This window comes from Xyrauchen texanus, chromosome 8, assembly GCF_025860055.1.
Source record: "Xyrauchen texanus isolate HMW12.3.18 chromosome 8, RBS_HiC_50CHRs, whole genome shotgun sequence".
NCBI lineage: Eukaryota > Metazoa > Chordata > Actinopteri > Cypriniformes > Catostomidae > Xyrauchen > Xyrauchen texanus.
Window position 1 is genome coordinate 6,847,530 of NC_068283.1, and position 60,948 is coordinate 6,908,477.

The following is a 60,948-nucleotide window of genomic DNA, read 5'->3' on the forward strand; positions in this document are numbered from 1 at the left end:
AGGCTCTGGAGTCTCTGGTTGCAGAGCCGTAGGAGGCTCTGGGGGCGGAGCCGAAGGAGGCTCGGGAGGCGGAGCCACTGGAGGCGGAGCCGGGGGAGGCTCAGGAGGCGGAACTGAAGGAGGCTCTGGAGGCGGAGCCAGGGGAGATGGCGCCATAGGCAGCTCTAGAGGCGGAGGCCTGGAAGGCTCTGGAGGTGGAGCCGAGGGAGGTGGTGCCGTAGGAGGTTTCAGAGGCGAAGCCCTGGAAGGCTCTGGAGTCTCTGGAAGCAGAGCCGTAGGCGGCTCGTGAGGTTCTGGGAGAGGAGCTGTAGCAGGCTCGAGGAGCGGAGCCCTGGGTGGCTCGAGAGGTTCGGGAGGCGGAGGCCAGGAAGGCTCGGGAGGCGGAGCCCTGGAAGGCTCGAGAGGCTTGAAAGGTGGAGCCCTGGAAGGCTCTAGAGGCTTGAAAGGCAGAGCCCTGGAAGGCTCGAGTGACTTGAGGAGCGGAGCCCTGGAAGGCTCTAGAGGAGCCCTTGGAGGCTCAAGAGGCTTGATAGGCGGAGCCCTGGAAGGCTCGAGAGGCTTGAGAGGCGGAGCCCTGGGTGGCTCGGGAGAAGGAGCCCTTGAAGACTCGAGAGACCTGAGAGGCACTGGCGTTGGCCCTGGGACGGTCATGGCTACTGGTGCTGGCTCTTGGACGGTCATGGCTGCTGGTGCTGGCTCTGGGACAGTCATGGCTACAGGCGCTGGCTCGGGGACGGTCGAGGCTGCAGGCGCTGGTTCGCTGACCGTGGCAGGCGTAGGCGCTTGCTCGCTGACCGTGGCCGGTGTAGGTGCTGGCTCGCTGACCGTGGCAGGCGTGGGCGCTGGCTCGCTGACCGTGGCAGGCGTGGGCGCTGGCTTGCTGACCGTGGCAGGCGTGGGTGCTGGCTCGCTCACAGTGACAGGGGTGGGCCGGGAGGCAGAAGCCTGTCTTCTCTTCCTCCTCCGGGCAGATGAAGTGGACCGTGCAGGCTCACTGACCAAGGCAGGCGTGAAGGGACGAACCACGGGCGAATGGAGGGTTACCACTGTGGGAGGAGTGGCAGGGTTCTCCTTGATGACGCCCACAGTGAACGGCGAAGCGCAGACCAGCAGAGTCTCCTCAATGAACTCGCAGAGCGTCCAGCCGCGCGTCGTCGGTGGTAACCGCTCCTGGAGAGCACCATTCAGGTTGGCCTGGAAAAACGCCACCAGGTCGGAGTCAGAGAAGTCAGTGGCACCCGCAATCAAGAGGAAATCGCGGGTGTAGTCCTCCACCGAACGGTCTTCCTGCTTGAGGCTTAGCAGCTTGCAGCTTGCACGTAAAGCCGCTGGATCCATGTTAGTGGTCGTTTGTTCTGTGATGATGGGAAGTAGGATAAGGTAGACAGGGGTGTGGATCCAAAAGCGGGTTTATTAACAAACTGAATAAAATAAACAAACACATGAACAAAAGAACAGTCTTCGATGGGAAAATACAACTAAAGCACGGACGAACATAAAGAAGCTACATGGGTTGGGGGAAACATCCACGAAGGGTAGAATGAACACGAATTAACATCCAGGGAATAAGAAGACCAAGAGTGAACATCAGGGAACGGGAACAGCGAACGTGAAACGACATAAACATTCAACAAATGACAAAGGAACGGGAAAACAAGCGGGTTAAAATAGACCGGACTCAGTAATAACAAAATCACGAACAGGTGCAGACAATTACGCTGTGACAGCGGTGATGAGGGATGAGGACGAAGGGAAGTGTAGTTCTAACAGAGACAGTGAAACACAGGCGGGCAACAAGGAAGACATGACAGGGAGCGTGTTCGGTGAAACGGAAAACACGGGACGGACAACAAAGAAGAGTGACATAGGACGTGACTGGCGAGAGTGAAACGGAAAACGCGGGGCGGACCACAATGAAAGGTAACATAAACGTGACAGTGAAAACAGAGAACACAGGGATCGTAACGGAAAACGCGGGGCGGACCACAATGAAAGGTGACATAAACATGACAGTGAAAACAGAGAACACAGGGATCGTAACAATCAGAGGCGTTTCCAGCATTGAAGGACATTCGGGGCTTAGCCCAGACCATTTTATTTTCACACTAGCAACCACTTCTCTGTAGTCCAAAGCTGGTGAGAGGGTATTCTTTGAGTTTTGCTCTTGCTGGGCCTGTTTCTACAGTTCCTAAATCTTCCACTCTAGTACTATCCTCAACATCCTCTCTCCTCCCTGAATCATCTGTGATGCAAAAGAACAGATACAGCACATAACTTATTGCAAATCAGCTTCAAACAACTAATTCATCGAGTGCTACATATTTCAAATTGTAGACCAATACCATTGAAGAAAATGTATTGGGAAGAGCAGATCAGTGGGATTGCCCTTAGATCTATCATGATTCTTGAATTGTCATGTACATTACCATAAAGTCATCACAAAAGAGTTATATTATAGTGAGTAAAGTGAAGTAAAATAATTTTTTTTATATAAATAATTTATATTTTTTGACATAAATAGTCAAAATGATGTATAAGATCCTAAGTTAAAGAAATACATGAATGACTTTAGTCTAAGTTCATTGACACACCATGGCATCGAACTGTATATAATTCTCCATGTTCATCTGTCAAAATCCTTTCATTAGGATCATTGGGATAAACAATGTTTCACTTTTAACTTTCTCTAAAGTAAAGTGACTGATTTATTGTTACCAGTTTCCATGCCTGATTCTGGCACATCTTTGCTACCCTCAAAGTGTATATTTACTACAAAGTAATATCACAAAACAAGTCACACATACATTTTATGCTAATGCTTGTTGGTTATCCTTAGAGAAAACAACACCTGATAAACAAAAATATTATACTCTGAACGGGACTCAAACCACAGTTTCCAGCGTGAGAGGTGGATGTGTTAACCACAAAGCTAGAAGCTATCAGTCAGTAGTGAATGTCTTGAAGGTTTAGCCTACTGTGGGTGAAAGCCAGCCAGATGATGATCTTTAGACTTTAGGGACAAAAACAAATGTGAATTCTTAACCACTGACTGCTTTCGGAAATTTTAGAAGCCTCATTTGCTTAATTTTTGCTGTCTTTCCTGCTAACTGCTGTTAACTCGCCACTAAGTAACGTAAGTTGATGTCAGCTCCTCCCCTACCTGCTGCATATTCAACAGAGAGGAAGAAACGGAGTCGCCCATAGGCTACCGACAGCAAAGAAACTTATTCTATAGGCTAGATTATGCCTATGTCTATTTTTACAGGCTGTATGCAGTATGTGCAAAGCCAAAGCACAATGAAATAAGGCAACTTGTGATTTAGGGGGTTTACATAGGCTATTGTCCAGTTTCATATTTGTCAGTCAACTTTTCAAAATTCATTCGGGGCTACACTCAAAACATTCGGGGCTGAAGCCCCGGCAAAATCGGCTGCCGCCGCCTCTGGTAACAATCAGCAGGCTTTAAATCCAAAGACATTTCAAATTTACATTGGCACTAGAGCACACCTGAACACAGATTTTGACAACTTATAAGCAAAATAAATTCATGTGGTCTTTGCTGTGGACAGGGTATACCGGTCAACCCATGGCCAGCAGCAGTACGCCTAATATTGTGGTACCAAACTGTGGCTTCATCGGGCCTTCTACGGTAAAGCACTGAGCACATTGCAAATCTAACACAGTGACAGCAGGACTGACACTGCTGCCAAACAGGCAGAGGGGCAAATACCAGACACTTTCATGAGTGGTCATAAAGACAATTTGGTAATCAAAATGATGACTTAGCAAGTGAAGCTATAAACAACAGAATAAAAGGCAACAATGTTCAATCACTAATTAAAATTCCCATTTGGCAGAGAAAAGAAACCACAAGCTTAAAGTACATCTGTTTTTACGAACCACGTCAATAGGTGGCAGCGCGCCTCAACAAACTTCAAGTTTCCACTACAACAGCTTGACACAGCATCCTAAAAATGCACATTTATGACGCTGAATACCAGCAAGACATTCCAAACGCATCCGTCTGAAACACGCACATGTACATAGAGCGACAATTATAAATAGTACAGAAAGAAGGTAAGAACGCGTATTGTGACAACTGAACACACTGACGAACTCAATGCAAAACAGATTGCTGTCAACTGTAGGTTTGTTCAATGATATCAGAATGAAACAAACAATACTGTATATTGAGTACTTAAACCACTTTTTGTATTGTCTAATCAATGCACAACTCAAGGTGCTTACCTCTTACTGGAGTATCCACATTGGAGAAACAGTACTGTTAAAAATGGCGGAGGACATTGCGGTTTCTATAGTGAAAGACTCTTGCGCACCGGCTACCACTAAATACAGAGAAATACCCCCGATTGGACGGCTATTGTTCTACTGAGAAAGTGGATCTTCAGAAAGCTGACAGCATCTCTGCTTGGGAGTGGTAACAGGTGATCACGCTCCGTCTCTCTATCTATCTATCTCTCTCTCTCTCTCTCTCTCTCTCTCTCTGTCTATCTCACATACTTTTATATATTTTATTATATATACATATATACTTTTGGCCAATTATTATTATTTTTTTTGATCTTAACATTTTTATAATATATTAAAAAAACACATGTGTTATTGATAACAATCATCATAAAGAACAGTTCATTATTCTAACTGTATGCTGATTACAATTGCCAGCAGCATACTTGCATTGTTATGATGTAAAATACATGGGTTAAAAGGGAGAGAAAATATTTGCGGTATGTTGTTGACATCAAGCTGAACTGTATTTTGGTGCAAATTCATCTGTCATTTAGTAAAAGCTAGCCAAATTAGCTAGATGACAATACGGAAGGGTTGCATGTCATACCCCCATTCTCCAAAACTAGGAACAAAACTATGTAATGTAAAAAAACAAAGAAATAACCCAAACTTCATAAAAAACGAGTTTATTTTCAACAAGGATAGACATGTTTTGTGAAGTGCAGACCAAAAACAAATTTTGTGCAGTGAATTGTTTGGCTGCCAAGACAATGAAACCATTGTCACCATATACTGTAAATGGTCTGCACTTGTATAAACTTAGCGATTTTCAAAGCGCTTTACACTGTGTCTCATTCACCCATTCTCACACACACACACATACACTCATACACCAATGACAGCAGAGCTGCCATGGAAGGCAGAAGCCTGCCATTGGGAGCAACTTGGGGTTCAGTGTCATGCCCAAGGACACTTCAGCATGTGGAGTCATCTGGGCCAGGAATCGAAACACCAACCCTGCGATTAGTGGCCAACCCGCTCTACCAACTGAGCCACAGCAGCCTCCTGTACATTTACTATAGAACCTACACACTCAAACTATAAAGGCGAGTTTGTTGAGTTTTTTCTTGAAAAATATTTCAGTGTAAAATATTATTAAATGTAAAAACAAATTGAAATCTCAGCACATTTCAAATGCAATTTTGGTATTTGTTGGGTCGCAACTTGAGGACAAATGTAAAATCCGGGTCCTGAACCAAAACAACTTAGAAATAATTGTGCAGGAGTTCCAAGCTGTTTATGAACTGTGTATCCAATACACATTTGGGCAGAGGGGTGTGGAAAGGCCTGCATGCTATGTATAGTATTCTTTATATGTGACCACGTGAACGGTCATGTTGGCTCATGTCCAAGGGTGATGCAATGCTCCAAGAAACCCAATCCTTTCCAGCCAATCACCTCATCTGTTGTCCCAGCTCTGTTGCACTGCCATAAAAGAGAGTGTGTAACATGATAACAAGGGTCAAAAGTAACTACCCCTGGCTGTCAAAATTCAATTATCTCCACCTTAAAAATATGTCAACGTCTAGACTTAGACTCTGTGACACTTGCTGACTACACCCAAACTATTGGCTATTGGCTGTGCCAATACAATCATATATCATTATGCTGTGTTTTATCAGTTTGGCTTTGAAACAAAAGTGAAGGAATGACTGAAACTGATTACGCACATACTCTCTCTCGCACATGTTTGTCCATTTTAATCGCATTGGATTAATTGTATTGGATTTGTGTTTTGTTCTAACCCTAATTAAGGTCCAGGTACATGATTAAGTGCATTCATTTGTTTAGTGTGTCGACAGCCCTAATTTGAATCTATTCACACTCCTAGTTTCTGGGGGATGGGGTCTTCAAATATTGTCTTGGGCATTGGGGGTCAAAAAGGTTGAGAACCAGCCAAAATACAGCACATCTTGGCTAATAAGGAGCAGTCGGCAACCCTACTCCATTTACACATTCTTCATCAACACAGCACTGGATTTGCAAGTATGTAAAGACTGCTGATACTGCATAGTGCATTGTGATGTCACTTACATTTGGTAAACATTGACCCGCCCCCAAGTTGACTACTTTAATTGAGGACTAGTCTAAAAGAACATCTGTGCAAATCCTAGTTAAAGATATTCCTACCATCAGAAGTCTGAGCAATTCAAGCTTGAAATACCACCCGTTTTCTCCAGGGGGCAGTAAGCAAAACTCCAGCTGTAAAGGTAATGCACAGTTGTACTCAGAACAAACCACACTCAGTTTGACACTATCGACAGCACAAGATGAGAACATGTTATTGCATTCAAACACAGCTGGACGGAGCGCAATTCCGAATGCATGGATCACAAGACGTTTCAAACTATGTATAATTTGACACAGCGACCTAAAAATGCAGTGTTTATGATACAACTTAACCAAAGAGCTCTAAAAGCATCCACCCGACACGTCTACATTGACGTAATTGACGTTAAATCAAATGCAAAATGCTGTGAACTGTAGGCCAGTGATTGTCGTTTAATAATATGGAAATAAACATGTTCCCTTCTAAAGCCACTTTTTGTCTTATCAATGTGTTGGTCGTCTGCCGCAATAATGGATTGAATCTGAATTATTATTTTTATAATATATATTGTATTTATAATTATTTAAACATAACTTTATATATTGATTTATTGCTATTTGAGGGGCTTTCTCAGCAAATATGTACATTTGCAATAAATTGCAATTAATTAATCACCATATCATGTAAATAATTTTATTAAAAATGTTAATCGATTGGCAGCACTAATTAAAATATTTTATGATTAGAAAAGTTTCAGGAACTATTCTTTTATATGGTTTAGGCCTCCATCTTGATTTTTAGCAGCTTTTAGCATTATTAAAAGTTTATTATTTTAATAACCTATATTTATTTGGTTTTAAATCACCTCGCGGCCCCTTAGAAGTTTGTTGAGCACCACCCTCAAACCAAGTTCCTGGCTGAGAACCACTGCCGTACGTACGGGACGCCTTTTGGCCCATATTGAAGCAGCGAAATGCTCGAGGAGGACAAAACATTTCTCTTAATTCATTCTGTTTTATTGTCCTGAAAAGTGCAAAAACAAAAACATTGTCAGGTCTCACTCACTTATAGTTACTGCCAGCATTTGGACAAATCTTTATTACTTTCAAAGCGGTCCAAACAAACTGTATCTGGCATGTGAACACTCCAAATGAGGCCGAGCTAATAGACTAGTTGATGCAAACCCAAACATATCCTTTAATCATTTGAATGCGTTATCAGGGGCCTACTTAATGTTTTATTCATTTTTCATTGTTAATCTGAAAATATTTTGGGAACATACATCCGCATTCTCTAAATTTTGGTTTTGAAAGTGTTGACATCAACACCTCCCTTTACCTGCATGATACAATTGTGTCCTGGCTGAGTCCTGTTCAGGTCACTGTATTGCTGATAATACAAGCTGTTTGGAAGAGAGCCAGAGCTTGCTATTTCTCTCAGCTGGATAACACCTTGTGAAATGCTGAAGCCTGAAAGCAAGGCCTTTGAAATCCAGATTGAACCAACTCTAGCACTCTTGGAGGTCTCAGCACTCATGAGAGGACAGCTGCAGTGGTCCGGGTCAGGCCTAAGGATCAGCGCATGAAGTCTGAACTGACTCCTTACACCACTGAGCAGCTATGTGACTGCAGGCACGTACACGAATCTGACCTTTTAAAGGCCCTTAACAAGGTTAAGAAATCCCTTATGGTATTAACTAAGTGATGCTTTCTTATAGAATTGAATGACAGATTCTATGGCTTGAAAAAAATCATCACTTTGTAATGACAGTGTACAAAGACTGGATGTGTGGAAGTTTGCAGTGGTTAATGTTGAGCAATACAGGTATTACAGATCAGTGCCTTTGCTTTGCTGATACACAGGGCTCCCTTAAAGGAATAGTTTACCCAAAAACTTGTTGCTCCACAGCCAGATTGTACGCACTGTTTTTTTTGCATATGGTAACCATAAGATGTCAAGCTCCAAAAAGGACAAAAAAAGCACCATCAATTTACTCCATATTACTTGTGTGATATATTCCAAGTCCTCTGGAGTCAAATGAGTTCTTCACTGAAATAACGTAGCTCTCAAATGTGATTTGTGCTTGTGCAAGACGCGTCACACAAGGTTGGAGGTTAATGATGCCAACAGCATTGCTTCTTGTGTGTTTTGTAACAGATTGCAACAAACTTAATTTGAATATGCAGAACAGCAAATGAGATGCAAGAACGATGGCTGAGAGCCAGATCTTAAAAAACATCTTAAAAAAAACAACTTTCGGCCTGTTTCTCACACAACGTGATCATTTGTGTTCAGAAGACTTGGGATGCTCAGAGTGCATTTTTTGTCCTTGTCATTAATAAAGTGTGATTTAATGATTTTTTTTTAATTTGGGTAAACTTTTCCTTTAAATAAATTGTGGGTGCAAACAACAAAGGTGCTGTTTCGTAAATATATCATTCATTAGCAGTATTTAGTAGTAATGGATTACATGCAATCAACATTACATAATCAGATTACAAAATCACATACTTGTAATTAGATTACATTACATTTTAAATGTATGTAATCGGTTATAGTTACTTTTATGGATTACATGATTACAAATTGATTACATTATGTCTTGTTTTAAAGAGGGGACAGACATAAAGCAAATTCCTGTTTGAAACCTTGTGTGCAAATTGATACTTAATACACTTAAAATTGGATTTTTATCAAAACATGCACAAAAGTAATCCAAAAGTAATCATATTACCTAAAAGTGTAATCTAAAAGATTACATTACTGATTACAATTTTGTTGGCAGTTTGTTATCACTACCATATTACATTTCAGAGGTAATCTACCCAATACTGCTCATAAAATAAATGAATATTTTCATCCGTCTGCCTCATGAATTCCTCATGACAGTAAGCAGACTACAGCAGCTTGTGTAAGCTTTTTTATATCCCATCAGGCCACACTCAAATAGAAATCATGGTCCAACTGAAATTGAAAAAGAGCTTTATTTTTTGTGAGCCTGCACCTTATAACCTACTGGTACTTGATGAAGGGAGGGGTAAATTTAGTGGCTCTTGTTTACAGCTAAAACTAGACTTCATCATTGCCCTAGCAGTGTACATAGACAATATTTAGATGCTTGTTTGACCAGTATGTCTCAAAAAAGTGTATATGTGTCTCTATTAAATCGAATTGACTTATGCAACATTTACATTTGAACACGTCTTGTGATAATAAAAATAAAAAAGCTTCAGCCTGTTCGGCAACAATAAAACTGTAATTTTAGATTGAAAATACCACCTTCATAATGCACCACACATTCTTAATTGGAGACAGGTCAGGACTGTAGGCAGGCCTCTGATCCCTCAGACGTTACTGTCTTAAAACCATGAAATGTGACATGCTGGGAATACTTTGGTAAACCTTTGTGAGTCAACACCATTCTCCGCTGCATCCACAGATGCATGTTATGGCTTTACCATGCAAAGGAGAAGCCATACATCATCACTGTCCAGAAGCACCGCTGATTTCTCTGGGCTCCGTCTCATGTGAGATGGCAAGTCTCTACATCCAATTGGTTCCAACGAACACTGCCTTTTCAACGACTATATAAAGAGTGTGTCATACTGACATTTATGAAGGACACAGTTACTGTACAAAATAAAGAAAGACACAAGTGGTCTATATTTCTATTGTTGACTATCTATCAATGTCTTATGAATGGGCCGTCTTCATTTATGATGTTTGCGCTTTTCGCACACAATTTTGTCAACCCACTTATGCTTAGACTTAATCTTAATGGCCATGCCCACTGACTTTACATGTACGGTGTATCACATAGCACTGAGCTTAAGACACACCCTTCTTAAAACATGTATGAGTGGCTTATTTATAGTTGTCTCTAAATTAAGGATAGGAGAAAGAATTTTAACACTGCAAAAATTACACACTTAACCTTCAATGGGAGGAACTTAAATTACTGTTTTGAAAAAGACAGTATTTTGTAATGGTGTGTAATCTTGTGTACACTTTTGAACACAGTGTTCTGTAAGCTGTGACTGTCCAAAACATACTGATCAACATTAACATGATTTATAGCAGTTTGAAATGTCATAGTAAGATCACATGTCTCTTCCAGGCATTAAAGTGAAGCACCCGTTGTAACACTTTCATTCCTTCAGCTGTTGCTCATGTGTTCAATCAAGCCATCGAGGATGAGCTCAGTACTTCAATAAATTATTGTCCAAGTTTTTCTAAAGAGATCCTAGTTGAAAACATTCTCTGGTGCTGTAATGGGCTGTCATGTTTGGAATTTAAAGCTAGCTTACTGTTTACTTAATACGGGGCTGAATTCATTAAAATTTTTGCTGAACATTATTTATTTCATGCTGTCTGTTGTGCAGATGTTGCCAAGTCAGTGGCAGATGCCCGTGTGGTAAACGAGCACAGACGGGCACTCCGCTTCTCACGCTCCGCATCAGTCGATGTCGTGCTCCCACGCTAAAAATACCCAATGCTACAATGTAGTTAATAATAATATTAACAAAATAAAATCTGGATGTGTTAAATAGCCTTGATGTTATTTAAAACGTTATTAATGATAAAATAATAATGAGTGTGTGAGAAACAAATCAAAATTGAATGTCCTTTTTTTACTCTAAATCTCCACTTTCACTTTTACGTCTGAAAGTCACATGTGGTGCCTGTTTTGTTTCACATCTGAATGTGAAAGTGGAGATTGATAGTAAAAAAGGACTTAAATATTGATTTGTTTCTCACCCACATCTATAATATCTCTTCAGGAGACATGGATAAACCACTGGAGTTTTATGGATTACTTTTATGATGCCTTTATCTACAAAGATCTGAAAGAAAAGTCTATTTTTACTCATAACTTCTGCAGAGTCTATTTACATTTTTACATTTTACGCATTTGGCAGACGCTTTTATCCAAAGCGAATTACAGTGCACTTATTACAGGGACAATCCCCCCAGAGCAACCTGGAGTTAAGTGCCTTGCTCAAGGGCCCAACAGTGGCATCTTGGTGGTGCTGGGGCTTGAACCCCCAACCTTCTGGTCAGTAACCCTGAGCTTCAACCACTGAGCCACCACTGCCCCAGATTCCCAGATATTTAGATTCCTTTGGATATACAGAGTAGAGCATAGGCTACCAAATATTCCTATGCTGGCCATATTTGAATTCTATTTTCCTAATTTCAATTCTGTCATAAAATGATGTATTTTACAAAATGCATGGCATATCTTTACGTAACTTCAACGTTACCATGACCTGAAGTATAGCCACAAGACATAAACATTACATGTAAACATGATTTTAATGTTATAAAATCACTTACTAACCTTATCTGTGTGAAATTATATCGAAAACCAGAATTACAGGGTTTTGTTGGCATGAAAACAAATATGTAATATTGGATATAACTTTACACAGATAAGTTTAGTAAACATATCACACTAACATCATGTTAACATGTATACATTTTACGTTTTGTGGCTACACTTTTGAAACAATGTGCCTCACTGTAACCCGGATTTTTGCTCTTTTTAAAAAACAGGAATGATAAGTCGGAAAAGAATTGTGGTATGCCACAAATGCTGAATTTAACTTCTATTGAACCTGGAATATTCTTTATTTTTGTATAAATAGAGAATGGGTAAAAAAAGAGATCTGCTTCATTCATTAACTGAAGTGTATTGCATTGCAGGGAAAATGTATTCTGTGCTGTGTACTATTGTATACCACACATTTTGACCAATGTACAAGGTCATCTAGTTATTCTATGCATACATGAAATGTGCATATTGTGCAAAGTATATTTTATACTTCAGGAATGGTAACAATTGGATGGTAATATGCTGTTCCACACAGCCATAGATTTTGTGAAAGTACAGTGGGAGGGCTCGCACTGCAGCCAGTCACTGCTGGGCTGATGTCACTTGATACAAGGGATGACCTCCCCAGAATAAACCTACAAAGGGTATATAGGGATCTGCTTCAACCTTCACTACCAGGAGAATACACAAAGTGCCTGGGGTGGACAGTGTGCAATAAAGTTGATGAAATAACTGACGGGACAAATAAATTGATAAAAGTATCAAGAGAAGTACGCAACAAAAAGATCCCACAAAAAGGAACAGTTGCCTCTAGAAAAGTGAAAATTATTCCAGACTTAAAGCGGATTGTGGCTGTTGGAAAGCTACTGAAGAAAGTGTAACCCCCAAAGGTTCAAGACACCAACTAAGGATTTTTCCCTTTCGTGGATATCGACTCAAGTCTTTTAATTTCTTTGTCCTCCTCTTCAGCCCAGAGCCGAGAGGGGAGGCAAAGCCGTGGCATCTGCGGGAATGAAGTACAGCTACCAGTACCCGGTGTCACAGTACACCCGCTCTAACACACACTCACACAACACTGCTCATTACACACCTTCACTCTACTCCAGCAGCTCGTACTCACCCAGCTACTACAGTTCCACCAAGTACAGCCCAACTACACTCAATACTCCATCATACTACACCCCTCCGGCTTACACACCTGCATACAATCCCACCTCCACTTACACATCAGTATACAGCAAGGCATCAAGGCAGAACAGCACTCCCAGGACAACTGTACAGTCTACTCCTACTGTAGCTCTCAAGCCCGCCCGGTCCGTGCGCTTCACAAACGATGTCATCTTCCAGGATTTAATCCGTCACAGTGAGCTGGAACAGATTGGTCGATTTCTGAGGGCGAGGAAAGTGCGTTTGGACACAATCTTCCATTCTGGTAAGTGATATCCACCTTGCATACATCCAGATTGCACAAATTAAAAAATAACAAATATTGTTCATTCAGTTTTGGTATATCATCATCATTAAACAAATATGCAATGTATTTTAAAGGTGAAGTGTGTAATTATTTTTATGGTAAAACTGTAATAGGGTGAGATCCTCAAAGAGTATAAACACTTTGGCTCGGTTGTACTTTCCATACATTTCTCTCTTTCTTTGAGCGGTCCGACATAATAACTTCTGGCTCAAAGAGTGGCATGAGTTTGGTGTGGAACCAGGAGGTGAAGGTTTGGCTAGTTAGCATGGGCAGTTAGCCCCTACTGGTAGATGTCACAAATATACCATTGAGCAGGTGAAAAACATGTTCTCCAATTGTAGAAGAAAAATAGAAAGGAAAAATATAATTATGGTAGGTGTTTCATTAGCAAATTACTTTTTGAGGGCTCCCCTTACAAAAAATCTAGAGCTGCATACTTGCCACTAATTCGGCACTCATTATTTTCAAATGCAAATGAGCTTTGTGGCAAACTCTTCATTGTCACCAAAGTTTTGCTGCATGTTCACCACTACCGGTTAAGAGCTGCAAATTTCTGGCAAACATTTGCACCGAATAGCAAGCTCATTTGCATGTGAAAGTAATGAGTGGTGAATTCGTTGCAAGATTCCCAGAACTCTTGATTTTTTGTAAGGGTCTTGACAAGTAAGTATGGTTGCCAACTTTTTGGCACTTGAATACGGGACCACTTGACCATTTTGAGCACTTCAGTAAAGAACAGGGTTCCCCCTGAAGCAATTTGGTGTCCCCCTTGAGCATTAGTGTAATTTCCCATATTTAACACACAATAAACAACTTTTATTGGCAAGTAATGTATACAAATTTACTGATTGATGCTTTTTATTTGATTAAATATGACTATTAACTTTGGACTTGCCGATATACTTGCGAAATCAGAGCAAGATCAGAGTAGAAGATTTCCGCATGAGTTTCCAAGTTGGAAGTCCGACTTCAAGGGACCCCTGCACTTTTCCAAATAGGATTTGGAGCTTCTGACTTTCCAAGTTGAACGAAACACAGATTGAGTGCCCATTAAGCAAAGATGGCAAGCAAGCAGGTTGCGTACTCCTGGGGCTGAAAACCGCCAGCCGATCCACTGCCATTGAGATTTTAGATATCTTTTGGTAGGACTACCTGCTTTTTTATGGATGGACGATGGGGGAGTGTTTTGGAAAACTGTGTGAAAATCAGTCATTATTTTGACAAATCCCCTGGGTGACAACAATAGTGGCACATAAATTACACTCTTCACCTTTAAAATATACAGTAAACTTGATGTGTCTGAAAACTCAGCTTGAAAAGAAATAACACTTATTGTATTGTCTGGAGTCTGGGGTATTTTCCAAATATTTTGACAAGAGTTTAAGCTCACTGCTGTTTGGCAAGAGATATTAGCACCACACCTTAACAAGAGCTGGCTTTTTCTTAGGAATGGCAGCGCTCCATGAAGCCGTGCTCTCAGGGAACTTGGAGTGTGTGAAGCTCTTGATAAAGTATGGAGCTGATGTTCATCAGAGGGATGACAATGGTTGGACACCACTGCACATTGCGTGCAGCGATGAATTTCCTGAGATTGCACGGTAAGAGTAAATTCAAAACTTACACTCGTTAAAACACAGCAATTCCAAACAAAGTGTCAGTCTAAAGAGTGACTTACTGAAAACAATTTAGTTTCAGCTTAAGGCAGTATTCTAACTGGAATAACCTTATAAAGTCCAATGTATACTTCGGTTTTACTGCAAATGCTTAAGGATGCGTTCAGTCAAATGCTCACCTATATCTTCTTTTAGTTCTTCTTTGTGACAGCAACAGCTCAACTGTGAGATTTGCCACCTAGTGGACCCACTAGTTAGTATAAATAATTGCAGGCTCATGTGCATGGTTCAGAATGAGCGTGGTTAGAAAAATCAGCCTGCACGCTTTGGGCTTAACTGACCAGATTTGGATGCGTCAAACAAACAGTTCTCCTCACATGAAGCAGCAGGCGACTGAACAATTGATATCAGTAGTTTGACATTAGCTTGTTGCTAAGCTAATGGCTTGATAATGATATATATTAAAGCATAAAAATATAGCACACACAAATATTGTGTAAAATATTCCATCAGTCTTTTGCACACACGATCAATCAGTAGTTTGACATTAGCATGTTGCTAAGCTAACAGCGTGAAAAAGCTGCACACACAAATTGGGTAAAATATTTGGTCCGTTTTAGATTAGTTAGTAGTAACTGAATAGTAACTTTCTTTAGCTCCACTTTGGGGTATTTTATTAAATAGTTTACATTTCTCACACTGATCTTGTGGCGTACATTATGGGATTGTGAAGGATACAAGGTAATTTTCTTTAAAACCATACCATGTGGAAACATTAACAGACCTGTTTGGTAATAAATTAGTTGTGCTAATGTATACAATATAATTTTTTCCACTAGGTACCTTCTCTCTCTGGGTGCCAGTGTGGAGGCAGAGAATGAAAATGGGGAGAAACCGGCAGACCTCATTGACCCCGCCTGCAAAGAACTGGTCAAACTGTTTGAGGGCTGACCGGCAGAAAAAAAAGCCAGCTTTAAAAAGAAAATTCAAATCTCTCTTTTGAGTTTATCATTTTGTGTGGTTGAATGTTCTCCTGAACAATACATGTATGTTCTTTATTTGTACTTCTTTTTTGATACAAGGACTTCAATATACAGTATAAGGCTACAGATGGACACCAAACCTTCCACCTAAGATTGCTTTTTAAAATCAGCGTGAATCACTGTGTGCAACACATTTTACGTTAGTAATCTGATGTATTTCTGAGTGAAACTGGATATTCAATGAAATAAATTGTAGGATGGGACATTAGGATTTTATCCATTAGGAATTGATTGAATTGTGAAAAGTGGATGTTACATACCAGAATGGAGCCAGGTTGTTGGAGGGGAGGGAGGGACTGAGAATTAAGAGGGATTTGTTATGAAGATGGCAAGCAAGTTATTTTGAGATAAGGTTACAATGACAAAATACTTTTTGACATGCTCCCAATTTATATTATTGTCATAATTCTGTGTAGAAAAGTGATCAAGTAATTATGTGACAAGTGATACAATCCCGATGATGCAAAATAATGCTTGATGGGTAACGCTCATACCCGAATGGAACAGTGCATGTTGGTGATGTGTTTACACAGACAGTTTGACACAACTTTGTGTTTCCCATCTGCTGGGCAGCAGGAGAGCACATTGTAAAGACAATCTGCCATCAGAGTTACATTTGAAGGAAGACTGAGTTGAGAAGGAAGATGAAAGTGAAGGCACTACTGAAAATGTTAATGTCTCTTGTTATAGTCTTATCTTGCTTTCTTTTTTTTATTTTTCATAAATAAAGCTGCTTTTTATATAAATAACAAGGTACTTTTGCAGCATCTCTCTGCTATGATTTTTATAAAAATGATTTATCTAAAGTTTAATATGAATGAATGGATGGAGGCTTTGATCCCAAAGGTGGACATTTAGTGCTGCAGCAACATTAAACGCAGAGTACACAAAAGCACAGCTATGAAGGGTTAACCAGGGACACTCCTCTGCATATACTGTATGTATTACAGCAACGAGGTTTAGCAAAATTGGCCACGTCGCACAGGATGTAGAATTGAAATTCCAATCGAGAGTAAGAGGAATTGACTTATTTGCAATTCAAGAAACTCAAAATAATTCAACATACGTTTTGCGACAGAACATAAATAATGACATCATTCAATTTTGCCAAATATGCAGATTCATTCCCTGATCTGTTGAATGCATTTTGGATTAGAAATATTTCTTTAAGTTCAATACTGTCAAAACAACTAACTCAACAATCTAAACAGATTTTAAATTAGGCGTATAGGGTGATTCTCACAAAACCTGTTAAGAAAATGTCCTGTTCGTATTTGACTTAAGCACATTTTACCTTGAATTCGTATTGCATGACGCATACTTTAACATTTACGACTCTCATGCTTTTTTATACAAGGAGGTACATGGAGAAAAGCCTGTGAAAAAAATCTAGTGCTGTTGTTTCAACAAGCAATTTTGAGTTGAAATAACAATTATTATTGTTCATTTAACTTACAACAAAGTTGAGGTCAGAGAAACTTAAAATATGTTGTTGTCTGGACAACTTCTGAGAATCTATTCATGTCAAGTCAAAGTAAAATATGTTGAAATAACTAAATTACAAAATATTCTGTGCAGTGTATGATTGAATTGCATTACCACTTTTTTGGTATTATAGTGAAAAAGATGCTGTTGTACAATGATTTTAACTAAAATCAGTGAAAATCAAAGTACTAAGTAGGGGACACTTTTTGGTTTTCTTAAGTTTGTGTAAATGCACTTGTGGTTCAAAGTATTTTTCTTTTTTCACATAAATTTTACACATGTCTGGTACAAATATGTGGACTTGCTTCATGAATACAGCTATACTTTTTTAGTTGGTGCGGCTATATGAGGACTCGCCATAGACATAATCCCAGCTAACACACGACGTCGCAGTTCCGTAATCTATTCATACTTTTTGGTAATTTTATGACTTACCAACTGACAACGTAGTCTCGACGTCGCATGTCAGTAATTTTATTACCATCAAATTACCAACTGACAACGTCGTCAGTACGGTCTCCTAAGGTAACAAAGTAACCAACTACGTCCCAGTTATGTGACGTTTTGGTAATTTCATGACTTACCATCTGACAACGTAGTCTCGACGTCGCATGTCAGTAATTTTATTACCATCAAGTTACCAACTGACAACGTCGTCAGTACAAAGTAACAAACTATTTTTATACTGTACGAACTATAGATTCTATCCCCTAAACCTAAACCTTACCCTCACAAAACACTTTCTGCATGTTTACATTTTCAAAACAATTTTTTAAGTGATTTGAATTAGGGGGACACTAGAAATGTCCTCATAAACCATATTTATAGCATAATACCCTTGTAATTACCAGTTTGTAACCTAAAAAAATGTCGTCGTAAACCACCTTAATAATCTCTGATCAGAATAAAAAGACTATGCAAGATGCTAGCTAACAGTCTGTAGATTATTATACTAAGTCTGCCTCGTTTTAAATAAACACTAAAAACAGAGATGAAAATTAACTTTCACGTGTGGCGATATCTTCCAAATAATACATTTTTTTTTATTGATTTATTTATTGTATTTGCAGCCATTTTTTTCTCTATACAGTGTTGATATGGCAACATGTAAACAGATGAAGTTTCATCTCACCAACGTGTGCGGAACCGTTTAAAAACACGTGTGTTACAACCTGCCCCGCGTTAGTTTGTGCCCCGCTCTCCCTTACTATGAAGTATAAATATGTTAGAAATGAAATAATTTATAATTGTTTTCAAATTTACAATGACCATCTTTTTTGCATTGCAGTAATGACAATTGGAGGGTGTCATGTCATGGCCCTCAACATGTACAACATTTAATTTATTATTTTAATATTTTTTATTATCATTATTATTTTGGAGTTAAATTGGACCAGGGCATTTTTCTGACAGATTTCCTTCACCACAAATTGCACACCATATTGTTTTTGAAGCTTTCAGAATCTTCCTGTCATATAGTTGTGTTTTATTTCTTTATTTATTTTTTTTGATTTGTTGTTGTAATTAACTGTATTAAATAGGTTGTAGTCTGACTATTTGTCTGAAAGCATCCAGTGACATAGTGATAAGACTAATTATACAATTTTAACAACAATATATGTTAGCATCACTGATCTCTCTCTCTCTCTCTCTCTCTCTCTCTCTCTCTCTCTCTCTCTCTCTCTCTCAATTCAATTCAATTCAAAGGGGCTTTATTGGCATGAATGTAAACAATACAATATTGCCAAAGCAGAACTACATCTTAATCTATACATTTAGTTTAACAAATTTAACAAATATAAAAATAAATATTAAAAATAAATACAAAACAGGTTCAGAACTGCTGAAGACCACAGTGTTTAAATAACTGAAGAGAACTGACATATACTTACACATAAATGAATATACACACATAAACTGAGGGTCACTGTGGTGAACATTGGGGTGACACACGGGGGTAAAACACATAACACAGATTCACCCACTGTCTCTCAGACTGTGACACGTTAAAACATATCTTGCAGCCAGTGCTGCTGTGTGTCCCTCTCCAAGTATTATGTTCATTTGTTCTTGTTCTATCATGGTTATAAATTTGTCTATGCTGTGTGTGTTAATTTATGCATATAAATGTCCCTTGTATTTTTAAATTTTGGGCAGTGAAGGAGAAAGTGCACCTCTGTCTCGACCTCACCTGTCGTACAGTGAGCACACACCCTTTCTTCTCTGGGTAACCATGTTTTTCTGTGTCTCCCTCTCTCGATGGCGAGACTGTGCTCACTCAGCCTGTACTTGCTCAGGATCTGTCTCTGCTTTGTATCTCTGACAGTCAGGAGATACTCTTCCAATTCATACTTTGATTTTAGAGTCCGATAGAATTGTAATTTGCTTTGTGTTTTAGTTTCTTGATCCCAATGTTCCAGATAGGTGATTTGAGATTGTTTGATGATCTGATTTATTCTGATGTTTGGTTGTAAAGCAGTGCTGGTCTGAGGCTGGTTACTGTTAGTACTGTTAGTAGTGGGTTAGTGAGTCTCAGAACCAGCTGACTGAGGGGACTGTTTTCAGGATTCAGTTCTTGGGTTTGTAGCGCTTTATAATGAAGCGATTCTGTGGGACTTGATTTTAAAGGGTAACTAAACACCTGCTCAGAGTCTGACTCCACCCACTAGAAATATTTGAAAATGCTGGAAAAGTGGGGAGACCCCGGCGGGGATAGAGGGAACGAACCGAGTTCGGGGCTGAGCGGGGAGGCACCTGAGACTCATAGTGACGGATTAATTGACAGCTGCTGTCAGACTCTATGTTATTATTATTCCTCACACGGTCGCAAGACGACATGTACATGAATCTGGCGTGGTGAGCTGGAACCTGCTTACGTCAGCTGTCACCGCTTACGTCACGAAGTACCGCAACAGCCAATAGGAAAATTCAACTGCAGTAGCCACCGTTCAACCTGAAGAGGGCAGCACTCAGACGTTTTTACACCATATATTGTAGAATTAAAACACTTTATACACAAATGTCAAATAAATTACTTGAATCAATGACCAGTACTAATAAAGCCCCATGCTTACAGATCATTAACTAAAAAAAGTTGGTTTAGGGTTTAGTTACCCTTTAAATGCATCCAAAAATTTAGAGTTCTTTTTTGTATGTTAATGACATACAAGGGTCTCTCTCTCTCTCTATCTTATATATATATAGATCAGTGGTTAGCATGCTAAACTGTTTGATAGCAACAAACTGCGCGTCATCAAATGAAAATATTCTGCTGGCGCATGCGCGCACGCGACACTTTTTTTTTTTCAGCTGACCCGGAAATAATTTGTTGGCATTAGCAACGTTTTGGTCGAGTTAAGCCGAAGAAAGAAACAAAAACACACAGACAGGTTTGATTCTCGTGGTGTATATGCTTTTCATGAAATGCCATTGATTCTCAGTCTTTCGCGGTCTGTTTGTTCAGTCGGCAACAGTTTCCCCACTATGACAACACATGCTAGCAGACAACAGATGAACAATAACAAACATGGAGAGGCTGAATTATTTTCCGTGATTTACATTTTACGTTTTGTCGTCTATCTGTCCTACCAGAAATCTATCTGTGTGTAATACCAATGTCTCCGCTCAGATGTAAATATTACTGATGTTTTTATTGATTGATGGCGCTGCTGCATACGGTGGAATTTGTATTCGGTTTTGGTTTTTGTTAATTATAGATTTCATTCAAATGTACTTTGATGACAATCACTGTCTTCTTTCTAAAGGAGACACGTTGAAGAACCGGCAAACTACCCTGTGAAGCCTCATACTAAGATTGTGAGGCAATAGACATTAACAGAATGACAAGGTAAGTTTTTTTTTTTTGTTTTATATGTAATCTTAATAACCCATAAAACCCTGACTTCTTTACACCAAAAACAAAAGTCTACGTTTGCACAAAACAATCTTGTTAAATTAATTGTATTTTAGTTTTTACTACCAGTAAAAATTTTGGATATGCTTTTGATATGAACTTAAAATCCTTTTGATTTAAATTATTATGTTTAAATTAATATTCCAGGTTCAATTCAAGTTAAGCTCAATCGACAGCTTTTGTGCCATAATGTTGATTACCAGAAAAAAATTATTTAATTACAACAAAGTTGTAAAATGTGCTTATAACTTTACACAGAAAAGTTTAGCAAGCGATTTTATCACGTTAACACATATTGTTTATGACTTGTGGCTATACTTTTGAAACAGTAAGTATTTTAACGTTTACAAATTGGCCCCATTTACTTCAATTGTAAGTGACTCACTGAAACCACAAATTGTGCTTTTTTTTTTTTTAGAAAAGGAGGGATGATTGAAAATATATTTTTGTGGCAATTAATATTATGCCACAAATGCGGTCAATAGAGCTTCACTTGTATTGATTCCGGAATATTCCTTTAAATGCTTGAAATTAGTTTTGCAGACAAATATAAGATAAATATTGATCCTACAGATTAATTACTTTACAAAGTTGGACTGGATAGTAAAGGAAAAAGCAACCAACATGTTGCGTTTCGAGTAATTTTGTAGTTGAGTACTTGTGTTTTGCTGTTCCCTTCTGCATATCGCAGCCCCCTTCTGCAAATTGCGACTCCATTTCACAGACCATTTGTCATATCATGGACCCGTTTCACACCCGGGAAAAGTCCCGGTTCTCCCGATGACCAGTACCTACATATATTGTAATGTAAATTTGAAGCATTTACTGTATATAAAATTAGGACATTTTATATTCATAAATTAGTGACAGGTTATTGGTGAAATGGTGCAAAATGTGACTGTTGAACTATGATTTAACGAACAAGGTCAATTTGACCTGCTGAGACCATTGAAGTATAAAAAAATCAGGATTTACCTTATGAATTTGGTTAGAAGAATCACCAAAGTGAAGAAGCTAAAAGATAGATTTTCTGACCACTATATAATTGTCATGTTTCTATTTGTGTTTTTTCATGACTATTTGATGTCTTTTATTTTATAATAGTTATCCAACAAAAATTATTATTCTAACTATTTTTCTATTCTATTTATATATTTCTATTATTCTAAAATGTAAAATAAATGTAGAAATAAAGAATGAATACCTGCATCTTGTCGCAATCTTGTTTCTACGTCTCTTCCAGCTCTTCTACTCCTAGAATGCATACATACAAGAGGACTTCCAGCCCTCGATCACCAACGAATTCAGGAGAGATTTTCACACCAGCACATGAAGAAAATGTGCGCTTTATCTATGATAGTAAGTCTGCTTTATAATTCAGCATTATTTTTACCTACAGGGTTCCTGCAGTCATTGAAAACCTGGAAATATCACAGAATTTGTGAAGTTGTGATTTCTAGGTCTGAAAAAGTTATATAATTTTCTATAGGCTATACATTTCTGTAGTCAGTATAGTAGCAAGTGATGCTATTAATCACACACACCCTACTCGTTGTTTTATTTTGAACTATAAAAACGTATTTAAAAACAATATTCTGTATTTAAAAAGATTTGTTGAGCATCTTCATATATTTATAATGCATAAATATTTTTTTGTCTTGTGGCCTTACAAGGAACACCACCATTAACCCCCATTGTTCCTAATTATGCTGCGTTAAAGTCCTCCTAAGTTTGTACTTACAATGTTGTAAGTCGTAAATATGATGCAACGTATTTCAAGTGATTTAATTTGGAAAGAATGCACCCATTTTGTATTTTATATTTTTTTACTTACAAAGACAGGAAGCTTTTTAGCACCAATGCAACCAAATTAAATGCAAAACTGTGCGTTAGGTCTGTAATTGATGCGTTATCTGTCTTTTATCATTATCGTGCTGCCACACATATAATGATGGGAAATGTAGTTTTGCTTCATAAACCAGTTTGCTTCACAGATGGAGTTGGGAAGTTTATTCCATCAACATGATATAGTGAATCCGAAAATTCGGGAAAGTGTTTTGGTGCCTCTTTGTGTTGGTACAACAAGGCGGGAACGTAGCTCTGCAGAAATGATTTTAGGTATGCTGGAGCAGACCCATTGACTGTTCTGTATGGCAGCATCAGAGTCTTGAATTTGATACATGCATCAATCGGCAGCCAGTGAAGATAGACAAGGAGTGATGTAGCATGCAGTCTCTTTGGTTCATTAAAGACCAGATATGCTGCTGCATTCTGTATAATTTGCAGGAGTCTAATTGCACATGCAGGGAGACCTGCAATGAAAGCGTTACAGTAGTCCAGTCTAGTTATGTTATACAACTATATAGTTATGACAAGTGACCGAACAAGACGTTGTGTGGCATGTTCAGAGAGGAAGGGTCTTATTTTCCTGATATTGTAGAGTATAAATCTACATGATTGTGCTGTCTTTTGAGATGTGGTCTTTGAACTTGAGTTGGTTATTAATGGTTACCCCTAGATTTCTGACCGTTTTGGAAGGCATTACTTTAGTTGAACCCAGCTGCATGGTGATGTTGTGTTCAACAGCAGGGTTGGCTGGAAAGACAAGTAGCTCAATCTTCAATGGGTTAATTTGCAAGTGGTGTTCCTTTATCCAGGCTGAGATGTCTGTCAAACAAGCCAAGATTTGAGCAGTCAACATGGTGTCGTTGAGCTAGAAAGACAAGTAGAGCTGTGTGTCATCTGCATAGCAGTGGTATGAGAAACCATGTTTCTGAATGATGGATCCAAGTGATATTTTGTATATAGAGAAGAGAAGTGGCCCAAGCACTGAGCCCTGAGGTACCCAAGTAAGTAGCTGATGTTACTTGGACGCCTCACCTCTCCAGGCAACCTTGAAGGACCTACCTGAGAGTTAGGAATTAAACCAGAAAAGTACAGTTACTGTGACGCCCAGAGTAGAGAGGGTGGGAATAGGATCTGATGGTTGACCATGTCAAAGGCTACAGAAAGGTCCAGTAGAATCAGGACGAATGATCTGGATCCAGCACTCGCCTGTCTCAGTGACTTTTGAAGCCTGACTGATTGTCATCCTGCATTTTGTTCTTGAAAACTGCCCTTCAAGTGTTTTTGCCATGAATGGGATGAGAGAGACAGGTCTGTAATATTCTAAGTTCAGGTTTTTTTAAGCAGCGGGGTTACTCGAGCCTGCTTAAATGTAGTGGGGAAAATGCCTGTAAGTAGATATGTGTTAATTGTGTGTGAGTGCAGGTAGGATGGATGGAGAGATGGTTTGGAGAAGGTGGGAAGAAATGGGGTCAAGGGAACAGGTGGTGAAGAGAGAACATAGAGACAGAAGAGCTGCATACAGGAGGTGGGTATTTAAGAGGGTGTGGTGGTGAGAATGTATTGCTGATGGCTGTAACCTTATTAATAAAAAATGTGGTGAAGACATCTGTTGTCAGTGAGGTGGAGGGGGTGACAGAGAAGTGTGTTGAAAGTTCTAAATAAGTTGTGATTTTCTGTGGTGCTGTTGATCTTGTACTGGTCATAGGAATTTTTTGCAGATTTAATGTTATCTGAAAAAGATGCAAGCAGAGACTGATACTTAACCAGATCTGCTGAATCTTTAGATTTCTGCCATCTCCTCTCAGCTTCCCTGAGATCAAGGCTGGGTGGTGTCATACATGCTGGCCTAAAGGAGAGAGGACAGATGCTGTCTAGACAGGTTTTTAAAGTAGAACTTAAGTGTGTCTGTGGCAGTGTTTACATCCAGGGTGGAAAATCATCCAGGATGGAAAATAAGTTTTGTGTGGGAAGAGAGGTAGAGACAGCAGTGGAAATGCATGTGGGTGAAAGAGAATTGAGGTTATGGCGAAAGCAAACCAAAGGTGGAGTCTGTTTAAATATAGATGGGAGAGTCATGTTGAATTTAACAAAGTAGTGATCAGAGACATGTAAAGGCGTAACAAACATATTTGTGTTGGTACAGTTACATGTAAAAATGAGGTCCAGCTGGTTGCCCAATCTGTAAGTTGCTGTGGTGCTTAGTCTTTCCAAGTCAAACAAGGCCAGAAGAGCATGAAGTTCAGTGGCCTGGGGCTTGTCTTGGTGTATGTTGAAATCTCCAAGAACCCCAAGTGGCCTACCATCTTCAGTAAAGGAGGACAATAGGACATCCAGCTCCTCAAGAAATGTTGCCTGCTGACCTGGAGAGCGATAGATGACAACAACATGGATTATTGTGGGTTACATTGTAGTTATGGCATGTTATTCAAAATAAGTTTTGTAACATAGAGAGTAGTGTTGTGAAAATGTCCAGTTTGGAATGAGCAAACCTGTTCCCCCACCCCTACATGTATGTCGAGGAGTGTGAGAGAAGGAGAAGTTGTTTGAGAGAGCAGAGGGTGTTGCTGTATCCTCTGGAAATATCCATGTTTCTGTCAACAGTACAACAAATGAATACATACTAAACTGTACAGTCACCCCGGGGCTCAAAAAAAAAAAGTATAGGTGCATAGTACATAGTATATGCACTTATACAATAATTTTGGCACACACCTCTTTGGACTACATTTTGGCTGTTTGTAACAAAACATAACATGAGTGTTTAAATCAGAGGTAGGTATTAGATTTAATACCCAGTTTATTAAAAGGCTGTTCACTTATCTATAGGAAAACATGTAAAACTTGATATGGGTGGACTTATTTGGTTCATATGCTCAACTGTAAAATATACATTTGGCTTGAAATTGTCTCTTTTTGAGTGCAATCTTTATAAAAAATATGTTTTATATGTCAACTCTGTACCTAAAGTGACTTCCACTTGACTTGTGTCAGGCTGTTAACGCACCACTCAATGGAAGCATCAAGCGCCGCTTTGACCTCCACATGACAAGTATTGCAGATAGCATCACGGAGTGGTGATTTTACGAGTTTGGCAGGCAAAAAAAGTGTAAGGTGTGCACAGTAAACTCTTAGAAAGGTCAGCGGCGATGGGTTCAAAGCTGAAATTGTTAGAATTTTGAGCATCGCGTCATAGCTCTTGATAGAAGCATGGTACTAGCGTTTCACTCCATAGAGTTCAGTGTATGGGGCAATGCTGATGCGAGTCATGTGGAAGCACCTTTAAGACTGTGCATTATGTTAGAATGTATAACTGGCTTTCAAAATACAAATGTTGTCATGTTTATGTTTTATATTTTCTCTCTAGCATGGCTTTGTGTTTTGAGAGACATTAAATCCCCACAAAATAGTGAACGTAATGACCGTGGACCACAGGAGTATGTGGAGAAAAACCCTAATCCTAACCTACGTTGTAAGTTGATTACCATGTATAATTTTCTCAAGGCAAGACAGTTACTGAACAGATTGAGTGTGTTTACATGCATGATCTTACACTTGTTGTGCTTAATGACCTGACAACCTGCAAACGGCTTAACCAGTTTTTCTTTTCTTTAGGTTTAAGAGTAAAATGATCATCACAAATTTTCCTATTAGCCCGATTTCACTCTAAATGTAAACACCTTCAATGACTTCCTGCGACTTAAGATAGGGAATACTTTGTTTTTCCACATGCTGTTATGTCTCGTGCAGGGTCGAGCGCTCAGCTTTTCAAAGTATATTATTGTGACTGTGAGCTCCTATCAGAGGTAGGCCGATATATCAGTTTTACCGATTAATCAGCACTGGTAGTTGCTTTTTGGAATTATTGGTTATTGGCCAATGTGCAGATAGTTGCTGATAGTTTTTTGCTTTTCTGTTTATTCCTCCTCCTTTCTCTGTGGCCGGCACGGGAGGATTCTACTGTTAGAACGCCTGTGCTCTACACTATAACAGCAGCCTCCAGAAGTGAAAAAAATAAATCATGTGGATCTATGGGCTGTATCCAAAGCTTTCATTTACTATATTCAACATATTTGTAATTTATGCGATGACATGGAAAGAAAAATGCGAGTACATGCAAATGTGCCCCATCAGCACATATCTTGTGAATAATAATAAATTCCTCATTAAACGTCATCTGGTGACATATATAAACTCATATACAGTGTGTATGTGTGTGTGTATATATATATATATATGTATATATATATGTATATATATATATATATATGTATATATGTATATATATATACATACACATACACACACATACACACACAGTATACAGTTGAAGTCAGAAGTTTAGATACACGTAGGCTAAAGTCATTAAAACAAATTTTTTAACCACTCCACAGATTTAATATTAGCAATCTATAGTTTTGGCAAGTCGATTAGGACATCTACTTTGTGCATGACATAAGTAATTTTTCCAACAATTGTTTACAGACCTGTTGTTTCTCTTTTAATTGACTATATCACAATTCCTGTGGGTCAGAAGTTTACATACACTAAGTTAATTTTGCCTTTTAGCAGCTTTTGTCAAGCCTTTAGACAATTAGCTTCTGATTTGAGGTATTCTGAAAGGGAGGTGTACATTTGGATGTATTTTAAGGCCTACCTTCAAAAAAAATTTGGACCTCTACAAGTCTGGTTCATTCTTGGGGGCAATTTCCAAACTCCTCAAGATACCACATTCATCTGTACAAACAATAGTACGCAAGTATAAACACCATGGGACCGTGCAGCCATCATACCGCTCAGGAAGGGGATGCATTCTGTCTCCTAGAAATGAACGTAGTTTGGTGCAAAAAGTGCAAAACAATCCCAGAACAACAGCAAAGGACCTTATGAAGATGCTGGAGCAAACAGGTAGACAAGTATCTATATCCACAGTAAAATGAGTCCTATATCGACATAACCTGAAAGGCTGCTCCGCAAGGAAGAAGCCACTGCTCCCAAACCTCCATAAAAAAAAAGCCAGATTACAGTTTGCAAGTGCACATGGGGACAAAGATCTTAATTGTTGGATAAATGTCATCTGGTCTGATGAAACAAAAATGTAACTGTTTGGCCATAATGACCATCATTATGTTTGGAGGATAAAGGGTGAAGCTTGCAAGCCAAAGAACACCATCTCAACCGTGAAGCATGGGTGTGGCAGCATCATGTTGTGGGGGTGCTTTGCTGCAGGAGGGACTGGTGTACTTAACAAAATAGATGGCAATTTGTGGGCAGAACTGAAAAAGCGTGTGCGAGCAAGGAGGCCTACAAACCTGACTCAGTTACACCAGTTCTGTCTGGAGGAATGGGCCAAAATTCCAGCCACTTATTGTGGAAAGCTACGCAAAACGCTTGACCCAAGTTAAACAATTTAAAGGCAATGTAAACTTTTGACCCACTGGGAATGTAATGAAAAAAATAAAAGCTGAAATAAATAATTATCTGTTATTATTCTGACATTTCACATTCTTAAAATAAAGTAGTGATCCTAACTGACCTAAGACATGGAAAGTTTTCTAAGTTTAAATGTATTTGGCTGAGGTGTATGTAAACTTCTGACTTCAACTGTGTGTGTGTGTGTGTGTGTGTGTGTGTGTGTGTGTGTGTACACACACACTAGAGCCCGACCGCTATAGGATTTCGATTCTAGAGGGGAAAAATGCACCAATTATCGATATGGTGGCCTATGTAGTAAATTTTTTAGCTTAAATGAAAACAGAACTTTTTCTGCACCAATTCACCAATTTTGCACCGATATGACTTTGCAAATGTACTCAGAAGGCTGCTATCTTAAACAAATATTTTTATCAAAGAATATCTGACATTATTATTATACATTGTCAACAAATTCTAGAAATGAACAATAAAGAATAAATAAAAATGAAATAAATAGCCAAATAAACATCAGTATTGTATGTTCAGGATCATTAAAATGCTGACCATTAAAATGAAGAATAAATAATATAAATAGCTAATTGTAAATAGCACCCCATTGGGGTGGGGTGGAATAATAGGGTTCAAAACAGTGTTACTATGAATGCAAACTTTAATACAGTGAAAAAGATACTGTTATTAGCATAACATATATAAAAATGCCCAACATTCTTTGAATGTCCATGTACTAAAATAAAATATTTGATGCCATGAATGTAACTTAATTTACCATTACTATTATGTTGAATGCCCATGGAAAATGAAGCAATGTGAATAATGAATAACAATTTGACCTGGTTGCAATAGTAGTCCGTTAATTTCCCTGATGAACTTTCACCTTTTGCTGACCCTTTATGCTTTGCAGAGCTAATGTGTGCTTCTAAATCACTTGCACCTAAAGTGCCAGCTTTACATTTACATACATTCTGCTTCCTGTGGATCTCGACCTGGGCGAAAGCATGGGAATTATTTGTGCAAATCTTCTGCACATTCGTTTGGGCATTGTTTCCACTCAGCTGTCATTTGCTGCTACTGTCAAGCAACTGTTTTATGTTTTTGGCTTGTTTACAGTAAAATGTCCCACGTTATGCACCAAATGCACTTTTTTATTATTGGGATTTTGGTTGCACAATAAACTAAATCTGAGTTTTATTCATTTTGGACTAAGTACTCTTCATAGTAAGTAAAGACTAAGATTCCTTTTTTTTTACATTCTATAAATCTATTTCAGTGTTTCCCACAGGATTTTGTGAGACTGTGGTGGGTGGACCTTGGACCCTCTAGGGATATCTGGGGGCACGGTCCCCAGATAAAAATGTGTCACATTTTAAATTTAAATGCATCAATCTGGTGCAATTTGAGAGCTTTAAAAGATTTTAACAGCAGTATCATGTAAACATTCTGAATGAAATGCAAAATAATGCTACAACTGCTCTTCAGTGTAAGACTGTTTTCTTGTTATGATTGTTTTATTATTATAATGACACACTAGACAGCAGCAGTTCTATTAGCTTACATTTACACTTACAAGTACAACATTTTAATACAAATCAGCTTTGTTCACTTTAGACATCACTCTGTGTTTACATGAATACCTCACCAAGATGGGCATTTGTGGCAAACTTTTGAAATGTATTTGATAGGGCTGTCGATTTTAAAAAAAAATTACTCAATAAATCGCAATACCCCCGGACTGTAATACGGAAGATTCCTGAGAAATGTAAGCTTGTAGTACCACCTGTTTACTCCAGAGGGCAGTAAGTGAAACTTCAGCTGTGTGGCAACGCACAGTTTATACAGTGAAGAAAACAAACTTTAGCAGCAACAACACAAACATGCATTACGTTCTTGAATTAAAAAACACTTGATTGAGTGCAAATCCGAACTAAGAGATCTCAAGATGTGTTCTATGTATTAAATTATATTTAACTTGACACAGTGAAGTGATGCAACACACCCGAGACACTACACAAATATGTCTGACGCTTGTTGAAATTGGCGGGTCCTTAAACAAGCCCTCATAATAAATCTCCAACTGATTGACAAATTCACTTGTGAAATGGATTGCTGTGAACTGTGTGTCAATGATTGACTTATGATCAATAATATGGTAGTAAACAATACATTGTATTCTAAAGCCACTTTTTGTATTGTCTTATCAATAATGAACTCTTCTGCTACAGGAATGTAATGCATTTTAATTTAATGAAAATTGAGAATTTTTTATATTTAAATATAACAAATATTTGTATATGCGATTAATTAATCGGGACACCATATTTAAGTAATTAATTCAATAAAAAATTTTAATCGATCGACAGCCCTAGTGTTTGACCATTCAGGTACTCATTAATGCGAATCATTCACGTTCATTCACATGAGAATCATTCACAGTGTATTAATATTTTTACTGTGATATCAAGAACCGTGAAATTTCACTGGTATTGGTACCGACTACTGAAATTTTATTTCACGAATCACGAATAGTCTGTCCGGTCGGGCAAGTGAAATTCACTTGCCCCTTCAAATATCCACTTGTCCCAGACAAGCGTTATTGTCGAGCCCTGTGAGCCATAAAAGAAATGAAGCAAAAGTGGTTACCTGTGTTGAACTTGCTCCTCAGATGCTGAAAATAGTTACGTTGTCAGAGCCGCTGGTAATAACATTAACGTTAGATTATTGGTTCCAGTGCGTGTGTGAACATGTGCGCATACAGCGGGGGACTGATTGACTGGGAGTGAGAGATGTAAAAATATTATCAGTTCATTATGAAACTGTGGCGTAACGTGAAAATGGAAATGCTGCTATTTTACAAACTATCATCTGATTAATCGAAGTATAGGTCTCTGCAGAACAAGAATGGCCATTTCTCAATCTGTGTGTGTTTTCAAATCAGGATGGGTGTTTTTCAACTATCCCATGAAAGTAATGAATTTCAATGGAGTAATCAGTGGGCGTTTCCAAACCAGGATGGGTGTTTCTGAACTATCCAGTGAAAGTAGGCTCAATGTAGTAGGCAAATCGTGTAAAGTGGTTGGAAAATGCCAATCTTGGTTTGAAAACACCCACTGATTGGAAAACGGCTATTTTTGTTTTGCAGCAACACAAGTCTTGATTAATTGGTTATCGGTACCACCACCTAATTCGGCGAATGTCATTTAGAAGTATTTTTAAAAGATGATTTTGTCCTCTTTATTGTTAGTAAGCACGTTTAATACAACCTTTTTAAGTGGGAACACAAGCTGAATAATTTAAGAGCTAATGATTAATCGTTGCAATAATCGCTGAATAGTCCAATAACCGTTCGAATAATTGTTCAATTAGTCGGTTATCAAAATAATCGTTAGTTCCAGCACTACAATGCATGCACACCACAGCAATGACAGACGACGTGCACAGTCACGTGTTTTGAAAAACTATGTGGGATAGTTTGCGCGTACTGTGCTGGGGATGGAATTTGTCAACCGCACTGTGCGTGAAACGTAGTGCACGTGGAAAACTGAAGAATACTTCAGCCTTTACGCAATGTAAATATGTGTTGTGCTCTTGCATGTGTATGTTTTAATAACTTTATTTCATTATCTCAATTTGCCACAAAAACATTTCATTGATATTGCATAACTGATGATGCAATATGGTTGAAACTTAATTTGTTTCTTATTTCTTTCAGCTTTTATACCAGTTGACCTGAGTGACCTTAAGAAGCGGAACACACAAGACTCCAAAAAGTCTTAGACCATTCCCTGGCTCTTTGTGATCCAGCAGTTTTTTTGTTTTGCTTTTTTGTCCTCCGAATTACATTTGGGACCTTTAAATCTACCAATTTTCTGTCAGCCAACAAAAAGCCACAAGCCAGAATATTTGGCCACATTAATCAAGAAAGCCTTTCTCTTCTCTGCCTCATGGACCTGTGGACTGGACTTACAGGCTGACATCTATTTATACATTACATTTCCAAGAGCCGTATGAGAGGCCATTCCCTTTTTCATGTTTGTCTGGGCTCTCTGTTCCAGTAAAGCCCTGATGTGACTTTTCATGGGTTTTTCTTTGGTTTTAGGTTTAGATATTTCCTCATGCACTTTCTTTTATTTTGCCAAGAACAGTTGCTTATACTATTGGACAGTGTCCACACAAACTTTCTGTCGATGGGATACAGTCCTGTAATCTGCTCCTTGTTCAAGCACATTCATTACCAGGAGCAGAGTATTGAAGGGCTGACTGTTCAGTTAGTTTGAGAGAACGAAGAAATATAGAACGTTTTGACTGAAAGCACAGGCAAGTTTGGCTCGCCAAATATTTTTAGTAGATAAACCTCAATTTTTAACTATTGATTCCTTCAAGAACTTGAAGTAAACTTTTCAACATCTTTCATTCCCAGTCTTTAAAAAATATTAAATAAAGATTTCTTTTATGCTGTCTCAACTTCTCTGGATTATATTTATCTCACTGCATCTCTTTAAAGACACTATAAAATCAGAAGTTTGTGACTTAGTTCATGTCTGTTGGCTGTGAAGCCATCTACATGCTTGTGTACTTCTAAAAGTTGACAAAATGAACTTTTAACAGACATATCATGCATTTAAATTTCACAGTTTTCTGAATTAAGAATTCATAGAGGCTCTTTTGTTGTATTATAGATGTTGTTTTGTGTGATGTCACCATTAGGGTGATCTGTGCCCCCTTTGTTGAAGTTGGACCCTGTTAACACTATCCCAGTTCTCCTTCTGTATGTGCAACTGAATTACAGGTGTTTCAGTGGAGAATTAAGTTTACATGATGTTTGACCTAGCATCAGTTGAACTTAATTACGTTTTGTAGATGCCATTAATCAGTTTAATTGAGGGAACAAGTTTACTCAGTCAATTGAGTAGTCAAAATATTATTGTTTTCAGTGGACGTCCCATTCCAACTTCCTCTTTCAATAGAAAATGTCAACACAGGAAACCGAACTGTGCTCCTCGAAAGATTTAGGTCTTAAAAGTTGCATGCCTCCTATTGTTAATCCAAACTGTTGCCTGCATTTAGAAACACATTTCATCAACTGTGTTCCTATTCAAAAACATATATTCAGTCAGAGCACATTGAACAAATCGGTTTTAAGAAATGGGAATGTACTGAATTAATTTTAAATCATGTATTGCAATGTTGCCCCATCTGTATTTAGGCTAACTCAAGAGATGATTTGGGTTTTAGTAATCTACAATCTCCCGTGATTGTGTTATCTATACACTCTTAAAAATAAAGGTTCCAAAAAGGGTGTTTCGCAGCAATGCCATAGAAGACCCAAAGAAACTTTCTGTGAAAGTTCCCTAAAAGAACCATTTTTAAGAACCCTTTTTTTGTCTAAAGAACCTTTTTCCACTATGAGGTTCTATGGATGTTAATAAAGAACCTTTATTTTTAAGAGTGTAGATTATCATGTTTCTGAAGGCCAACCTATTTGTGAAGTTTAGCTATTTCTGGTGGCCTTTGTGAATATCTGTTTTTAAGTGTTACTTACTGACTTTTTTGTTTTCATAAAAGAAAAGTAGTTTGGGTGTTTAACACCTGTATCATGATTAGGATCCATCAAAACTGCCAAATGCACAAAAGGCAATTAAGAGGATTTAAAAATGAATATTTGCCTTTACTCAAAACAAACAAAGGTGCCCTATTATCCACTGATGGAGGTATTTCTCACCTGCTAACTCTCACCTCTCACCTGCTAAAGAAATGCATAATTCATTCATTTAGAGTTTGTTTTGATGGGGGGAAGGTTTCAGGTTGTGATTTTGAAAATCTAACACGCATGTCCATCTTTCTGTGGCCATTAGAAGAAGCGGACCATAAAGAATGTTGGACTTTCATGGTAATAATAATAATAAAATATTTTCTGCTGAGTAATTTTGTGTGATCATAGCAAGCTGTGTAATTTGTATTTTCTTATTGTTATTGTGATTCAAGCATCAGCTCCTGTTATGTGCGAGTTTGATTTTTACAGTTTTCATATAAATATGTATTATTTAAGTGCTTTAAATGTCACTGTCTGATGCCGAGTTCAGAATGGCATAACCATACTTATCTTTTTATTTCTACTCTTATGTAGTAAGAGTAGTATGGGTAGTATTTTGTTTTTGAACTTTTATTATGATAATGCTTTATCTTCATTGTAAAGTAATGCTTACCATTAATATAGTTGCATGTTAAATTTTATAGTAACATATTAGAGAAAACGCCTGTAAATACTATTAGCAGTTTAATAATATTTTCAGTGACGCTTTGTAGGCCAGGGTTTTTTTTCAGTTTTTTATGCCACAGACCTCCAAATATGGTGACCCCTTTGCGAAGAAACCCCCTCCAAAAAATACAAAGGCAGTAACATATTTTCATGTGTAAAGACCCCTTCATGTAAGAAAAATAGTGTGATATAGACATATGTTGTTTGCGAAATTAAATAATTTGATTTTATATTGTCATTGTTCTAAGCCCGATTTTTTATTAAGTTGACCACGTCTTGTTTCTACCCACTATTAGATTACCGTTAGATGTATAAACCTTAAGAAAAACCTTTTCAGTTCTATTCAAATCTATTTTTAGGCCTTAGAAAACAGAATGAATCTGTAACAATTTCAAATTTGGTAAATGTTTACACATACATTTTTTCATGGACCCCCTTGCGGCCCCCTGAGTGTCACGGGACCCAGCTTGAAAACCCCTGTAGGCTCAAATTGACTACTATTGTTTAACTAAAATTATGGTAGAACTGGGGGAACTATCATATTGATTCATATTATTAATATTGATAATACATTCACAGCAAAAACAGTTCTTTTCAAGAAAAGCCACAAAGCTCCATTTGTAGTTAGTCTTAAATGGATATTCCAGGTTCGATACAAGATAAAAGAACAGCATCTGTGGCATAATTTTGATTGCCACAAAAATTAATTTGGACTTGTCGCCCTTTTCATTTTAAAAAGCAAAAATTTAGGTTACAGTGAGACACTTACAATGGAAGTGAATGGGGCCACTTTTTTAGGCTTTAAAGGCAGAAATGTGAATCTTATAATTTAAAAAAAGTTGTTGTAACATTGTTTAAATTGTCATTTTTACAGTTGTTTTAGGGTTTGTTGAAATTGCATCGTCATGCAAGGAAGTTGTAAAATTAGATTTAACTTTACACAGAAAAGGTCAGTAAGTGATTTTATCACACTAAAATCATATTAACACACATGTTGTTTATGTCTTGTGTCTTTACTTTTGAAACAGTTTATTTTATCATTTACTAATTGACTCCATTTACTTCCACTGTAAATGCCTCACTGGAACACTGAATATTGCTTCTTTTTTAAAGAAAGGGAGGAACGAGTAGAAATTAAATTTTGTGGTAATTAATATTGTGGCACAAATACAGTGCTATATATATATATATATATATATATATATATATATATATATATATATATATATATATATATATATATATATATATCCATATAGAGCTTAACTTGTATTGAACTGCGCTTTCCTGACCAATGGAACCCTAAACAGGAAGTGGTCGTCACACTGTTCTACGTAATAGGCGTTTCCACTATAAATACCGCGCTGGCGTCTGCGACGTCGTTTCCTCTTGTGAGTGAACAGCACCGCAAGATAGCGCATCACGTACGGGTTGTGGTTTTAACTAACGACAGTGTGTAGCGTTAACAGAGGACACACAATGGCAGACAAGATGGATATGTCCTTAGACGACATCATTAAGCAAACTAGGCAGCAGCGCGGTGGAGGCGGGCGCGGCGGCGGGAGAGGAGGCCGCGGCAGCCGGGGAGGCACAGGCCGCGGCGGTGGCGCCGGACGGCTCGGAAATACAGGCGGAGGCTTCGGAGGCCGCGGAGGAGGATCGGGCCCCATGAGGAACCGCCAGAACCTGAGCCGCGGCAGAAGCAGACCTACGCCGTACAGCAGGGTAGGAGAAAGCGGAGAAAATCACGGGCACATCCACATGCCTGGGTGAAGTCCGTTGTTGTCTTTCTGGGCTGCCGGCCGCACATGCCCCTGGAGTTTCTCTGGGAGTGTAGTGCGGAGAAGCTCTGTAGATATATATTGTGCATAATGTGTTCTCTCCCTAAGCCCGCGTGTCTTGCCGTCCGTGTGGAGCGTGAAGCGGCGGCCTCGGCAACATCGTGGCTCGGAGCGGCTTTTCTCTCCGCCATTTTGGAGACGGCCATTCATAAACGCAGTTTGTTCTCCGTTCTTTGTTTTCGACGACATCCAGCCAACATCTGCATTGAGGTTTCAAAATCCTACCATTTTTGCTGCAATTAAAGCCCAACTAAAAGAAGGCTCTCAGTCCTCTGTGGGAAGCTTTCCTTGTTTGGGAGGGTGTTCATTGTCGATTATCGCTGAAAGCAGAAAGATAGTAGCCTAGTGTTAAAACCCCCCAACATGATGGATGGATGGACTTTGACCATCTTGGTCCACCGATTTTTGGAGACCCCCCTTCTAAATTGTAGTTTTGTTTATTAATATTAGGGAGTGAATTATGTAACCACAGCAAAATGGCGTGGGTTCAAAATGGACGCTCAGTGGTCGCCATGGGCAGCTTTACATCCCAACAATGGACACTTTTCCACTCTTAATCATCTATGGACATCACCTGTGATTTCACCCACCGGATACCCCTGGAACGTCCAATTCCATCCAGTGGAGGCCTGCTGGGAATTATTTGGATTGAACGGCAAGCGGCAAAAAAGACTCTTTGGGTTTAATGGTAGCCAGATGGGTGCTACCAAAAGAGTGGGCACGTTATCAAGGGTGTATGCTATCAAGTGTTGTTTTTTTTTTTCTTAAAGGGACCGTTCACCCAAAAATGAAAATTCCCTAATTTATTCACTCTCGTGTCATCCCAGATGTGTATGACTTTCTTTTGTTCTGCAACACACAAATCTGTAAGACTATCTCCGCTTGTTTGGTCCATTCAATGCAAGTGACTGCTTAGTTACCAGAACTTTGAAGCTCCATAAAGTGCATAAATACAGCATAACATATTCCAGTGGTTAAAGCAATGTTTTCAGAAATTATATAGGTGTGGGTGCAAAACTGATCAATATGTCCTATTTTACTATAAATCTCCACTTTTGCTTTCACATTCTTTGTGTAAATCGACACCTACTGGCCAGAGAAGAGAACTGATAGAAAAAGGACTTTAATATTAAGATGTTTCTCACCCACAGCTGTCATGTCTCTTCAGAAGACATGGATTTAACCAATGGAGTCATATGGATTGCTTTTATGCTGCCTTTATGTACTTTTTGGAGCTTCAAAGTTGTGGTACCATTTATGTACATTGTATGGACCTATAGAGCTGAAAATATTCTTCAGCAGAAGAAAGTCATGCACATCTAGGATTGTATGGGGGTCGGTAAATGAGAATTAAAAGAAATTGGTGAACTATTCCTTTAACCTGCTCTTTTGAAATAGTTTACATGTAGTGCATTTTGAGAGATATATTGAGTTTAGGCTTGTATAGTCATTTTAGATGCCTTTTTGACTGGCGTTGTACATTATTCCTACCATCTGTTCCGTGTCCTGCAACGGTTTACTTGTTTGTAGTGATGGGGTGGGCAGGGATTGCTGGAAATCACAGTAAGCGCACTGGGTGCCCCTGGCCTTGTTGAAGCGGAGCCCCCTGCTTGCCCCAACACCCAGCCGAGTGGACTGTCAGTGACTGATTGGGGAACCGAAGTTAGCAGGTGCGTTCTCTCTCATCTGTTGCAGCCCAAGCAGCTCCCAGACAAGTGGCAGCATGACCTGTTTGACAACGGCTACAGTGTGAACGCAGGAGGCGGTGGTGGAGGTGGAGCAGGCATGGAGACCGGTGGCAAACTTCTCGTGTCCAATCTTGACTTTGGGGTCTCTGATGCAGACATCCAGGTATGTATCAATTGATGGATCGAGTTGCACGATTGGCTTTTGTTACGGATTTGTTGAAGCTAAATGAATGGTTTTTGCTACAGGAACTCTTCGCAGAATTCGGCACTTTGAAGAAAGCGGCGGTACATTACGATCGGTCGGGACGCAGCCTTGGCACTGCTGATGTTCACTTTGAGAGGAAAGCGGACGCCTTGAAAGCTATGAAGCAGTACAACGGTGTTCCTCTTGATGGTATGTGTTATACAAGTAATTATTCTTTCTAATAAATTCTGTTCTGCTGTCAGGGTTCCCACATTCATGTAGTGGTTTTACAGGAATATTGTGAATTCAAAACAAGTTGAACTCAATCGACAGCATTTGTGGCATGTTGATTGGCACAACAACAAAAGTCAACTCGTCCTTTGCGCGCACAAATTTGTGTTACAGTGAGACACTTGCAATGTAAGTGAATGGGTAAAATTTTTGGAGGGTTTAAACGTCGAAATGGGGAGCTTATAATTTTATAAAAGCACTTGCATTAATTCTTGTTAACTTTTGTATCATTTAAGCTGTGAAGCTGTTTAATTACAGGGTTTTCAGCGAAGTTGTAAAATGTATTTTGTCAAATCTGGCTATTGTGCACAAGTTTTTTTTTTATCACTACACTACTTTTGAAACAGTATTTTAATGTGCACAGATTGGCCCCTTTCACTTCCATTGTATGTGCCTCAATGTTTGCTTTTTAAAAAAGAAAAGGACAGTCTAAATAGCATTTATGTGGTAATCAACATTATGCCACAAATGCTGTCGGTTGATCTTAACTTGTATCGTGCCTGGATCATTTATTTTAAAATGAACATTTCAATTCTGGGAAAGTCATGAAAAGAATACTTAAATCATGTACATTTCTATAGTGAATTTTTATAGTTCTTGGCTGCTGTTTATCTGCTAGACATTGAACTTGGCGAGGGGTTCTTTTTGTATTGAATCCTTATTCATTAGCTATTAGAAATGGCAAGTCTTGGAAAGTGTTCCCTCTGCCATGGAAAACCTGGAAATGTCAGGGAATTCTTTTCACTGAATTAGTGATTAAAAATGCATTAAATATTACAATATTAAAAACTTCCCATTAAAAGTTGAATCAAAATATACACCGTTTGTTCACTTTTGAATGCAAATCTGTGGTGTGAGACTAGAAATGCCGCAGTAAAGATTTGTGAGGTAAAGAAAATATTGCAGTTTACCGTAATATTGCTTTTAAAAGTATAATATTGTGCGTAATCTGAACTCTCGCCCACTGTATCGCCATTAAAAGGGCACGCATGCGCTGACAGTCTCCTAAAACGTTCTAGCATCTACCTGAAATAAACTAACTCTGGAACATATCCTACTCCAGAGCAGGTTATATTCCAAGAGTAAGTTGCTATGGCTACTAACATAGCCTGAATGTTACCTCCATTTTGTGAGTAGAAAGCTTACTCTGCTTGTATCTGATTACTCTGGAGTAAATTTAACTGGTCAAGTCGCTTAACCTGCTTTCTGGAATACCCCTCTGAAACCAATTGACCGGTCTACCGCTACTGGAAACGTCATGGAAATAAATTTGTCCAAATGTGTGGAAACCCTGAGGTGTTGAATCTGTTGGCAACTGTACTAAGGCTTTATGTAAACTCTCTTTTAGGTCGTCCAATGAACATACAGCTCGTTACATCACAGATCGATGCACAGAGGCGGACTCCAATGCAGGGGTAAGGAAGATCACACAGTTTAATCTGCTTCTGTTTTTCACTATTGTCTGTATGATAACATTTTATTTTCCTGGCTTCCAAACAGTCTTAATCGTGGAGGTGGCGGCGGTGGTGGCGGCATGAACAGAAACAGGATTGGATCCTTCAGCACACAGAAAGGTCGAGGAGGACGTGGTGGTGGTGGTGGTGGTGGAGGATCCAGAGGTCGGGGACGAGGGGGAAGAGGTGGCAACAGCAAACAGCAGCTCTCTGCTGAAGAGTTGGACGCTCAGCTAGATGCCTACAACGCTAGGGTGGGTTAAGATTCAACAATGCTTTTTGTTTTGAAGTGTCCTTTTAAAAAGCATGGTTTGTAATGAATCTTTTTGTTCTTCAAACAGATGGACACCAGCTAAATACCAGCGCGTCGTCTCATTCCCCTCTTTTCCAACGTGGAAGAGTGGACGTCATTGTTATAGCTAACGAACATGCTGGATGTTTTACACTTGTGTCTTCAGAAGTGATTTAAATTTGTGTACCTTTCTCATTTTAAAACGCTCGTGTTTTTTACCTGCTTTGTTTATTTGTTCCTTTTTTCTTTTTGAGAAAAACCTGGTTGAACTGTAGGATTTAGGGGTGGGCTTGTCTGAGCCATCCTTATGTAGATCACTGTAATAAAACCTGCAGTTATTTCATAACCACACAATGCCTCTGATGCTTTTTGTGCACATTTCTCATGACTTTGTGATTTTGGGAAATGTTACACTGGAGAATTGACCATGTTAGTGTTTATTTGAGCTGTTTCTGCATGGAGCATTTAATTCATTTCAGGGGGCTTTCACACTTGGTTCGATTGCCTGTTCCGAACCAGAGTTCGATTGCTCCCCCCTATGGACTGTGTTCACATTATATATTTGTATCCGAACCGCGGTACGCTTGCGTCATCAAGCTGCAGCTTGTGCGTAATCGTGTTGCTTGATAACCGCGAAATGAAAAGGTCAACATTCAATGAATAGACTTGCTTGGTTCACATTTGTTCTTTTTTAACCTTTGGTTTTGTTTTCAACATCAAGATACAGAAACACACTTGCATCTGTCTGCCGCAAAAATAATGAAATCGTTCAAAAGACAGCAGGGCTGTTCGCCGAAGACAATTTTTGCGAAGGCAAGCAGAAATCATCTCTCTGCTTGCAGTGCGTGTGCGTCAAGGTAAGTGTATACGCACGCCAGTGGCGGAGCTAGACTTTTAAAAAAGGGGTGGCAAGGTATTATTTTGGGGGGTCAATATACAAAGTGTTCAATTACACTAAAAATAAATTATTTTCCACAATGTATATAGATTAAAGTTGTTTATTTTCCAAAATGTACACAATTATATATGTATTAAGTATACAGCAAAAATAGAACAAGTATTCAAAGTGCTCCTTGGACTAATCAAGTACAGTAGTAAACAAAAACTGAGGTAAACTTGGACCTGTCGAAACAAGGCAGTTGTACACATTCAAATATGTACCACAAGAATAATAATAGAACATAGAACACAAATTCCCTTTAACACTGACTCTAATGATAAACTTCATAGACAAAGTTGTACCAGGTATGACCTGCATCTACCCAGTGGTACGGCACCACCATGTTCACAAAAACAAACATTCAGAACAGCACAATTCTCAGATTCTGGTGTCTTCGAGTCTGCCTGCTGTGTCTCCCTGGATTCAAAACCTGGGTAGAAGGTCAATACGCACACACGAAACACTGACGAACGACAGTGTTTCTCTGCGCACAAGGGAACCAGAGCACACATTTATCAGGTCATTTTAACCAAAACAGTGAGATAAGAAATATTCACCCCTCAGGCAAAGGAGAGGAAAGAAATAATAAGAGAAAATTTACACTTCTACTTATTCAAGTGCTATCACATAGGATTTTAAATCATATAATTAGTCATGGACAGGTAAAAATCAACCACAGAATACATCTGGAACATATGTTTAACATTCTCCCTGCCCCCTCTCATCACAGCTAAGCTTATCCCCAAAGGACCTTCAGACTACGGGCAGGACAGAGAGAGAGACTCTCTGGAATGTTCCTTAAAAGACACTAGTTAACATTCCAACACACATAAGATTCAAAGTATATTTCAGTTATGCATAAGAAAAATAAAATTGATTATGTAATCATGCATATAGTTAATTCATCATTTTATTAAAGAAGTTAAGCAACAGAATATAGATAGATATTGATATAAAAGGATATATATATATGTATTGATATATCTGAAGAGACAAGGGATTTCGACCCTCACCCTTCAACAGGATGCAGTGCTAACTGGAATCACAACTGAAATTTTACTAAGCCTAAAAAGTTCATGGAAAACCTCTATGTAAGGTTCCAAAAACACCACAAACTCAAGTAGAGAAGCTGGTCTCTCTCCACTTTTCTCCCTTAAAAGAAGCCGTCTCACTTGATGAAGCTCATGCTTAAGGTCTTCTAAATCTGACTCGAATGTTTTCCCCAAAGCAAGCAGGGGTTCCTCTTTTAAGAATGATGGGCTTTTGGGGTCAAGACACTGCACTCCTTCCATTATCTCAGTTCTTTTTGGAAAAACGCCTATCTATTTCTGCTGTAAGACAGTCAAGTACCTGATAGAAAACACTTTTATTGAACTCTTCATTGTTTGCAAACTCAAGAGTGCCTCTGTCCAACAGTGCTCATTACAAGTGAATTCAGAAATTTCAAATTGGTCTTTGGTCGTCTCTTGTTTTGTGTTTCTGTGCTAATGTTGCAGTGGTGCACAAGTTCTTCAATCTCCTTCCATAATTCACCAAATGTACAGTCACTTCTGTAGCTTTTTAATGTGTCTGTAAGGGAGCCAACTAGATCTATTGCTCTAACCAGATCAAGACTTCTGGATTGGAGCATGTCAGACAGGATTTTCACATCCCCAAACACTTTACAAAAAGTAACCAAAAGTCCTATAAACTGTAGGTCAATTTGAGCAAAAAGACCCTTTGCTTCTATTTTCCTATCTCCACTATTCTTCTCAAGTGAAATGTCTCGCAAGAGCCTCAAAACTGCTGGAAGCCTGTCTCTCATAGTCCTACATGCCATGTACCGGCAAGCCCACCTAACATCTGAAAGTCGCTGAAGTTCCCTAGGCTTTTCATGTGGATACATTTCTTTTTGAACATCAAGCCACTTCATATGGACAGCAGAGCCAGACACAAACCTATAAATACTCTGCAAAAGAGCAAAAAACTCCTCAGCTTCAGGCACTGACTTCACCGCATCAACAAGAACAAGGTTCAGACAATGAGCACTACAATGCACATAAAATGCAAACCTGGCATTGCTTTTAATCCGTGCAGACACACCAGAATGTTTCTCGCTCATTACTGATGCACCATCATAGCCTTGGCCAACAAGGTTGTTTCTGTAGTCAAGCCCATGCCTCTCCAAACATCCAACTATCATTTTGGTTAGACCCTCTGCATCCAAGCTTTCTGCTGACTGAAAGTGCAAAAAGCTTTCATGTACAGCACCGCTGTAGTAGTATCGCAGCACTAAAGACATTTGTTCTTTTTTTTGCAAGTCTTTTGTTTCATCTGCCAATACACTGAACACTTCGCTTTCTTTTACTTCTGCAATAATTGGCTTCTGCACCATATCTGCTAAAACCTGAAGCATCTCATTTTGGATTTGGTGGCTAGTGTACTTAGCATTGCCCTGTGCAGCAAGTCTTTCATCAATAAAGGGGTCATGCTTTGCAACAAGATTCAAAATGGCTAAGAAATTGCCTTCATTCTCAGACTCACCACCCTCCCTGTGGCCCCTCTGTGCAATGTTTTGAGTAGCAGTTAAGAGTAAGACCTCAGCAATTGTCTTGATGTAATTTTTATTTTTCTCAACTTGCAGTTGTCTCTTCTCATTTAAGGCATCATATATTGATTTCTCACTTTCCCTGCTTCTTTTGTATTCTGCCCAAGCATACATTGCATTTGCATGTTGGTCTGATCTTGAGTGAAGTTTAAAACCAGAATCTTTAAATAATGCCTTTTTCCAGTTGGAAAACCCAAATTCAGATGTAAAGGCAGATTCCGTGGAACCTGGGAGGCAAAAGTGGTGGCAGGCAAAGCAGTAACTCGCATTTTGACTTAGAATACTCTAGCCATGGATTGTCCTTATACCAAAAGCTGTTGAATGACCTTGTAAATTTTCCAAATGGGGTTCGTGGAAACCTGGCGAGACATGGCTGAACAGGTTCTTCATCCTTCGATCTTGAGATGTCTTTAAGTAAAAATGAAATGAAATAAATACCACAGACACTTTTTATTATACTAGATCAAGAAGTGAACAACACTATTCTAGATCATGGATATTATACTGTTAATGTTTTTGTACATGGCTAATGTACCTACCACTTGGTCCTTTTGGTGCACGTGATGCTTGTGCTGGGTGTGGGGAGTTCAGTGCATTGTTCTTTTTCTATTAGGACTGGCTCGCTGTCTTCCTCATCACCGTCTTCCTCATCACTGGTAGAAATAACCGTCTCACTCTGAAATTCTGAAACTGAATTAATTATAAAATTATCATTGGATATTATAACAAAACTTTGCACAAAAATCATCACACAATCTGAATTTAAGACACAATTTACTGCCTCTCCTCACTTCTCTGACCTGCTGGTGATACACTGGGTTCTTGTGTGTCATCTTTCTCTTCTTGACTTCCCTGTCCACCACCTACATATGGTTCACTAAGACAGCTGACGCTGGGACTGGGATCTGTTTGGCCCTGATCTGCACCTGACTTTTGCTTCTTTAGAAAGAAGTTGGTGATATTGCTTTTTCTCTTCATTCTGCTGACCCTATTTGGAACAATTTGCTTGTTATTATTTACCATGAGTACACAGTTACTAATAATACAAATACTAAAGTAACACATTACGACAAAATCTGAGTATATTGAGGTCAAGCCTATTTGACAACACAAGGAAAATTGCTTAAAGACGTCTAGACATGTTATGTTAAGTGCTAATAAATTGTATGTCTGCACAAACTACAGTACTTCTGTACATGTCTACAGTCACATCTACTATCTCCACGGTGGTTTTATTAAGATTAGTTCAATATGCTGCATTACACGTGCCAATATGAATAAGCCTACCTAATGTCTGTGATTGTTGCTGAACATTTGCTAACGAAATGTGTTAAGCATCTTCACGCAGGCGTGACAGTCAGTCAGTTTCCAGAGTTGCCAGATTGGGCGGTTTTACAATCTAACTTTTGATGCATCGGTCTAATCATCTTCATTTATTAATACCTACAGATTTGTATGCATGAATTGTGCATTTCCAGTTCTCAAAACAGTTAATAACAACAACAAAACTCTATACAAAATACGCCACGCTCTTCTTCAAATTGATATTAATAACTCAGTTTAAACTATATGTTTTTATGTCTCTCAGTTTCTTTACTGATTGGGTGATAACAGTTCAAATTGATTTGCTTTGGAAAAGACAGGGTGGAGATCATTATCATTTAACACTATGCGTCTTGTGGGGACCGGAACAAGATGGCAGGCTAAGCACATGTGGTTATCTCGGCTCTACAGCAAATTTTGAATTTTATAATAATTTTCAGCTTTTTACCATCCAAATTGTTGTGTATCAATGAGTATAGACTATGTCAGCAAAAAGGGCATCTAACCACCCAAAGATAGTTATCCCAGGAGGACAGAAATCTGTAAAAACTTCGGGTGCTCTAGCCGAACATGAATACGTCATGGAAGTCGACCACCTTGATCACAAAGAGACACGAAAAGAATCTTCCTCCTTACAGAACACCCCAACTAAAGCCTCAGCCAAGAAACAGAAAGGTGAAGAGATCCCCGAAATTTCAAATTCCACGCTTTTGGAAACCTTAGTTGCCAGATTTGACCTACAAGACAGGAAGCTGAGCAGCATTGAGCAGAAGATTACTGAGAACAGTCTAATGATCATAAACCTATCAAAAGCTGTGGAATTCAACGCGGCGGAAATAAAGGACTGTAAAACTAGAATCAACTTGTTCGAAAAGCAACTCACCTCTGTCATCACATCACACTGATAAGCCGCACGTCGGAGCTCTAACGCTACAAAAGAAGATGGAACCTCAGAGTTATCGGAATGAAAGAAATAGTGGGTGAAGATATCCAAAAAGAAGTCGTCTCATTGTTAGCCGAAATTGCTCCCCACCTGCAGCACAAACCTGAAGACATCGTGGATACAGTCCACCGCGTTGGTCCCAAAATGAAGGATAAATCCAGGCAGGTGATCATTCAGTTCTGCATGCGAAAATACAGAGACGAGTTCTGGCGTTCCACCAAAGTCTCGGATGTCTGTAAGGTCAGGGGAATAAAGCTCACCGAAGATTTATCCAAGGGAGATCGAGGAGATCGAGCATACTACCGTGGTCCCTATGGTTACATAGAAAGTAACCGGATTGTTAAGGACGGTTGATTTCAATAACTTTCCAATTCATCTTTCCTTGCGCATGCAAGAGGTGTTAAGTGGGATGGTTTGAATTTTGTTTTGCTGTTGAGCGAGTTCTCGTTACAGTGCTCTGTTTGAGAGAGAATTTTTTGTTTTCTATAGAGCACGTTACACTACTCATTTGACTGTTTATCTTTTCTTTTTTTTTTCTTTTATTTATTTTCTTGATTCGTTAGATGTTCTCAGTGAAATCACACTTTTCTTGTATTTCTCTAAACGCAAGGGGTCTCCGTAACTCTATCAAAAGAAAAGCTTTCTTTCTTTTCTGCAAAAACAAAAACTCACACTGTGTATTTTTGCAAGAAACGCACTCCAACCCTGATGACGTGAAGTTCTGGACTAGTCAATGGGGGGACAAAATCATCTTCAGCCATGCTTCTACTCATTCTGCAGGAGTGGCAATACTGTTCAATAACCTACCAGGCAAAATTATAAAGGTAAAGACAGATTCAAATGGCCACTGGGCTTCAGTTGTTTTGAATATTAATGAGGTTTTGTTTATTTTATTCAATATATATGGCTACAATAGTGTTCCCCTAAACAACAAATTACTATCTGAAATTTCTGATTCCTTGTTTGAATTGAAATGTGTATATCTAACTGATAATATTATTACAGGAGGAGATTTCAACATGGTTATGGATGAAGCGTTAGATCGGTTTCCGACCAAATTTAACACTTCTCACCCAAATCCTTACCTTCTTCATTTTTGTTTGAATAATAATGTAGTGGATGCTTGGAGGGTTTCGAATCCAAATCTTAAGCAATTTTCCTGGTTCAAAGCTAATGGGACTTCCAAATCGAGAATTGATTATTGGTTAACCTCATCTAACCTATCTGGCTTTATCAAAGATATCTCAATATCCACGGCACCATTGACAGATCACTGTTGCATCTTTATATCCTTCTACTCGGGCAAAAGAGAATCACGTAACAAGGGTTACTGGAAATTCAATACTGATTTATTGAAACACAAAAACTTTTGCTCGCAAATTAAATCTATAATTAATGATGTAGCATCGTTTAAGGACCTTACCTCATTCATAAGTAAATGGGAATATTTAAAACACAAGATTCGGGAATTTTCTATACAATTCAGTAAAAATTTAAGTAAGGCCAGAACACAATTGGAGTTAGAATTGACAATAGAATTAAACAATTTATGTAATAAAAGTGAAATGGATAATCAAACCAAATCACAAATTCTGTCATTGCAATCCAAAATTGATAATTTATATATTCAAAAAGCTAAAGGAGCATATGTGAGATCTGGAGCAAGATGGATAGAGAAAGGGGAAAAAAGTAATAATTATTTTTGTAGACTTGAAAAAAGGCGACAGGAGAAAAACACCATAAATTCTCTTTATGTGAATGGAGCTGAAAATACCTGTCCTAAAATGATTTCCTCAGAGATTCTTCAATTCTATAGTTCCTTATATAGCTCATCATTCTCTACATCAGACTGTAATACTCTCTTTGACAATATACATACTAGCATACCGCAGTTAGACCAGGAATTTAGAGACTTATGCGAGGCTGACATTATAATAGAGGAATTAGATAAAGCAATAGATCATTATCTGCAGGGAAATCCCCAGGCCCTGATGGACTCTCTTCAGAATTTTATAAATTCTTCAGGGAAGATTTGAGAGAACTATTATTTCAAGCCTTTTTCGAGTGTATCCAAAATAACTCCCTATCTTCGACTATGAAACAGGGTTTAATTACTCTCATCCCCAAACCAGGTAAAGATGCACGCCACATAGATAACCTTCGTCCTATCACTCTACTGAACTGTGATTATAAAATTCTAGCTCATATATTTTCCAATAGGCTCAAAAAAAACTTGAATCAAATAATTAGTGAATCACAGTCTGGTTTTATAAAAGGCAGATCAATACATAACAACATCAGATTAATTTTAGACATTTTGGATTATAGCGAATGGATTGAGGATGACGGGTATATACTTTTTTTAGATTTCAGGAAAGCGTTTGATACGATTGAACATAATTTCATATTCAAATCCCTCGAAAAGTTTGGTTTTGGTCATAAATGTATTTCTTTTATAAAAATGTTGTATAAAGACATCAATAGTTCTATCTCACTATCATTTGGAACATCCCAAAGATTTAACATTTCACGAGGAATAAGACAAGGATGTCCCATTTCCCCTTTCCTATTTATCTTAGCGGTAGAAATGCTTGCTATCTTGATAGATAAAAACAGCAACTTTGACAAATTGAATGTATTTGGAAGACAAATTGGTATTAGTCAATTAGCTGATGATACAGTGATCTTTTTAAAGGACCAATATCAAACTGATAAAGCCATCCAATTTATTAATCTGTTCTCCAAAGCATCAGGCCTACAATTAAACTTAAATAAATGTGAATTATTTGCAATTCATGGCAGCGAACTAGACTCTTTATGTAATATACCGATAAAAACATCTGTAAAATACCTGGGGATAACTATTACTAGAGATAGCAATCAAAGTGTCCAAGAAAATTTTGTAAAAAAACTTTCAAAAGCTAAAATTATTCTCAACAACTGGATACAGAGAGATATCTCAATTTTTGGAAGAGTTTTGTTAACTAAAATGGAACTGCTCTCTAGGTTTGTTTACCCGGCCTCCTCGCTAGCTATCCCACCTCACTTACTAAAAGAATGTAACACTGCAATATTTAACTTTATTTGGAAAAATAAGCATCACTATATTAACAAAAATGATTTAGTTCAGAGTTACAAAGAAGGAGGATTAAATGTTATTGACTTAGAAATTATGAATAGTGTTTTAAAAACTCAGTGGTTAAAATCTTTTCTTTGTAATACAAATGGCTTATGGTTTACTGTTTCTTCTTCAATATTTGAGAAAGTAGGTGGTTTGGAATTTCTGATTAGATGTGATTTTGAGTTGCACAAATTACCTCTTAAATTGTCCGCCTTCCATCAACAAGTTCTCCTTTATTGGAAGTTAGCATTTTCCCACAATTTTAGTCCACACAAACTTGTATCTGGAATAATCGCTTTATTTTACACCATAACAAATCTTTATTTTATGGAAACTGGATTCAATATAAAAATTTTTCCCTGTTAGATTTGTTGGACAACTGTGGTAATGTTCTCCGTTACAATGATTTTTGTTTGAAACATGGATTTGTATGTCACCCGAAAGAGTTTTACACAATTGTAAATGCCATACCTAAAAACATGGTGTTACTGGTAAAGGGATTCTTTCACACTACTCTGTGACATTCTCTCTCCCATCTCCTTCTCTGGGTATATTATCTATTAGAGATCATAAATGCAACAACAAATATATTAGAAGTGTTTTTATTGATAGACTTCATCCAAATAGAAATAAACGTTACTATATTTTCAAAGATTTTGACCCGGAGGAGGTGAAGGAATTGAGAATGAATTATCTTATCTTTCCAAGTCTCCCTAAAGTGAAAGAAATTCATTTTAAAATTATAAATGACATATACCCATCTAAAGAATTACTGAAATCTAAATTTGATATCGGAGAAAACTCTTGTCAATTTTGTGAAACTGATATAGAAACCACAGAACATATTTTTTATTATTGTAACCACTCAAAGTTATTTTGGTGTCAATTGTACAGTAAACTGTCATGTATTATTACATGTGTAAACCCCCTTGAATACAAACAAATCAAATTTGGTGTACTTAAGATTGTTCACAACACTACTTAGTTAATAATCTTTTTGAACTTGCTAAATACTTCATTCACAAATGCAGATTTTTGAAACCCCCCCCCCCCCCGTCCTTTCTTCATTTTACTAACGAACTTAAAACTTTTGCTGCTTCTCTTTGCACCCTTTCAAATGAGAAAGCTTCTACAGTAGCCAGTTTTTTCAATGAGCTAAGTGCACTTTAGCTCCTTCACCCCTTGCAAGGACTTACTTTTACATAAATTATATTCATTTGTTTCTTTTTTTTTATTTATTATTATTATTTTTTATTTATTTATTTATCTTCTTGATTGTATATTTGATTTGAGACTTTATCGCTGTTACTTATTGTATTTTGCAATTATGTCTGCCCTATGAGAATTGTAAATTAATATTGTTTGTTCAATACCTATTTTGTTTGTAAAAGTGAATTTCAATAAAAAAAATTAAACAAAAATATGCGTCTTGTGACGCGTTATGATACGCGTCATTGATGACGCTGTGTGTCCCGTAAAAAGCGGCGTTACATGAGCATAGAGAGCGTCATTTTTTTGCCGCCTCCAGACCGACGAAAAGTACGCCATATTACACCGTCCCGTTGAATTGTTGTATTCAATGTTGTTACGCTGTAAGTTAAGCTGATCGGTTCGTTGCTGCACTCGCACGCCATAAAGAGCAAAATGGTTTTTAATGTTTCAATTTCGTGATTAAAATGACATAATTTGGAAGCGGATAATTTATTCACAAACAGCTCATTATGACTGAAAGTTAGAAAGCTGCACCTGCACTCGATAGTGTGAATAAGATCAGCGCAGACACTGCATTGACAGTGAAACACATCATCTGTAACTGCAGGGCTCGGCGGAACACAGATAATGCCGGTCCAGCACTGATTGAGGAATTAAAATAAAAAGACAGTTTGACATTCTTTCTCGCATCTGTTAATTTTTTTTTAATCATTTGCTCTGAAATGAAGCAAATATATCTGTGCGGGTATTTCTCGCACAATAAAAACTACTCTTGCGGAAATGGTTTAAATTATGTGCAATTCCCGCACTGAAATTCAAGCCCTGATATTATCAAAGCACTAAAATTAAACAAACTGTAATACTATAGACTACAGCAAATAAAAAGCAGTTGATAACTGGGAATAATGCATTTTTAATCATACAAATAATTAAATAATTGTTAATAAAACAAATTTGGACGTTTTTTTCTGCATTCTCGCGGGTTTTGGGCGGGAAAACCTTGCTGGCATTCCTGTCAGTTTCACAAGACTAGTGATGCTCATTTAAGTATTAATGCTAAGCACTACAGTGCTGCAATGATTCCCTTAATTCCCGTTAAAACCAATAATTTAATTAATTTAAGTTAATTTAATACCAATAAAAGCCGTACATACCAGCAAAACGCTCTTCATCGATCGTGTGTGCTGCCTGTCGCGTTATGTTGTGTTTCGGAGCCGTTTGAAGCACGGAGGAGGAGCTGCGTGTCAGCTTAACCAATGAAAAGTGTAGCAGCAACCGCACAAGCGTGCTGCGTAAGGATGCATTCACGTCCGCTGGAAGATTTGCTAAATGTTCGTAAAAATCAAAACAGTGTAATGTTTTCAGCGGGGTGGCAACAGGGGTGGCAAGGACTTCGTCTCTTGCCCTCTGGCTCCGCCACTGACGCACGCACACACGAAAGTAAACACTTTCCGCTCATTTTGAAAGTGACTTTTTTTTTTATTGAATACAAAATTATACATACAACAAAGGCAAATGTTTTCTTTTTACAGTGAAGAATATCAAATGAAAGGCTCAACACAGTTTAACAAAACAAAAATACAAATTTGAAATCACATCTTACATTAATTTAGGGTTAAAAATAAGAATAACTAAAATAAAAATAAATAATTTAAATTAAAATAAATAAATAAATAATAATAAAAATAAATAAATAAAATAAATATAAAATAAATAAATAATAATAATAATTTAAAGGGCAATATCACACCAAACCATATGAAATCAAAAGATCAAGCAGCTTCATCGCAGTCCCACCTCTCATTCCCTCAAGGGCTCTAGAAAAACACTTTAATTCCTTTTTGAACACAACAAGTTGTGGGAGGGATTTAAAAAATCTACATTTATGAATGAAATATTTTGCCATTATTACAATGTTATTAATCAAATAAAAATTAACACAGCAGTCTTTGGGAATTCCAAATAAAATATGTTGTAAAGTAAAAGCAAAACCATCAACAACCACCTCCTTTTCTATCAACCAGTCCTGAACTAATATCCAGAAGATTTTGGACAAATTGCATGTAAAGAAGATATGGTCAGTGTCTTCAGAATGGTTATTACAGAAAGAACAGGGGACAATATCTATATTAAATTTTTGATTTAAGAATTTGTTAGAAGGATAGATTTCATTTAAGATTTTGAAGTGTGTTTCTTTTGCTTTAGGGCGAATGGGAAAACTTAAATAAGCTGTTCTAAGATATTTTACAGTAGTCTCATTAAACGTGATCTAATTTATTTCTTTTAATTTGACAGGGATAGCATGTTTTTAAGATAACCTGTCTTATATACTTGTTAGTACAATGAGCACTTTTAAAATTAATATCTCCAATGAATAAAGTGGGAAGAGCTGGATTTACATTAGCATAAGAAAGAGCGCATCTCATCAGCATTTTTATGCCAGAAGGTATTGCATTAATGACAGTGAAGAACTCTTTGGGGTGACAAGTAAATCCATGCTTTAATGTAAAAGCATTATAGTTTAAAAGGTTACCCTTTTCATCCATTAGATCCCTCACCGACCATATACTTCTGCTTAGCCAATTCTTAAAGCATAAAGATTTGTTCCTGTGCAATATATATTTATTGTTCCAAATAGAAACACTATGAGGTATAAAATTGTGTGTATGTGCCAATTTCCAAAATAAGAGAACTTGTTGATGGAATGTTGATAGTTTCACCGGGAGTTTGGATAAATCAAAATCACATTTGAGAAAATATTGAATTCCACCAAATTCTTGAAATAAAGCTAAAGGGACTGTAAACCAAAAACTATCTTCATTACATACAAACATTTTTAGCCATTTGAGTTTTAACAAAATATTCATGTTTTCAAATTCAATCACATTCAAACCACCTTGTTCATAAGATTTAATGATGTCTGCTTTTTTAATATAATGAGCTTTATGCCTCCAAATAAAATTATACATTTTTCGGGAACATGTTTTAATAAAATTTGCAGGGGGAGCTAAAGAAAGAGCGGGATAAACTAATCTGGATAAATATTCGACTTTGGTTAATAAAATTCGACCAAAAATTGAAAGGTCTCTCTGTAACCAGCAATTTAAAATTCGATTTGCTTTTTGTAAATTATTTTCAAAATTGTCTTTCATAAAAATGTTCTGATCTTTGGAAATTGTAATGCCTAAATATGTCACCTTACTATTTACCGGAATATTATGCAGACAAGTGATATCACTCTGGTGAAGGGCAAAAAGTTCGCATTTGTTTAAATTTAGCTGTAGTCCTGATGCCTTAGAAAAGGTATTAACTAATGAAATAGCCAGAGGAATTTGATCCTTGTTTTTTAAGAATAACGTAGTATCATCTGCCAATTGACTGATTGCTATACTTTTATCAAATACATTTAATTTCTGTACTGTTCGATCATGAATAACTTAAGTAGACAACATGTCTGCAGCCAAAATGAATAAAAGAGGGGATAAGGGGCAGCCCTGTCTTATTCCACGACTAATAGGAAATCTTTGTGAAGTACCGTAAGAAAGAGAAATGGAACTGTTCATATCTTTATAAATCATTTTTATAATATTGACAAAGTGCTCACCAAAACCAAAGTGCTCTAAAGCTTTGAATAAAAACCTATGTTCTAACGTGTCGAAGGCTTTCTTAAAGTCTAAAAAAAGAATATATCCATCATCCTTAATCAAATGATTGTATTCAATCATATCCAATACTAGTCTTATATTGTTGTGAATAGATCTTCCTTTAAGGAATCCCGATTGAACCTCATTAATAACCCCATTAAGGCCCTCTTTCAATCGATTGACAAGAACGTGTGTAAAAATTTTATAGTCATTGTTAAGCAAAGTGATTGGTCGGAGATTATCTAAATATCTATGATCTTTATCTGGTTTGGGGATTAATATAATCAAGCCTTGACTCATTGTGGGGCCCAAGGATCCATCTTCAATAGACTCAATAAGAGCATTAAACAGTAACCTTTTCAAATCATTCCAAAAAAATGTATAAAAATTTCCTGTAAGGCCGTCGGGACCAGGGGATTTATTTGTCTTAAGTTTCTGAACTGCTAAATCGAGTTCTTCCATACCTAATCGTGCATCACAAAGATCTCTTAATTTATTGTCAATCCTAGGAATAAAATTTATAATTTTTCCAAAGAAGTCATCACACTCTTTTGGAGAAAAATTAGGCAAATACAGGTCACTGTAGAAATTATGAATTTCTTTGCTTATGATTGTAGGATCAGTATTTTCAATATTATTCACCATTAGGGAAACAATACTGTTTTTAGACTGCTGTCTTTTTTCTAACCTACAAAAATATGACGTGCTTTTCTCTCCCTCCTCTATCCATTTGGCCTTTGAGCGAATGTATGCACCTTTCGCTTTTTTAATGTACAAGTAATCCAGTTGTTTGAAGAGAAATAAAATTACTTTTTTCAGTGCTACTCAGTGCACTTTTATTGCAGTACTTATTAATCTCAAATATAACTTTGTTTTCATGTTGTCGTCTTATTTTGGCAAGCATTTTACTATAGTTTATAGAAAATTCACAAATTTTAAATTTTAGAAACTCCCATCTGGCTTTATGACAACTGAAATCATTACTATTCTCAATTACACTAATTAAATATTTTACCTTTGCACAATATCCTTTATTTTCAAGCAAATCAGAATTAAATTTCCAATATCCCTTATTATATGAAATTGTACAATTTGGCTTAACAACCAAGACAATAGCGCAGTGATCTGTTAGAGGCGCTGGTGAAATAGAGCAATCCTTAACAAACTGTAACAAATTATCTGAGATTAACCAATAATCGATCCTCGATTTGCTAGAGGCATTAGGTCTAAACCAAGAAAACTTTTTGATGTTAGGGTTAAGATGTCTCCATACATCCAAAACTTTAAGATTGTTGCAAAGATGAGTAATCATAGAGTTTGGCTGAGGGGTACTACTTTTTGGTGCCTGTCAAGAGTTTCATCTGCATAACATTAAAGTCTCCACCTACGACAAAATTATCCGTTGGGAATAACCTCTTGAAATTACAAATTATAGAAGAAACCTCATCAAAAAGCTGCTGATTATGTTTTGCATTATTATGACCATATACATTAACCAAAATAAAAAAGATAGATTCAATATCCAGAACAATTGCAACCCAATGTCCATTTGGATCAGTTTTAACAGAAATCACTTTACCTGGGCAGTTGTTAAATACAATCGCAGTCCCTGCAGAGTGGGAGGATCCGTGGCTTAATAACATTTTATCTCCCCATTGACTCGACCAGAAAGCAGCATCATTTGCGGTAGTGTGTTTCTTGTAAAAAAAATACAATGCGAACCAGTTCCTTAACAAAATAAAAACATAGCCTTTCTTTTGACCTTATTTTGAATGCCCCGAACATTTAAAGAGAGTAATGAAAACGGTAGCTTAACTGGAAACATACGAAGAACAAAATAAAAATATATAAAAGAATAAAGATTGCGAACTCGAAACAGATATGTAACGTTAGTAACTGTATGACAAACCAAGTAGGCTACATACCTCCCAACTTAGCGTTTCTCCAAAAAAAATCACATCTCACACCATCCTACCCTTAAAAAGAAAACAAAAGAAGTTCAAGTGCAGGATTTCGTTGGGTCAATGCGTCTTCCTTCAATAAAGCCAAACGGCCCTATGTAATACGCTTTTTTCCCTTCTTTACGTGCTTGAGCAATCAGCGGCCACAGAGCGGCACGAGCGTTTCGGTCTTCCTTCGTGAAGTCTTCCACAAACCTGACTCCCTGGTTTAGGCAGACAGATGAGTTCTTCGTTGACTTCCATATTTCGTCCCTGTATTTCCGCATTGTGAATTGGACGATCATCTGTCTTGGTCTTCCAGGTTCCTTCTTACCGATCCGGTGCACTGTGTCAATAATATCGTCTAATTTCTGTACCAAATGCGGAGCAATTTCGGCAATCAGGTCAACCACTTCCCTGCGGGGATCCTCTTCAGACTTCTCCTTCATGCCGTTAATCCGGAGATTCCATCTTCTCTTATATCGTTCAAGATCAGATGTTCAGCTTTCCAGGTCATTGTGTGCGGTGGTTAAACCCATGACCGATTTGATCAACTCTTTGCACTTTTCTTTGCAGTCTTTAATTTCAGCCGAGTTAAATTCGTTAGCTTTGGAGATCTCTGCAATCATGATGCTGTTGTTTCGCATTTGATTCGCCATTTCTTCTAACTTTTCGTCTTGTGAATCGAAGCGAGCAGTTAGGGAAGTAATGGCTTGCAGCAGAGTAGCGTTGGTGATGTCCTCTTCTTGAGATTTTAGCTTCTTCGACATATGCACTTTAGTGGGTGTAAAGTGAGAGGAATCACGGCGTTTCTCTAAAGAATCAGACTCCGTTTCCATCTCTGAAACTGCAGTTTGAACCACTCGTTGAGCCGGAGGAATAACAATCTTGGGATGAGTTGTTTGGTGAGATTTTCGCATTTTGGAGGTCAGCAACAATAGCACAAAACTTTAAAGTCACTCTGGGTAGGTGTAATTAGAATCAAACAATTTTCATATTAGAAAACGGGAGATAGCTAAGCCGTATAATGAGAGCGCGTGTATTCAGCCCGCCATCTTGCCGGAAACCATTTTGAAAGTGACTCGTGTGAGACTGACGACCACATTATACGTCATCAATAGCGGTTCACTTCCGCGGTTTGGTTCGATTGCGTTCATATCAGCAGCGAACCGTACCCCAGACCACCTTTTTAAGCGGACCCGAGTACGGTTCGCGGGTGCGCACCCGAGTTCGGAAGACAGCGTTCACATCATCCAAACGAACCGAACTCTGACGTCATTCGAACCGGGGTGCGCACCAAAAGTGCTAGTGCGAAAGCCCCCTAGTTAGTCACTTGCCTGTTTTACTGTATTTGCACCAGCCACTGCAGCTCAATGTTTTGCTTAAATTCTTCAACATAGCTACTGGGTATAATAATGCTAATCTTGTTTACTAGGTCAAATGGGCATCTAACACTATCCTTAATTTTCTATTGTAACTAATGGTCATTACAGCTAAAAATCTGCTTGTGCTGTCCTCTGTATGTTCTGTATATAACTTGACAGCCAGGTAAACTCTTCCTAACATCAAGACTCTGAGGACGGTTAGCTCCTTATCCGCAGGTTTGATGTAGTATAAAGGCATACTCGGCACTTAAGTTTGCCCTTTAACATGCACAGAAATGTATTAAATTAAATCCCAGAGTTTTTATCGCTACAATTTAAGTATTTAGACAATTCCGTATATAATTATATTTTAACCTGAAGACTACGGTCAAATCACTTATGAATCTGTAATTGTACTATGAACTTTCGATGATCTAGAAACCGCACAGCCATTAGCACATAAGGATATGAATATCAACAATAGAGAGATGCAGATAGTAAATAACAGACTAATTGTTAACTTATGAAACGTAACATAGTCCCCAAATGATCTACAATCGTAAATATTGTTAAAACGATCAATACCTACACACGATGCTACAACAGGCAGATATCACAGGATTGGCTCCGATACAATAAACACTGCTCTCAGCAATGCTTCCTGATTAAAGGTCACATGACAGAACTCCTTACTGAAACTTGAGATACTTAAAGGGACCACGGCCAAAAAATAAAAAACACGAATACTTTAAGAATGGAAACAAGTCGTCTAACGCATTAAGTGGTAACAGAACACTGTAATTCGAAATGTTTTTTGCTTATTTAAACCTGGTTAGTCACGGTTTTAGCCTACCACATATAACACTTGTAACCTTAAAATATACTATACTAAAATGTCATTGTATTCTACGGAGCCCCTGAAGTGACCTGTGCAAACACTTTAACACTGGTTAACAGCGCCCTTAGTTCCTTTACGTAGCAAACGCTGAAATGCTTGCGGTCAAAATGACCATTATGGCCATTCAAGGTAGAAACACTCAAACTCTTTTTTTTTTTTTTTTTTTTTACATTTTAATAAAATGACAATGTTAGAATAAAATATACACACATTTAAGAAAAGGCATGGTCCTATGGTTATATGGGGTTTATTTCAACAACGTTATTACATTGCAAAATGTAAAAATGGTCAAAATGACCGCCGTGGTAGTTCTAGTGGAATGAGATATTAACCTCATTATAACCTTTGCTTAGCATGTTTCTTTTCTCTGAGATCCAGATATAAAATGTATATATTCATAATTATGTAATATTTTTGTGAAAGTGTTTCACACTCACCCTCACGTTGTTCCTAAATCACATGAATTTCTTTATTGTGTAGGGCGCAAAAGGATATGAAAGGCAGAATGTTATGGATTGAGAGTCTCAGTCACCATTCACATTCATTGTAAAGAATATTGATTATTATATATTTGGCAGACGCTTTTATCCAAAGCGACTTACAGAGCCCTTATTACAGGGACAATCCCCCTGGAGCAACCTGGAGTTAAGTGCCTTGCTCAAGGACACACTGGTGGTGGCTGTGGGGTTTGAACCAGTGTCCTTCTGATTACCAGATAACCAGTTATGTGCTTAGACCACTACATTACCACCACTCCATGGTGGTTCACGTCATCAAATTCACTTGATGAAGTGAATTTGAATGGTGACTGAGACTCTCAGTCTTTCATATCCTTTTGCGCCCTACACAATAAAGAAATTCATGTGATTTAGGAACAACGTGAGGGTGAGTGTGAAACACTTTCACAAAAATATTACGCAAGTATGAATATATACATTTTATATCTGGATCTCAGAGAAAAGAAACATACTAAGCACAGATTATAATGAGGTTAATGGCAATGATGCAATCAGAAAATAGCTATACACACACCGGAAACTGTAATGCCTGCGCATGAGAAGCGTTTGCATGCGCACAAGAAACTTTCACGTGTGCACGCGAAAGTCTCTGATGTTTTTTTTTTTGTGTGCACAAGTCACTTCAGGGGCTCCGTAGTATTCGGCAAAAATAAGTGGTATTTCTAGAATTTTTGCTAGTCATTCCACAATTGTTTTTAAATCAAATACATTGAAACTAGTGGCTATGCCCCAATCCTGATATAAATGATTGAAGAAAAACTAGTCAAAATGCTAATTTATGATTTGTAAATGTGTTTCAACATTCTGGATTTGGTGTTTCAGATATCTGGAAATGGATTTCTTTCATCAAATATTGATAGAGCAACAATTTTAGTGAAAAGAAATGAGGGTTGTTTTGATTAAAAATAAGTTTTTAATTAAAGTTGGTGAGGGAGCCGTGTACCCCACACTTTATATGTTATTTAATGTTTGTTTTTTTATGAGAAAAAAGCCCCATTGTACCCTTATTAAAGACATCTTAAAACACTTTAGTTACAATAACATTACAGATATCTAAAATTAGCATTGCCACAAAAGAAAAACAAATTACCGGTTTTAAAAATGATAATGCTTACTGTGAATCAATTGTTGATTTCAAGAATGGACTTTTGCACTAGTATCAATGTAATTATTGATATCAAAACTCATCATTTTTACTAGAAAGAAGTGCTTTGCTGATATGTGAAATTTCAACTAATAAAATTTTTATTATAGCTGAAATTCCATTTTTGATATCAAGAATTAATGTTTTTATTAGTGCAAATGCAATTGCTGATATCAAGAATGAGCATTTTACCTACTAAACATTTTATTATAGATATCTCAAATTCAAATCCTGCACATGATTAAATGTCAAAAGGTTTATTTTTATTAAACAATAGAAATATGCATACAAATTTTGGCAGTTAAAATGTGAATTAATAAACTAAGCAAGGCACATACATTAAAACATAAAATGACAACTTTGGTATCTCAACACAAATGTATTAAATGGTTCACTAAAAAATGTAAACACTTTCATCATTCGCTCATCTTCATGTCATCTCAGATGTGTATGACTTACTTTTTTAAGTAAGATATCTCAGCTCTGTTGGTCCATACAATGCAAGTGAATGGGTGCCAAAATTTTGAAGCTCCAAATAAATCTTCAGAAGTGATATGAGAAGTGTGGAAGTCCTTATTTTCTATAAATCTCCACTTTCACATTCTTGTTTTGTTTTTGTGATTTGCATTCTTCGTGCATATCTGGGCAAGGAGGAGAGCTTATAGTAAAAAAAACAAACTGCCAAGTGTCTTGTCAAGAACAAGTTTAGGTCTGTAATCCCCAGCATTCATGAGTTACAACCATTTAAGTTTACACCCAAATATTGGAAGAAAGGAATAATAACAATTAATGTGTTGCCATGGCAA

The 60,948-nt window shown here is 37.8% G+C and overlaps 4 protein-coding genes across 8 annotated transcripts; 3 read left to right on the forward strand and 1 right to left on the reverse strand.

Annotated features, from left to right (window-relative positions):
• Nucleotides 1–12,387: 12,387 nt before the first annotated feature.
• LOC127648073 (protein phosphatase 1 regulatory subunit 27-like) lies at nucleotides 12,388–16,570 on the forward strand. The gene is made up of 3 exons (XM_052132673.1): nucleotides 12,388–13,128; nucleotides 14,618–14,768; nucleotides 15,623–16,570. The coding sequence occupies exons 1-3, from the start codon at nucleotides 12,708–12,710 to the stop codon at nucleotides 15,732–15,734; spliced, it is 684 nt and encodes a 227-aa protein (XP_051988633.1). The 5' UTR covers nucleotides 12,388–12,707; the 3' UTR covers nucleotides 15,735–16,570.
• A 4,055-nt stretch (nucleotides 16,571–20,625) lies between these two features.
• Nucleotides 20,626–34,902, forward strand: LOC127648075 (mapk-regulated corepressor-interacting protein 1). Its single transcript, XM_052132676.1, has 5 exons — nucleotides 20,626–20,700; nucleotides 21,076–21,158; nucleotides 22,468–22,583; nucleotides 26,437–26,541; nucleotides 32,212–34,902. Exons 2-5 carry the CDS (start codon nucleotides 21,151–21,153, stop codon nucleotides 32,274–32,276), a joined length of 294 nt encoding a protein of 97 aa, XP_051988636.1. The 5' UTR covers nucleotides 20,626–20,700; nucleotides 21,076–21,150; the 3' UTR covers nucleotides 32,277–34,902.
• Nucleotides 34,903–36,134: 1,232 nt separating this feature from the next.
• On the forward strand, nucleotides 36,135–40,862 carry LOC127648072 (THO complex subunit 4-like). Its single transcript, XM_052132672.1, has 6 exons — nucleotides 36,135–36,483; nucleotides 38,295–38,450; nucleotides 38,534–38,681; nucleotides 40,111–40,177; nucleotides 40,263–40,470; nucleotides 40,558–40,862. Exons 1-6 carry the CDS (start codon nucleotides 36,238–36,240, stop codon nucleotides 40,570–40,572), a joined length of 840 nt encoding a protein of 279 aa, XP_051988632.1. The 5' UTR covers nucleotides 36,135–36,237; the 3' UTR covers nucleotides 40,573–40,862.
• Nucleotides 40,863–41,512: 650 nt separating this feature from the next.
• LOC127648069 (zinc finger MYM-type protein 1-like) lies at nucleotides 41,513–58,235 on the reverse strand. Of its 5 annotated transcripts, none has more exons than XM_052132664.1 (3): nucleotides 58,168–58,235; nucleotides 44,575–44,725; nucleotides 41,513–44,443 (listed from the first exon to the last, which is right to left on the reverse strand). In XM_052132664.1, exon 3 carries the CDS (start codon nucleotides 44,147–44,149, stop codon nucleotides 42,842–42,844), a length of 1,308 nt encoding a protein of 435 aa, XP_051988624.1. In that variant the 5' UTR covers nucleotides 44,150–44,443; nucleotides 44,575–44,725; nucleotides 58,168–58,235; the 3' UTR covers nucleotides 41,513–42,841. The 5 variants fall into 5 exon arrangements, with proteins under 5 accessions (XP_051988624.1, XP_051988625.1, XP_051988627.1 ...); XM_052132665.1 differs by having other exon boundaries at nucleotides 44,575–44,719; nucleotides 58,168–58,217; XM_052132667.1 differs by having other exon boundaries at nucleotides 58,172–58,194.
• Nucleotides 58,236–60,948: the final 2,713 nt, after the last annotated feature.

Excerpts from the sequence above, each read along its gene's own strand:
- LOC127648073 (XM_052132673.1), top strand. The coding sequence starts at position 12,708 with ATGAAGTACAGCTACCAGTACCCGGTGTCACAGTACACCCGCTCTAAC. Across the intron at positions 13,129-14,617 it reads GGACACAATCTTCCATTCTG|GAATGGCAGCGCTCCATGAA; the intron begins GTAAGTGATATC and ends GCTTTTTCTTAG. Across the intron at positions 14,769-15,622 it reads GAATTTCCTGAGATTGCACG|GTACCTTCTCTCTCTGGGTG; the intron begins GTAAGAGTAAAT and ends TTTTTCCACTAG.
- LOC127648075 (XM_052132676.1), top strand. Across the intron at positions 22,584-26,436 it reads TGTGCGCTTTATCTATGATA|CATGGCTTTGTGTTTTGAGA; the intron begins GTAAGTCTGCTT and ends TTTTCTCTCTAG. Across the intron at positions 26,542-32,211 it reads CCCTAATCCTAACCTACGTT|CTTTTATACCAGTTGACCTG; the intron begins GTAAGTTGATTA and ends TATTTCTTTCAG.
- LOC127648072 (XM_052132672.1), top strand. The coding sequence starts at position 36,238 with ATGGCAGACAAGATGGATATGTCCTTAGACGACATCATTAAGCAAACT. Across the intron at positions 36,484-38,294 it reads GACCTACGCCGTACAGCAGG|CCCAAGCAGCTCCCAGACAA; the intron begins GTAGGAGAAAGC and ends CATCTGTTGCAG. Across the intron at positions 38,682-40,110 it reads CAACGGTGTTCCTCTTGATG|GTCGTCCAATGAACATACAG; the intron begins GTATGTGTTATA and ends ACTCTCTTTTAG.
- LOC127648069 (XM_052132664.1), bottom strand. The coding sequence starts at position 44,149 with ATGTATGCTTGGGCAGAATACAAAAGAAGCAGGGAAAGTGAGAAATCA.